This window comes from Asparagus officinalis, chromosome 9, assembly GCF_001876935.1.
Source record: "Asparagus officinalis chromosome 9, Aspof.V1, whole genome shotgun sequence".
Classification (NCBI taxonomy): Eukaryota; Viridiplantae; Streptophyta; class Magnoliopsida; order Asparagales; family Asparagaceae; genus Asparagus; species Asparagus officinalis.
In genome coordinates this window covers 56,549,236-56,602,152 of record NC_033802.1, presented here as the reverse complement: position 1 = coordinate 56,602,152, position 52,917 = coordinate 56,549,236, and the positions used below count along the sequence as shown (strand labels likewise).

The following is a 52,917-nucleotide window of genomic DNA, read 5'->3' as shown; positions in this document are numbered from 1 at the left end:
TACATCTAATCTAATCTATTGCCTTGGTTAGCCATTTAGGGATTTAAAAAAAAGACATGTAATAAAGAGAAATGGAAGAGAGAACTGAGTTAAGAAGAACAAGACGGCCACCAAAAGAGAGGTGTTTACCTTTCCATAAGGCAAGTTTTTTTTGTGAAACGAATCAAGAAGAGGCTGCCAGTCTGATTTAGCAGTGATCCTTTCTTTAAAGAAAGGCCAAGATATTTGAAGGGAGGGGAGGCAAAAGCACAATTGAGGATTCTAGCAAGAGAAAGACCCCGGTTTGTAAATTTACCACTATAGTAGAGATTAGATTTGCTGAAGTTAATCCCCAAACCATAAACTTCTTCAAGGAGATAAAGGATAAATTTGAGAGTAGAAACATTATTTTTGTCAGCTCTGCAAAATATAAGAGTGTCATCTACAAATTAGAGAGATCAAATGTCATTAAGTCTTTCCTTGATGTGATGTTCTGATAAGTCCCCTGAGTTTATGCTATTGAACAACATTTTATTAAGAACATCGACAATAAGAATGAAAAGCATAGGGGATAGAGGATCACCTTGCTTGAGAGCTCTATGTCATTAAGAATATTTAGAAGGAGTACCATTGACAATGACAAAGGATTTGGAGGAGGAAAGAACATGTTCAATCCACATACACCAACGAGAGCCAAAGCCTCTAGCTTTGAGGAGGGAAAAGATAAAGATCCAATTGATACAATCAAAGGCTTTAATAAAGTCATTCTTAACGATACAAGCCTCGATTTTTTTAGAAAAGAAACTATGAAGCATTTCATGGCCTAGAACAATGGAGTCTAGAGTTGACTTACTTACTTGAATAGCAGATTGGGAACAATCAACAAGGGAGGAGAGAATAGGACCAAGTCTATTGGCCAAAACCTTAGTGAAAATTTTGAAAAGACCATTAAGAAGGTTGATAGGTCTGAAGTCTTTAATATCACTTGGATTGTTAGACTTTGAGATCAGGGTAAAAAAGGAAAGTTGGTTTTGTGGAGAGGGGAAGCATCTTAAAAAAAGATGTGAGAAGAATCCAAAGAGCTCATACTCAATGGATTCCCAGTAGGATTGGTAGAAAAGGATGGAGAAACCATCAGGACCAGGTAATTTGTCGGGATGGAGTCCAAAAATAGTTGACCTAATCTCTTCCCTGGTGAATAGGGAATCAAGGGATTGAAGGCCAGGAAGAGGAGTAGGGTATAAATGATCCTAGTCTAGGTGAAAAGGTGAGGGAAGCTTAGATATGAAGAGGTTGAAAAAGAAGTTAAAGAAAGCTATCTGTTTATCAGCTTTTGAAGAGATAAGGACCCCATTTTGATAAAAGTGAGGTATGATATTCTTTCTTCTATAATGAGAGGCAATTTTATGGAAAAAAGAAGAATAGGAGTCATCTTCCTTCAACCATAACACGCTGAATTTTTGTCTTCGATAGATTTCCTCTGATTGAGCTAAGGTAGAAAGAGAATCGCAAAGGGAAGATCTAAGAACAAATTCATGATCCATGAGGGGACGGGATTCCTCAAGAACAGAGAGATCATTAATCTTCTCTAGGATGCACTTCTTATTTTTTTGTAGAGAACCAAAAATATTTTTTTCTACCATTTAATTCTTCTTTTAAGAAGTTTAAGCTTAGAGAAGAACTTATCAACTGGGGAAACCTGACGCTTGAAAGAAGCCTAACATTGGGCAAGAAAAGGTTTGAAGGAGGAATGATCAAACCAATATTTATCCAATCTGAAAATAGGCTTAGACATGAAAGAAGAGGTGTCCAGCAGGATGAAAGAATGGTCAGAACAGGATGCTGGGTATGAATATTGAACAAGAGAAGGAAATTTGAATTCAAAAGCAGATGAAACCAAAAATCTATCAAGCCTAGCTAAAACAAGAGAAGATCTCATATTAGACCACGAAAATTTCTTGCCATTAAGGGGAAGATCAATCAAGAAGAGAGAGTCGATGAAGTTTTTAAAGAAGGTCATATCCTTAATAGAACTAGATCTACCATTCCTTTCAATGGCATACAAAGTAACATTAAAATCCCTAAATGAGGCCGAAGGCAATGGAAACATTAAACTAACTCTAGTAAGTTCCCACCAACTCACCTCTTCATCCTCATATTCTAAAGGCGCGTTAACAAAGATAACAAGGAATTTCCAGTTAAGATGTTTGTGAAGGAGAATAACAAAGATAGAAAAGATGCCAATATAGGAATCCAGACAATCAAGCAAATAATCATTCCATCCTAATAGCACACCTCCTCTAGATTCAATCACATCTAAACTAAGCCACAAAGTAATTCTATTTGAACCAAGATTTTTTAAGGATAAAAGCCTAGCTAGTAGCGTTAAGTTTGGTTTCTTGAATACCTAAGACATCGACGGAAGAAAACATGATGACATCTTTAACCAATTTTCTTTTGGATGGGTCGTTAAGATCTCGGACATTCCAAGTACCAAGCTTCATGGGATAAAACTAGAGCAACTCAACTTAGAAAAGGACAAGAGGTTAAGAAACCCCACCCGCCCTCTCTCTCTCTCTCCCTCATAAATTTAATACGAGCTAGACCTTCTAAGGGAATAGGCTCATTAGCCCCACAGTTGGAGTAAAAATCAGCCAAATCATTGTCATTCTTAACATTAATAGGTAAGGAGACTGAAGCTGATGAAGAAGACTTACCCTTTTTGTAAGAGGAGACAAGCAATCTAGAAGCAGCAAGGTAGCGTAGATAAGCTTTATGACCCGTAGCCCTACCCACCAACTTGGTACTTGGCAAAAATTGGAAGGAAAAAGAATAATATTTGCTTTTGAGAAAAAGAAAATATGGCATCGATAAAGGGGTGTAAGTGAATGTTAATTAAATTCTAAACTGGACACAAATCCTTGGAATTGAACCTTTGATACTATTACGAACTATTCCCAATGGACACAACTATTGCCAATCGACATACAAGTTAGAACTAGTCAGATGTATTCAAAGCCTTCTTCTTTTATTATCTTCTATCTTAAGTCACCCACGTTAACTATGTTAAAGTTATTTGCTAGGGATTCGCTAATATCATTCATCTTCCATTCTTTAATGATTTCTATATTAACAAACATACAGGTTCATATGCTTTCATATTCGGTATAAAACTTATTCAAAATATCATACAACTTTTAACAAATATGCCCTATCAAAGCTTATTTAGGGCAAAACATGAGCAAATAGGACCTACTGGCTACCTTGAGTTCAGCTTGTTACCAATGGAACCAACCAAATTCTAGCTGAACATTGAACGAAACATACACTGTTTACCAAGAAAAAAAAATTACCCGACAACACTTTGTGTAAATGTAGTAAAAAAAATTTAAACAATTTATAAGTTCAAATTAATATGGGAACCACTCTTCAAATAAAGATTTTGCCACGTAAATGTGCAAAAGCAAATTTATCTACATTGATAAGCTCCCGAACTGTTTGTTCCACTCCTCATATGCACCCAACTCATTCAGAGAAACTGAGGGCCTCACCTCTTGCAATGCATCCTCAAAATCCTAGAAAACAACAACAAAGAAAAGTAAAAAGTCAGCTGTTAAAGACATGGTTCACTCCATCAAAATGAAGGAATTATAAGTTCAAGGATGCAACCGTTAGGAGCAACTAATAATTGTATGGTCATGTAGAATGAAGATCACTAAATGCATTAGTAAGAAGTGATAAAATTATTGGTAATAAAACAAAAAGGACTAGAGGAAGGTCTAAGAGAACTTGGTTGAAAATAATTAAGAAGAATATGATAGTAGTTAGTTTAACAGAAGAGATGATGATTCGTGGAATTAAAGGGAAGAATAGGAAAAATTCTGAAAATAGACCACATTTGCTAAATATTTAGCAAAATCGACCTCTTTTTGGCCTATTGGCCAAAAAGAGGTCGATTTTCAAAAAAGTGGCTTGAAAACATACGGGATTACTAGTCCCGTATGTTTTCAACACAGTAATTACAGATTAGAAAACATACGGGACTAGTAGTCCCGTATGTTTTCTGTCATATTTTTGGTGGCTCACCAAAATGTACGGGACTACTAGTCCCGTACATTTTGCAGAGCCAACCTACCCATTTATACGGGACTACTAGTCCCGTAAAAATGTCGAAATAAATCAACTCTATGCCCTAAATTCCGCTATTCCCCTTTAAATTAAACTTCTCTCTCCACCTTCACTCTCAAACCCATCTCATCTCTTCAACTTCACTCCCAAACTCATCTCACCCCCTCCCAAACCCATTGAAATCTCTCCCAAACCCGATTTCCACACCCAAACCCAATCTCCATCTCTCCCAAATCAATCTCCATCTCTCCCAAACCCAATCTCTCTCTCCCAAAGCTAACTCACCCCCTCCTCCCTCAAATCTAACGCCGAACTTGATCTCCAACGCCAACGAAATCCGATTTCGACAAGGTAACAATTTCAATTTTTTTTATAAATTTCTCCCATTTCGTTTAGTTAATATGTATATTTAGAGGAATATCTAGAGGAAATAATGAATTATATCATCAATTTGTAAAATATCTAATTTGTATACGTTAAATTTTAATTCTTCAGTTAAAATGACGAATGAAATTCCGATTATTTGCTTATTCAATGGGAAATTGAGTGTTGGAATGAATAATTTGCCTATATATGATGGGCTTATTCAATGGGAAATTGAGTGTTGGAATGAATAATTTGCCTATATATGATGGAGGCTCTAGGAAAATGTTCATGTTGTCTGAATAATTTGCCTATATATGATGGAGGCTCTAGGAAAATGTTCATGTTGTCTAGAAATTACAATTTCGATAGAATGATAGAGCAAATGTACAGAGTTACCATAATTAATCATGCCGAAAATGTCATTAAGGTCTTTTGTAATTGTCCAATAAATAAAAAAAGAACAATTGCGGTAGAGATCACCACTGATGAAGAATTGAATGACATGATACAACTTATGGATAAACAAATCGCAATTGAGTTGTTCATTGAAAATATTCCGAAGTCTGGGGTTGTCGAAGTTTCGTATGCTCACGGAGAGTTCTCTCGCATGCTTAAAAGTCAAATCTCGTTATCTCAATGCGTTAATGGATAGATGAAGGCCCGAGACTAACACTTTTCATCTACGTGTTGGGAAGGCAACTATTACTCTTCAGGATGTAGCAGTGATCCTAGGACTCCGCATTGATGGTCCTTGTGTCACGGGGACAGATAGGCATGTTTGGCGGGATGTATGTGACAATTTGTTAGGACTATCACCGGAGTCCTTGCCTGGAGGGTATATTAGATTGAAATGGCTAAAAGAGAATTTTGCTAACTCATTGCTACACGATGCATCAGAAGTCATGATCCAACAACATGCTAGAGCATATATTTTGCACATGATCGGGACGGTTCTTTTTCCCGATTCAAGTAAACATAAAGTGCATTTGAGGTAAGACAGGTCATAAATTGTTATTACTTTTATACTTTGATAAGAAGATATTTTTTCTCACTATTTTTAGAAAATCGGACTAACTTCCACATTTTTCAATAGGTGGTTACCACTTCTCGAAGACTTTGACGTGTGTGGGACATTATCCTGGGGTAGTGCTGTTTTAGCATATCTATATCGAGAAATGTCAAAGGTTGCTTTAATGCAAAATAAAGAGCTCAAAGGCTGTTTGACATTGTTACAAGTTTAGGCATGGGAGAGACTGGTTTTGAAACCGCGATTATGCGCGATCCGAGAGTTGGATGGACAGATTCCACTAGGCTGCAGGTAAAATTCCGCGAATTTAATCTCGTTTGATATTTTATTTTTCATTTAAACTTTTGAACAAAAATCTATCGTATATAAAACTTACAGATGGAATATCACTAAAGCCTATAATGAGGTCCCGGCTAGACAGTTAGACTTTTACAGAGGGGAGCTCGACCGAATGAAAATTTTTCAGGTATGAATTTGAATTACAATCGTTTAAAGCTATCGATATATTTCAAATAACAGTTAATATATGGATTATTTTACAGTTCGAGTGGCAGCCATACGCACCTTACCTACATCGTCTACCGCTGATTTGTATGGAGGGACACGACATATGGCGGTCCAGAGTTCCTCTCATTTGTTTCGAAATTGTGGAGATGCACGTACCCGATCGTGTGTTTAGACAGTTTGGACTCACACAGCATGCTCCACAATTGGTCGAACAAATAGAGAGAAAGGCGTCTAAAGGTGGACATCAGATTAACTGGCAGCGCATGCATCAATCATACATAGCTCGGTGGAATGATCGGCATCAACTTATTGTCGATCCGTTTTATCCTCCGATGCAGGAAGTCGATTACATAAGATGGTATTGGGGGGTTACCCGACGTTGGATAATCACCCAAATTGCGCCCCCAGTCGACGAAATCGAGATTCACAACCAACAATCTCGATATGTACCAAGAGGGTTAGATGAGAGGTGATGGGTAAGTAAATTGCTATAAATTATAATAGATTTTTTAATCTTTATGTTAGCTTTTGGTTTCTTATATGAAGCAATATTTTTATGTAATTGTAGATAGACGCATTGGACGATATAGTGAGGATTGCAAATGAGGGTATAACTACCGCCATAAGAGATTCTGTAGACGTATCGATATTGCAGCGGATAGTGAAGAGAGTTCGTAGAGCTTTTCAACAAACTCATGAGGATCGATATGAAGGTCGTGAGCAGGTGGATCTTGAAGATACTACATATGTGCGCCAACGTAGACATGATAGATCTTGCACGCACGACGATAAAGCTGGCCCGTCACAACAAGCTGGTCCGTCACAACAAGCTGGTCCGTCACAGCCCCACACACAACCGGAGAGCGAGCATATACAAGCTCAAGACGAAGGGGACCGCCGACGATCTCAGCCGGTGCGAAGGCCGACACAACGGGGGAGGGGTAGATTTTTCCTTTGTTAGTTTTTCCATGTAGATTATATATTGTCGTATGGATTTATTGATGCATTTGGATTTATTCTACTTAAGCTACATATTATCGTATGGTTAGACTTAATGCATTTGGAATTATTTTGTGCTGATGTGAATTTTGGTAGAATTTTGGATGTGATGTTGTGATGATGTATTGTGTTGTGATAATGTGTATTTTTTTGATTTGTGTTATAATGTTCTAATTTTATAACTTTTATCAATGTATACAATGTTAGATGATATATTGTGGCAAAAATTTTGATAAAAATTTTGGTTGTATGCTCAGCTAGAGGGTCATGCATTTTTTGTGCATGTTTTGTCTCAGCCCAGCAAAAATACGGGACTACTAGTCCCGTATGTTTGATGGGCAGAGGCAAATTGCCTCTGCAAAATATACGGGACTACTTGACTAGTAGTCCCGTATATTTGCTAGCCGAGACAAATTACCTCTGTAAATTGTGCGGGACTACTAGTCTCATATATTTGGTTGCAGAAGCAAATTGGCTCTGCAATATGTACGGGACTAGTAGTCCCGTACATTTTGATGCCACCAAAAATATGACAGAAAACATACGGGACTACTAGTCCCGTATGTTTTCTAATCTGTAATTATTGTGTTGAAAACATACGGGACCAGTGGTCCCGTATGTTTTCAAGCCACTTTTTTGAAAATCGACCTCTTTTTGGCCAATAGGTCAAAAAGAGGTCGATTTTGCTAAATATTTAGCAAAATGGTCGATTTTGCTAAATATTTAGCAAATGTGGTCTATTTTCAGAATTTTTCCGGAAGAATAAGATTCATGTAAAGACCCTAAAAAAGTTTGTACAAGGGGCTCGTTGTTTTAAATTTTGTTTGGTTTGTAAGAAGATTATGCTTGTAGCTGAGAATATTTAGAAGGCATGTACACCTGCAGCTATATGTTCCGTTATAAGGGCAATTTTTTACAACTGAAGTAAATAATACACAGTTGCGACGAAACAGAAGTTGTAACTGTAACTATAACTGCCTTTCTAGGAATTTCCCCTCCGCAGTTGAAGTTGCAAATTTCAGTATTCCAACAAGTAATTTTATTGACACATATAAAGTGCTAGTGTAAAGGCAACCTGAAGAGTCACTGGGCGCATATCCTCCTTTTTGAGCTGTGTAATCTCAATGCCTTGCCTCAGGGCTTCTCGTAGAGGTCCCATAGAAGCATCTTTCACTAAGTTCTTCATGTCTGACCCTGAATACCCTGAGAAATCACAAATAATATGCAGTATGAGAGGACGATGGAAACTTACGATATGCTAATAACCATGTCAACAATTGAAAATTGTAGCGGAGTAATAACCTTCTGTTAGTTTGCAGATTGACTGAGTGTCGTCCTCGGAGAGCCTGAACAGGCCATCCTTCTCCAAAAGATTTCGGACAATCCAGGCTCGTGCTTCTTCATAACCAATCAAGCAGTTCATTAAAATACTTGGGATATAGATTGAAATTTCCAAGTCAAAATTTACCTGAAGAAGGGAGAGGTATATACAGTCTCTTTGTGAGTCGCCTTCGTGCTGCTTCGTCAAGCTCCTGAGGTCTATTGGTTGCTCCTATAAAAAAAATAATAGAGAACAAATCAAAAATAGTTCATGTGATAATCCATGAAGTTCATAGCAAAAGATTGACGGAATTAACTGACGAATAGTATAGATCCAATATATTCCTTGGTTACCTATAAGTAAAATCTGTTCACTTCCATTGTCAAAGCCTTCCATTTCAATAAGAAACTGTGTCTTTAATCTCCTACTCGATTCATGTTCACCATCCGACTTCCGCTGCAACAAAAATTATACTCTTGAGTCTGCAATGTTGATGGTCTACAGACTCAATGAGTTTAACAAGATACCTGTGACAGTAGAGAATCTATTTCATCCACAAATATTACAGCAGGCTGGCGGCAGCAGGCAACCCCAAAAAGAGCCCTCACAAGCTTTTCACCCTCACCAATCTACAAAAGAAATCAGATGTTTTCTTGGAAATGGTCCAGAATAGACTTCCCAGTGATAGTGGCAGAACAAATTTTCATCACAAATGAATAATCATGAATTGATACCACAACTAACAAAAGGTAAAAGAAAGGGAGTATATTTTATGTGAAACTATTTTCGCTATTGTTGAGAATATAGAAGGTGTCTCAACGTATCCTAGTCATGGTTCAGTCAATCTTAGAAAAATAAATTATGAGTTGCTTTCAGGAGCAAATTTCACAAGCAAAGGTTTGCAGGTTGAGTAGCAGCTTTTGAGTTGGTAGAAGACCAAGTGACCTTTGTAAGTTGTATATTGAAGTAGTATGTAGCATCAAATGATTAAGAACGAAAATATTTTATCAAATGCATTTTTGATAAAGCATAGCCCAGTTAAAGTCTCAGGAGTCCAACCCTTTCATCATTCCTTAAGGCTAAGTTTGATTCGAGTGGAAATGAAAGAGAAGGAAAATGAAAAAGAAAGGAAAAGGAAAAGGAAAAGGAAAAGGAAAAGAAAGATAAGTAGGATTCTTTTAGAATTTTGGTTAGGATTAAAGTTGTGAGAAAATTTTGAAGGAAAATAATGAAAAAAACAATATCTCTCGCTTGCTAATACACTAAAATGATATTAAAAAATGCAATTAATTTTATTATATAGTGATCTATATTAATTTATTAATTTTCCAATTATTTTCAATTTTCAAATTCTTTTTTTTAATGAAGGTGTACAGATCACACACAAAGGTTGTCGGTCTTCATATTAAAAAAAACTTATGGAAGGCTTTTTAAAATAATTCATATAGGACGAAAGTAGAAGATTCTACATACTTACCGTAAATTTAAACCATTACAAACAGTACATAAAACCAATTCAAACAGTAAAAATTAATGCAAGCATATCTCAGTATGAAATTCAAATCAATACAAATAGTACATAAAACTAATGCAAACAGTTAAAAGCAGTGCAAATAAACAAAATTAATACAACCAATACAAACAACTTTGGAAGTCATTATAACAAAATATTGAATAACATATATAATTCAATACAAGTATAAAATTCAAATGTGTTATGACAAGTGTAGAAGTTTAATTTCTCAATATACGACTTGTTATAGATTGCCGCAATAAGATCTCCTTTCCTTCTCTACTCAAATATAACTTTTGTAAATCTGCGGGCTAAACTTATGAATATAGCAGTGATTTGATTGTTTCCCGTGGCGCCTACAAGCAACCAAGTGAGCAATTTTAAGCCATTACCTATTCTATGTGGGGCCCACATTGTAGTGAATAAACTTTACAGCAAATACACAAGGGCTGCGCCTCCTCTTCTCCTTCTCCTCGAAAAAATTTTGCCTGCTTTCGCTGGGTTCCGGCGAGGAAAAGGTTCGGGAAATTTTCAATCGTCTTTTTCTCCTGGAATCCCCAATTTCCTTTTCTTTTTATTTTTCTTTTTTTTCTAACCAAACAGCAGAAAATTGTTTTCTCCTTAACTTCCTTTTCTTCAGTTTTCGTTCGAACCAAACAGGGCCTAATGAATGCAATTTCTGAATGCAAGAAGTTTACCAAATTGTCAAGACTAATTTAAATAATTGATAACTCAGTTGATTTAGTTTGTAGTACAACCTCAATCTGTAGAAAGATCAGCTGAGGTGGGAGGGAGAAGGATATCATAACAATCATACAAGAAGAGGCCCGTGAGAAATGATTCCATTTAAATGTGAAGTGAAATGCTATAGAACAGCCCAATGCAAATAGCATATATCACTACTGAAATTGTTGTCACTGATTGCTACGTAGATTTCACATTACAAGGGCTTCGATGACATTGAAAAATCAAGAAAAGGAAAAACTATTGGAGTATAAGGAAGTAGATTTCTAACCGCATGCAGATACAGAAAAGATGCCACTTTACCACACGTAAATTGGAGAAAATGAACACGTGCCTAGAAAGTATCATCACTATGAGATATAACCCATGTACATTAGTACATATATGCAAATGACACATAAAATATAGGGTTAATTACAGAAAACCCCATGGACTTTTGGGGATTTGCAATAAACCCACATCAACTTTTGTTATTCCACTAAACCACCTTGGACTCTAGGAGTTATTGCACATAACCCTCCTGAGCTTTTTTTCTTGCCAAATTTCACATGAAAATTCCCCATTTAATCTCCAAATTAGCACCATCAATTTCTAACATATTATATGGCAAGCATGTGCCAAAAAAATGAAAATAATCCCTTAGTCTAGAAAAACCCATTTTTCGTTTTTAATAAAAGGGTTTTTTTTTGGGAGTAAGAAGGGAATTTTCGTCTTCTTTTTCTATCCTATGCTTACCCATTCACACATTAGAGTTGATGGTGGAATATGAGGATTAAAAGATAAATTTTCAAGTAAGATTTAGTAAAATAAAAAATTTCAGGGGGCTTTAGGTGCAATAACTCCTAAAGTTCAGGGGGGCCTAGTGGAATTAAAAAAAATCAATGGGAGTTTACTGCAACTCCCCAAAAGTTCATGGGGGTTTCTGTAATTAACGCTAAAATATATCAAAAATATACTTGTGTAGATATTATGACATAAGTACATCTGCTAAGGCTTTTATACAGCCCTCCCAGTCTTGATCAAAGCAGGGAAGGTCATTGAGTACAACCTTAAGTCAAGAACACCCTCAAGGATAGAGCAAACTTTACAATAAGTTGTTAACCGAGATTGGAGATCAAACTAGTCTGTGCTGAGTACCTAAAACAATTATAGGCAGAGTGGTTTGCCATAGGGTATACAAGGACAGCTAGGAACCATGCCTTGTTAGTCACAGACACTGCTCATGCGACCATGATACAATATTCCGAAAGTACCCGCAATGCAAAAGAATAGTGAGGAAAAGAAGGCAGAAATTTTTCCTATATCAAATCTGAATCCTCTCCAAGGTGAAAATAAGTCAAATACTTGAATTGAAGAATGATCCATATCAAGATAACATCAGAAAAATGGCACAGACTACAATGGCATGTCCATCCGTTTAAATCAAGCAGTTGGAATAAGCATGGGGTGAAACTGCTTCCAAATTCACATTTTATGCTGAAAAATTGTGATCTTTCCACTTAGTTCAGAAGAAATTTATGCCATGTCTGTGTGTTTTTTTAAAATATAAACAAGTCATATATTGGCAGTTTTCTATTATCAGGAATCGTAATAGCATGCAATTACACGTGGCCCTCTTAAACTAGTACCAAGCGAAGAATGTTACTCTGGCCCCAATATAATATTTCTATTCATTTATAGTAAGTATGCATTTCAATAGGCACTTTTGCTAAATGGCCTTGAAGTACAGGCACAATCAGAAATATTCAGGAGAAAATGAGTACTTACCCACTTGCTTGTCAATGAACTAGCAGAAATGTAAAAGAATGTCGCTTTTGCTTCTCCAGCAATGGCTTTCCCAATCATGGTTTTACCAGTACCCTGAGACAGAGTAATTAATCACTAAAACCTAAAACAGTAATTCCACGATACCTTTGATTCTTTGTAAAACAATGAACTTACAGGAGGACCAAAAAGAAGAAGACCTCTTCCTGGAGACCGACAGCCATGGAATATGTCGGGACGTAAAAGAGGCCATATAACCATTTCTGTCACGCATTTCTTGGCATGATCCAATCCAGCTATATACAATATCAATCATGGCATTAACTCGTGTTCTTCCAAGAAATGAACAAGCACAAAAAATACATTAAGACAATAATTTCCAGAAGGTCTGAATTACCAATATCGTTCCAGCGAACATTAGGATCCTTATCCATTATCTCATTGCTCACATGTTCAATAAGACGAGGCTCAAGATTCCTCAACTTCTCAGGAAGCTCACCATCAGGACCACATAACATTTCTAAACTGAATTTGAGACCCAACGATAAGCAGATAGGAATGAATGATAGTGAAATACATGAGTTCACATGCATATAGTAATTGGGTATTATATACGTAGAAACGTAACTCCTTAAAATGATTTACAAACATAAACAGTGCACATGAATCAAATGCAAGGTCCAATAAAATTTTTACATTCATTATTTATTGGAGGAAATTCTAGTTTATGTAAATGTAAAACCCCGTGAATTTAAAAATATGTTGATAAATAATAATAAATATGTTATATGGTGATAAATAACATTTATTAATGTTTGAGTATGCTAGAAATTGATTTCAGATCAATTCAATGTATATATGTGAATATAGGAGTGAAATCATGCACTATATACACGAGCCTGGTATCTGAAAAAACAACCAGTTAAGAGTATATGTGTTTTACACAACGATGTAGTGGAATTTGGAAAAACTCAAAAGACCAAAGTTGTAGGTCTCTTCAACAGTTTTCCAATAAATCTTAAATCACCTCATTCTGAGGTCGGATGAGAAAAATACAGTCAAAATACCGAAGATGGTTTTCCCAGTCAGACTAAGTTTCCTGGTTCGGGTCAAACAAGTTTTGTTTCAGATTTGCCTCTATAAATACCTGTATTTTTCACGAAAATTCTTCTCTTTGATGATATCTCTAAACTCTAGCAGCCATCCTATCCCCTCAAAAACCCTAGATCAATTTCTTGTGAGTTTTGTGAAGCAAACATACCGACACGAAGGCGAGATCATCGACGTGTGGCAAGAGAGAACGGTTTGTTTGCACCTTTGGATCGCTTGTTGTTCGTTTCAGAGGCTTGCACACGAGATTAAGGCAAGATCACCTCTGTCCAAACCTATCCCTAAATTAAAAATCATATTTTTATGTAATATATGTGTCTAATTTCATGTTTAGGGTAAGATCTAACGTGTTAGAACTTAATTTATGATGTTCATGCCCTAAACTCATATCAAGAACAATAGAACGAATCTGAAACTAGTATATTAACATGATCATGATCGTTAGAATTTATTTTAATGAGTTAATTACAGTTTAATATGATTTATATGCTTTAGATTGTCGAAATAAATAAGAATTAGGTTGATTTGCATGTTAAACCTTAGATCTATGTGTTCATGTGATTCATCTTGTTTAAACAAACTCTTGGTTAAATATACATGACAATGGAATCAAAGTTTTATTCATATAATCTGATAAAAACCCGAGTTTTTAAAGAAAACACGAGAGAAGAACAAACTGTGTATTTTCGGCCTATTCAGTCGACTGAAGTTGTCATCAGTCGACTGACGGGAGGTCATCAGTCGACATCAGTCGACTGACGGGCTCGTGTTTGCCCTGTTATTTTGTGAACAACCCTATCAGTCGACCGATGAGGTTGTCGGTCGACTGATCAGGTCGGTTTTTGTGAGATTGAATCTTTTACTTGTGTGTTCGTTTGGTGAGCATTTTTTTACAAGACGTGAGTTGATATTCACGTATAGTTCGAGGAGTACACGTACGGGGATTGAGTATGCATGATTACATTGTTTGGGGTATCTAAATAAGTTACAATTGTTAAGAGTAACGGCTATTATTATATATTATAATTATGATCGGTTGGATGGGGTTAGTGAGGTCCCGCAATGAGACCGCAGATGGACTATACTCCGAGTGCTTTAGTCGGGTCATGCAATAAGACCGCAGATAGACTACACTTCTTTATCAGTCCGCATGAAGATGCGCAGAGGTTGATATATCTATTTATCGGTCCGTATAGAGATGCGCAGAGGTTGATATACCTATCTATCGATCCGCATGAAGATGCACAGAGGTTAAAATACCTATTTATCGGTCCGCACGAAGATGCGCAAAGGTTGATATACCAAACTATCGGTCCGCATGGTTACGCGATAAGTTATTATACTTAGTTACCGGTCCGCACGGGAGTGCGATGAATTGACATACCTAGTTATTGGTCCGCACGGGAGTGCAATGAACTGACATCTATTTACCGGTCCGCACGGGGGTGCGATAAGTTGAAGTATTCCGGAGAAGGACGATTCAATAAATAACCTAAGTGTAGGTGAATATTGATATCATCGATATGATCCATTATGAAAGTATTTCACACCTTAGATACACGAGTGTGTCGATATCTGTTTTACCCACTAAGGGTAGTATGAGGAGTTGATATGATATTTTTGGAGATGTATGATGTGGTATTTCCTGTATTATCTTTCTTATATTCATTTATTCTTAGTTTTAGAGTTAATATTTAGCGATTCATAATTTGAGACATATTGTATATACATGAGAGTTTTCTTATTTGGATTATTTCGCTCGACGTACCAGTCTCGTGTTGTGAGTTTCTAATTATTGATTTTCTTTAGATTGTTTATTTCTAGTTCGGTGTTAATGTTTAGGTATCTACAATTTAAGACATATGATATACATGAAGGTTTTCTTGTTTGGATTATTTTACTCGATGTACTACGTCTCGTTTTGTAGGTGTCTAAATATTGATTCTATTAGATACGGGGGAAATGAACTAGGTAGACTATGCACTTATAGGTAGAGCCTCCATCATACTTAGTATTTCTTTCCTTGGGGACGGATGGAGATGATCTTGCTATAGCGTTTTGACGCTTTTGTTGTTCTTTTTGTTTTAAACTTTTTTTCAGGCAGCAAAGTTTCGAAGAGCCGCAGATTTACGGACTTTCAGTATAGTCGTTGTCATTTTATTTATTAGTTACTTTTGCTCCACCGATGTTTAGTCTTGTATTTAGTGGATTATTAGATTTGTATTTTATTTTGAGAGTTGAGAACCTATGTATTTTCATTTGACTCGGTGTATTGAGACGTTTATCTTTTTGTATCAGATTGTTGAATAACTTTACTCAGTTGAGACTTGATCATTTATGAGACTTATCATTTACTTCCATGTCTGATTTTCTATGTTCATCTCTTTTATATCTGCTTCTACATGTACTGTTTTATTTGATTCCACTACAGAGATATTTCTGTGATAGTGAAACATATCGTTGCACAGTATGAGTGCATGACAGGTTTGACATCATTGGATTCACCTTGGAGTGCAGCCTTGTGTGAACCCATGGACGTCACAGTAAAAAAGAAAGAACACGTTCGCATGATCTTTTAAGTGCATGACAATTCAAACTAACTTAATCAACTTATGAATACGTCTAAAGCGAGGTAACAAGTACTAACCATGCAAAACTAATGTAAATTGCATATTTTGATTTAGAACTCAATTGAATTTCATTTGCAATGCTCAATTGGCTATCATTGAAAACTAGTTCTTACTTGATAATGTGAAGTGCGCTCAGGAGATCGTCTATCATTTTCACTCCAACAATGATGATGTGCTTTTAAACCTTGACTTTAAAAAGACATTTGACTCAGTAAGTTGGCAAATCATCTTAGAAACGCTAAAGAGTGTGGTTTCGGTCTTATACGGTTGCATTAGATATCTTTCTCTATCAATGTCCACATCCTCAGTCAACATAAATGGTGAAAAGGTCTTATATTCAGTGTAAAAAAGGGCTAAGAAAAGGAGATCCTCTCTCACCCCTCTTCTTTATAATTATCGCGGATGTTCTTACCAAAATCCTCCAGAAAGCAGGTATGAGTAGCATTGTAAAATACATACATGAACTTCCTTCGCCGATAATCTTGTTAGCCCTTACTATGCTGATGATACTCTTAATAGTTAATTCTCATGCCTAGAGATAGATTGTCACTTGTGTTTGAAGCTTATCCTATATGGTTCTCAATCAATAATCTGGCCTCAAAATTGATTTCCACGAATCTGCCGTCTACAACTTTTCTCATACACATGACATGGGTGAGCAAGCATTCTGATTTTAGATGCAAGCTTGGTACACCTCCATTCACACCATCGTTGCGCGACTCCCCGAGCCCCCTCGAACCATGGAACAGTTCCCGTGAACCGATTCCCGATACATTTGCGAACCAATTCCCTCTGATACACGAATCAGTTCCCCAAAAATAGCATACCACTAACAAGTATGCTAAATGCAAAGTCTTTTTAAGTGCACATGCGCAAGGTGCAATGCAATATGTGCAATTAAGTAAAGGGAGACACACAATAGAGTATATGAGCCAATGACTATACTCTAACAAAACACGTATGTTAATTAAATATAAAACGAAACAATGATCCTAAAACGAGCTCTATGAAAAAAACGGAACAAAGAAACAAACTCCATCCAAAAAATATATTTAAATATTTTGTATGAAAAAAATATTAAAATTCATAATTAGCTTTCTAGCTTTCCACTATATTCTTTGAAAAACTTTAAGCACACCTGAAAAAATTTACAATGTACCACTAACCGAACTTGCACATCGAAACAAGCAACCTCTAACGAATCCAAATTTTCTAAGTGACGAATTGCGTACCCGAATTCGTATAGTGACACGCTACGTACCGCGTACTGTGTAACTATGATTCACACATTTGGGAATTCCAATCAAATCTACAAAACCATCTCGCTCAGATGGCAACCTGTTATTAATTGTGTTGATAGAAGGCTAGTTGCTTGGAAAGGAACTTCTCTCTCTAGAGGAGGTAGGTTAACTCTTGTTAATTTATTCCTTTCTGCTATCCCTCTTCACCATATGTCATTTTACCATCTTCTGTATTGGGTGATAAAACACATTGATCATATTCATTGAGGCTTTTTTGGAAAGATAAGGAGGCTAATGGTGCATTTTATTTAGTAAAATAAAATGGAAGAGGATGTGTAGGAGTAAAGAAATTGGAGGTATTGGTGTCCTTCATCGAACAATTCAATATCTATCTCCTCTCTAAATAGTGGAGATTTCTAATTAATGGTGAAGTTCCTTGGGAATACTAGCGCAATAAGATTATTACAGAAGATGTTGTATTTGGGATGTCTCGAGCTCCATCTCCGGCTAGGTGTCTCCTTCTTGGAGGCAAGGTTTTAAATATCGGTTATCGGGGATTTATCGGACGGCCAAAATCCTTATCGGATAGTGGAAATCGGGGATATATCGGGGATAAGTAGTATTTATCGGAGTGATATACTGGATGATGTGTATATATAATATACCAATTAAAAAATATAATCTAATCATGCTTAATGAAATATAAACATACCAAAATATAAATCATCATGTTTAGAATCACTAACAAATTGTAGAAAGCGAAACTTGCATCATAGCCTTGAAAAAATATAATGTTAGTCAAAATGGGCCGATAATCCCGATAATCCCGATAACAAAGTCTTACTTATCGGCCGATAAGTGCCGATAACGCCGATAAATCGCCGATAAACCTACAAAAACGATAACCAATTAAAAATCCAATTTATCCTAGCGGAGAGCTCCAAAATCCGATAACTCGGCCGATAATATCGTTTATCGGCCGATATTTAAAACAGTGCTTGGAGGAGTATTCTCAAAGCGAGCGAGATTTTCCTTTCCAGCATCAAGTGAATGTTGGAGTTGGTGACACTGCTAGATTTTGTTTGGATCATTGGATTGAAAATATTGATTTTGCATCCCTCTTTCCTAGACTCTTTCAGAACGCATGGAATCTCAGGAAACCTCACTGGACTTGGTTATGCTCCAAAGTTTAGTCAGTCGCCACCACCTTATTTGCTTTTAATTTACAACAACTCCTCAATGTTTTAAACACACACAGTTGGACTGAAGGACCCGATATTAGAACTTGGAGTTTAATGCAAAGGGTGCCTTCATGGTTATGATGAGGGTGAGGTTATATTTTCATAGTCTAACACTATAGTTCAAAATGTAGTGCTTGAAATCACTATGAATGTTGAAACCCAAAGGTACGAACTATGAATGTCTAACACTATAGTTCAAACTTCAAAGGTACGAACCATTTTCTTGTTGAATCTTCTAATGAATCCTCACATTTCCCTGGAATTCTTGATGTCGTATTTCCTGCATTTCCCCCACTGGATCTGATTGGCGGGACAAAATTACCTCTCAAGCCACGGCGAGATAAACCACCAGACCTCATGCCATAGTTTCTGATGTTCCCAGCAAGATTGTTGTCACTTTGTGGGGACACAGATGCGTTTGAAGAACCTGCAAGACCATGCTTTTGCCTTGTATCCCTTTCCTGAAAAAAAAAATAAGAATTCATAACCAGCAGCATTAAAATCTCTGATTATATGAAATCACAGAATTTAAACTAACGTTAGTTTATTATAAGTTAGCAAAAGAAAGGGAAGAAGATAGAATCTCATGTCACGACTTTCTTATACGTTTTCCCACCACTATCACTGATAATAGCACGTTTGCTAATCCAACTTTAGGATATATGAACCAGATGTGTAACATAGTACGTGCTAACAAATTTTCGCAGTTGCCATTTAGATCGATCTGAAGAGGAGGAAAAGTTTTGCCAAACGCATGATATATTGATTGCTAAATGATACCCAGGTCTTTTCTCATTAGAATGGTTACATAACAGATGCCTGAAATTTGATAGTTTAAAGACAAACTATCAGACTAGCTTTGTCCCCATAAATCGTTGTCATCTTGAGAAAACATGGAAAACATAGAGGCCTGAAGAGTAGATATAAGAATACTCCATAAATTTTGATAAGTATAGTATTTGGAAAAGGCTGTGCTTTCAGATCCAACTACCACTCTAATATCTTCGAAGCCAATAAAGGAAAACATATTTCGCTATATAAATGAAATTATTGTATATGTAAAACCTAACATAGATCTACTGTTCTTTTTAAGGGAGATATTTGCATGTTAATTTAGCTCTGACCATGATCTTGCTATAATCTGTTAATTGTAAGCCAAATAAGGTGGCTGGTGGCAGCCACAGTTTTTGACAAAGGGGATGCCGCAGTTTTTGATGGCCTGATTGACAGAGAAGGAGGCTATAAAAACCTCCTTGCCCTCTTCCCTGAAGATTATCAGAAGCTGCTAAGGAAAAAAAACAGCAGAAGCTTAAGAGTGATTAAGAGAGATTTGTGATTGTAGTTTGGGCAATCTTGTGAGAGAGATTGAGAGTAGAGGAAGAATCAAGAGTGATTTGTTTGTGAGATTATTGAGTGATTGTAATCTCTATTTGTACTCTCCCTCTCTATTAGTGAGATTTATCCCATCTTTGCCCCGTGGACGTAGGCATATTGCCGAACCACGTAAATTTGGTGTCTTGCCTGTTGTAGTACTTGTTTTGATCTCGTTTGTGATTTTCGATTCTGTTACGCAAAACAAGTGGTATCAGAGCTCCGGGTTGGCTTGGGGTTCAATTTTGGAGGATTGGAGGAGAAAGCTAGGGTTTTTACAAGGGATTTCATCTTCCAAGGAGTGGTGGAGAAATCAATTGGAGGATTCGGTGCGGATTCTCATTTGGAGGTACAAACCCTAATTTTGCTCTTTTTCAATTCAAGTTGTAGTTGTGTAATTTGGAGATTAGATTGAAAATGACTGAATCAAGTACATCGGGATCGCCCTTGACTAAGGCGATACAAAGGTTGAGCATTAATAATACAAAAATTAATGTTCAAAAATTTGATGGCAATATAAATTTTGGTTTGTGGAGGTGTCAAGTGATAGATGCATTAGATGCCCAAAATTTGGAGGAGACTCTTGAATTACTAGAGAAACCCGATGATATGGAGGATAATATTTGAAAAAAAATAAATAGTAGAGCATGTAGGGTTATTAGATCATGTTTGACGTCGGATTTGATTTATAATGTAATGAATGAAACATCGGCGAAACGGTTGTGGGAAAAACTCAATGACAATTATTTGACGAAAAGCATTGAGAATAGACTTCATTTAAAGAAGAGGTTTTACCAATTCAAAATGAAGAGGGGAGTTTCAATTAGAGAACATGTTAATAATTTCACAAAATTGCTATCGGATATGGCCAATATGGATATCATGGTAGAGGATGAAGATAAAGCGATGTTGTTATTATGTTCATTGCCAGAGGATGATTATGGTACCTTTGTCCTTACAATGATTAATGGTAGAACCATTGTCAGTTATAAAGAGGTGACCTCAGCATTGGTTAATTATGAGTTGAGAAAGAGTGACAGTGAACCCTTCGAGAATGCATCAGGAGATGTATTGACAGTGAGAGGCCGTAGTTCAAACCGCCGTCAGTTTAATCGCTCAAAATCAAAGCATAGAGATGACCATAAGAGTGTTGGTAGGAATCAATGAGCTTTTTGTAAAAAAGATGGACATTGGAAGAATGAATGGCCAAAGTTGAAGGATAGAGCTGGAAAAAATAAAGAAAAAGCTGTACAAGCTTCAGAGGAGAATGTTGCCAAAGCTAGTAGCGACAATTCAGATTTGGATTCTTCGGGCTACTCATGTCCTGCATTACCGTCAATGTGTTATGCCGACTCTATGGAGTAGATGATGAATTCGAGTGTTACATACCATATTTACACTAGAAGGGATTGGTTCTCCAGCTTTGAGGAGTTGGAAAGAAAGGATGTCGTGCTCATGAGAAATGATCACGTATATCCTATTGGTGGTATTGGAACAGTTCGGATCAGGATGTGTGACGAGGTGACTAGGGAGCTGAAGGAAGTGAGGTTCGTTCCTTAGTTGACGAAAAAAATCATTTCTCTTGGAACTTTGGAGGCAGCAGGTTGTAGGGTGATATTGGAGAATGCAACTCTGAATGTCACAAAAGGGTCCATGGTGGTGATGAGAGGTGTTAGGAAAAACTATCTTTACTATTTGAAGGGTAAGACAATAACAGGAGGTCTGGCAGCTTTAATTACCACAGAGGAGGATACTACCAGCTTATGACATATGAGATTGGGACACACTGGTGATAAGTCCTTGCAGGCATTGGCAAAACAGGGGCTGCTGAATGGTACAAAGACCTGCAAGATGGAGCTGTGTGAACACTGCATAGTTGGGAAGAAGACGAAGGTGAAGTTCGGCACCGCAATTCACAACACCCAAGGTATATTAGATTATGTTCATACTGATGTTTGGGGTCCTTTCAAGAACACATCTCTTGGTGGGGCTAATTATTTTGTCACTTTCATTGATGACTATTTCAGGAGAAATTGGGTATACCCTATAAAGCATAAATATGAGGTCCAGGATATATTTGTGGAGTGGAAAAAGAAAATAGAGCTGCAGATATGTAAAAAGGTGAAAGTACTCCGTTCGGACAATGGTGAAGAGTACAAAAGTTATCTATTTCTGCAGTTTTGTCGGGATCACGGCATTAGGCGACACTTCACAGTTAGGAAGACACCGCAACAAAACGGGGTGACCGAGAGATTAAATCGTACCTTGCTGGAGAAAGTACGTTGTATGCTCTCACAGAGTAGATTGGCTAGATCCTTTTGGGCAGAGATATTGGTTTATGCGAGCCATCTCATAAATAGGTTGTCGTACACTGCGATACATGGGAAGACTCCCATAGATGTATGGTCTGGTTTTGTAGCTAGTGATTATGATTTGATTCGGATTTTTGGGTGTCTAGCTTACTATCATGTGAATGATGGGAAATTAAATCCGAGGGCAAAAAAACAGTCTTTGTGGGCTTTAGAGATGGAGTCAAATGCTTCAAATTGTGGGACTAACAAAACAAGAAGATGATCATTAGCAGAGATGTCACTTTTGATGAGGCACACATGATGAGGCCTCAAGTTCCTTAGCAGGTGGAGGAAGGTCAGACTAACGGGATATCGTAAGAGGTAGAGGATGATGTGACTCTACACACTTTAGATGACATTATATCCATTAAGGCTCTTACAGAGGTGACACTGGGAGGAGACGTGATTACAGATGGGCAGGTGAATGATACAGTGGATGTTAGGACTCAGGAACATTGTCATGTTCAGGAGTCCATTGTAGCTAATAGAACGAGAAAAGTTATTCGTTGGCCAGCTAGATATGATGATGTGATGATTGCATATGCTTTGTCAGTTGAGGTCATTGATGATTTGGTTCCTTCTACATATAAGGAAGTAGAGTCAAGCTCTGATTCAATCAGGTGGAGGAAAGCTATGGAGGAGGAGATGCACTCTCTTCAGAAGAACGATACTTGGGAACTTGCAAAGCTATCGAAGGGTAAAAAAACAATTGGATGCAAGTGGGTATATGCAAAGAAAGAAGGATCTTCTAATGGAGACATTCGATACAAAGCCAGATTGGCGGCCAAAGGGTATGCCCAGCTTGAGGGCATAGATTATAATGAAGTATTCTTACCGGTCATGAAACATTCGTCGATAAAGATACTATTGGCTTTGGTGGCACAGCTGGATTTGGATTTGGTCCAGATGGATGTGAAGACAGCTTTTCTACATGGAGACTTAGAAGAGGAGATCTATATGTTACAACCTATGGGATTCAAAGCTGCAGGAAATGATGATTTGGTATGCAAACTGAAAAAATCTCTTTATGGATTAAAGCAATCACCGCGACAATGATACAAGAGATTCGACAGTTTTATGATTGGCGAAGGGTATACGAGGAGTCCATATGACCCATGTATTTATATGCACAAGCTACAAAATGGTGAGTATATTTATTTATTGTTATATGTTGACGATATGCTCATTGCTTCCAGGATTACTTTAGCTATTAGAAAGTTAAAAAATGAGCTGTCATCCGAATTTAAGATGAAGGATCTTGAAGAAGCAAGGAAGATATTAGGTATGGAGATTGAGAGAGACAGGGTGAAGGGAAGATTGAAGTTGACGCAGAGGAGCTACTTGCAGAAGATGCTAAAGAAATTTAATTTTAATGGCAATGCCAAGACGGTGAGTACTCCATTAGCTCCCCATTTTAAGCTTCCAGCTAAGCTGTCACATGTTTTAGTTGAGGATCGTGATTACATGTCCAAAATTTCATATACCAATACGGTGGGTAGTTTGATGTATGCGATGGTGTGTACGAGGCCAGATTTATCACAGGCCATGAGCATGGTGTCTAGGTATATGCACGACCCAGGGAAGGGTCATTGGGAGGCCGTAAAATGGATTCTACGGTATATCAAAGGTACCGTGGATGTTGGTTTGGTATTTCAGAAGAATAAGAAGATTGTGCAGGATTGTGTTGGCTATGTGGATTGTGATTATGCGGGAGATCTTGACAAGCGCCGGTCTACTACAGGATATGTGTTTACATTGGCAGGAGCACTGGTGTGTTGGAGATGTACACTTCAGTCTACAACGGCTCTCTTCACTACGGAGGCGGAGTATATGGCATTGACTGAAGCTGTGAATGAGGCTTTGTGGTTGCAAGGATTATTAGAAGACACGAGGATTACACAAGATATCATCAGGGTAAATTGTGATAGCATGTCAGCTATTTTTTTAGCAAAGAACGAGGTATATCATGCATGAACAAAGCACATTGATGTCAGATTCCACTTTGTTCGAGACGTCTTGGATGATGGAGATGTTAGATTGGAGAAGATCTACACAAAGGACAATCCGACAGGTATGTTGACCAAAGTTGTCACGGGAGTGAAATTTGGTCATTGCTTGGAGTTATTGAACATTCTTCGATGTTGAGGGCCTTTGGAGGCTATTTGGATGAACTACGTGAGGCTTGATTTCTTGGGCAAGAGGATACATAGGCAGTCAGTTAGATGCAACCAGTTTGATGAGTTCATACCGACATGGTGGAGTTCGTTCAAGTTCTTATTTGGGTTCCCGACTTGTTGTGGATTGAGTCTGTTATCGTGGATTTGTTCTGCTTCGTACTGGACGCAACAAGTGGGACATTTGGTTGATATTGGTGTCGGCTCAGTTTTTTTTTGGAAAAACTTCACCGAGGTGGAGATTGTAAGTCAAATAAGGTGGCTGGTGGCTGCCACAGTTTTTGACAAAGGGGATGCCGTAGTTTTTGATAGCCTGATTATTTTGACAAAGGGGGGGAGTTTTGTGGCCTGATTGATGGCCTGATTGACAGAGAAGGAGGCTATAAAAACCTCCTTATTCCTGAAGATTATCAGAAGCTGCTAAGAAAAAAAATAGCAGAAACTTAAGAGTGATTAAGAGAGATTTGTGATTGTAGTTTGGGCAATCTTGTGAGAGAGATTGAGAGTAGAGGAAAAATCAAGAGTGATTTGTTTGTGAGATTATTGAGTGATTATAATCTCTATTTGTACTCTCCCTCTCTATTAGTGAGATTTATCCCCTCCTTGTCCCGTGGACGTAGGCATATTGCCGAACTACGTAAATTAGGTGTCGTGCCTGTTGTAGTACTTGTTTTGATCTTGTTTGAGATTTTCGATTCCGCTGCGCACAACATTAATTGCTTCATCCTCAGTTTGAAAAGATGAATCGAACAGATCAGAGAATTGGGAAAAAAAATGAGAAAGGATTCGTGCACAATTAACATAGTAAACAGGTAAAAAGAAAAATATGTGTGATTATAAAACAGTGGATATACTTTTTTATGGTTTTCCAGAATTTGGACGATTATAAGATGCATCATAATGCAAAAAGCATGCAATCATATAACTCAGCATATATCAGATAGCTTGAGAAATAAAGTAATACCAGTTTTGCTCTTGCAGTCACAAAACTGTTGCCAGAGATCTCTACATTTGCTTCTTCATTACATGATGAAGGTGGTGATTTCACAATTTCACATATTGGGCTTGTAAACTCTGTGTGCCGCCTTTTTGGCCTCAGATTACTCCCATAAGGTTTTTCTTCTTCATCATTCTTGACATCAATGCACTCCACAGATTTAGAACTTTCAGGGTTCGGCAGCTTCTTGTGGGATATATTATTCGCCTTTAGAACCTTGCTACCATATATAGACGTTATCTTTGTCTGTGTCATGAGCTTAGAAGCTCTGGCACTCAACTTTTCATGTTGTGCGTCTGATTCACTTGCTCGCATTTGCTGCTTTTCTGTCATAGAAGATCCCTGAGGAGAGAATATATTGGCATCTGATGTGGTGTTGGAGATCTAAGAAATATCAAAGGGAATTTATAATTAGGAAGAAATATCAAAGGGAATTTATAATTAGGACAAAAGATAGTTTTTTTATTCCAGTTCAAAAGGCAGCTTCATTTATACAGCATTTAAAAATCTGCCAGAATGCTAGATAGGTAATTAAACAAGTTTACTTTTACTCCAAAAAGATTAAACGTTTCTTTGAGAATCAGTTGAATAACCGGTACGTGTGTGGAAGTGTCTCAATCAATTCAATCCACAGCATACAGGAACTATATTTTAGATAGTAAAGTATAACTAACAGAACATAAATGCAAGCTTAAGATAATTCTCAGGAATAGATTAACAGACAGTAAGAAGTTTACATACCAACTGGCCTGTAGTATTTCCGTTTGATCTGTCAAAGATATGATGGAAGTACTTTGACTGCTTAATCATCTCCATATCAATGTCCACTTTTTGCGTAAAGACATGGCCACGTTCTCTTTTTGCTTGTTCAAATGCCTGGCTGAATTCATAAGCTACTATATCTTAGCCCTTAGGATGTGTAGAAGGGGAAAAAAATTAAAACCTGAAAGTAACGCCTCGTTTGTTACGTGGGAATGAGTGGAAACGGAATGTGATTCCAACTTCTCATTCATGCTTATCAAACATGATGTATTTTTGGATGCTAGAAATATCATTCCCACTTCTCACCAATTCACACTTAATGCGGGAATTGCTATTCCCAGTGAGTTATCGAGGAATTGATATTACCACTCAAGTGAGAATGAAAATAATAAAATAAATTCCGGATATGCCCTTCCTAAATATATTCTCACTTAATTCTCTAATCACACTCAAACATGAGAATGAGAATGAGAATGAGCATTCCATTCCCACATCAATTCCATTTCATTCCTACCTTCATTACATTCTCACTTGACTTCATTCCCACATACCAAACGAGGCTTAAGGTCATTTCAGCTTGAAAATAATCTTCAGAAAAAGACGACAATTATGGTGAAGCCATGTCACAACAAAGATGAAACCGGAAAGCACAGAGTAACAAACGTTTCAACTAAGATAAGATTGCAGTTACATATTCAGGCTTGCTTTCATAATTGGTATGTGCAAATCTTGTTAGCACAGCATGGAATATGATTTCACAGGCATCAATAACATATAAAATCTGTTCCGGGGTAATAGAGAGAAAACTGACAACTCAAGCAAGCATATAAATATGCAGAGTGACACATGAATCTAGTTATAAGCAGATATAATTAAATGTGAGTTCACATGTCCGCATTAAACACCGGCGACATTCTTTGCCAGTATGGTACCATATCCCAAGCTAAGGCATTTGAGAATCACAAGCTTCAGGCATACCAGGTTACATATGGGCATTGCAAAGTAAATCATTATAGGTTTATGATGATTACTGCATGTCCATGGCAGTCATTTGAAAATGAAAATAAAATAAAATCTGAAAAAAAGGGTTAAGAAAAAATTAGAGAAAATATAAAAAACTACAGTGCTTATCAATTGCATACTAGTGATGATCTTCAAGAGTCATATGATTTATGACTAACAATAGAAGATGAAAAATTACCGTACCAACTAAGTAATTATACTTAGAGAAGATATATAGAGATATGCTACTAGAACAAACATAAAGAATTAATAAATAAACTGGAAAGATATGTAACCAAATAATCGCTAATTGCCATTAGTGTGTGCTAACCAGAGGGTAATAATTCATGAGTTAGGGATTCTCATCTAGCAAGTTATTTAGGACAACGAACATTGAATTCCAGAAAATCCATTAATATCAACTTCTTGAAACTATTAAATGCCAATGATAAATTTTACTATCTATTTTCCTATTATCTGATAACCTAAACGCAGCCAGTTGAACCCAAAATCCAGAAACTAATCCTGTTAATATTCTTTAAGTCAAAGTGCCCAACCTTAAGCTTTGAACATGCTGATACTAATTCTTCAAGTTGCCAAATTTCAAAACTTTTATTATCAGATTCCAATTTAAATCCCTTTGTTTACCCATAGTTGAGTAAAAAAATTACTAATTATACATTAATAATCAAATACTAACAGTTGCCATTACCATCTGTGAACCACATGATGAGTTGGTCTTTTTCATATAGACAGCTTATTACAATAATAAAATCAAATATTTTACTAATTGTCAATGGTAATTTCTAGTCTCTATTTCCCTAATATCTGATGACTTACATGTAAAAGACAGAGACTCAGCAAACAATTCAAAACTAACCCAACATATTCAATCTGAAAAAAAAAAAAATCAGAAACAATGCATTCAATATATAGTTGAGTCCAAGTGGCCAACCTCAAGCTTTACCAGCTTTCAAATATTTTACATTCAATTGTCAACTAAAAAACCTAAATTCACACAGATCTAAACCAGAAACTAAGCAACTAAAAGGTGAAACTGAATCCAAATTTCTAAGGTTCTAGGGTTTACTAGTCAGAATCGGGTTCTAGCTGGGTAGCACTGACATGGACACGAATACCAACATGGATACGGACACGGACACGGTACTCAGCAAATTAATAGAATGTAGGATAGGGGGACACGGTATATAATACACACACATGATCAAATATTGAACGAAAATACCAAAAACATTTGTGTGCTTCTTTCTATCCATTACAATTAAGAATCAAATTAAATGAAACCAATAATATGATTTAACAACAAAAAGTTTAGTTTTGACTACATGGGATAGTACGATGGGTGTTTTTCAAATATTTAAGTAATGAGTTTTAGTTTTCGGGTTAAAAACCAATTGGTTGTGAACCTAATATTACCAGAGAAACTAGTTTAGGATATAAGTAATGGGGAAATCGGGTTTTCTTTGAACCACAAGTGTCCATGGAGTGTCCGCAGAGAGTCAGTGTCGGACACGTGTCAGACACGGACACAACACCCAAAACGAAGTGTCCGTGTTACCTAGGATTCTTGTGAAAAATATTAAATTCTAATTCTACAATAATTATTAAATTCCACAGAATAATTAATATTGATTTCTTCACTATTAAATGCCCACAGAATTTCCTAATCTATATTTTCATTTCATCTGATAATTTAAGATAAAAGAACTAGGTAATCCAAAACCAAACAAAATGAATGAATAAAAAATATTCAGAAATAAATGTTTTGCTCAACTCTTTCACGAATACCGAATTTAAATCCCTTTACTACCTAACTTGATAACCCTAGTTCTACATAAACCTGGAGAAAAAAATACTGAGCAACTGAATCACAGCATCTGGGGTTTTCCAGGGTTTTAAGGGGGTTTACTGGTAGGAATCAGGTGCGAATGCACAATTCTTTTAAAGCTGTCAAATTCAAGTATTTTCCAGTGAAATGTCAGCTGAAATCCTCAGTTTTAAGAAAGTAAACAATAATCGAAGTCTTCAGGGTTTCTAGGATTTTAAGGGGGTTTACCGGGCCAAAATCGGAAGCTAGTGCACAACACTTTTAAAGTTCTCAAATTAAAAAAATCTTACTATCAAATTTCACTTATTAAAATCCTTAATTTTAAGCAACTAAACTAAGCAGCTGAATCAAAACCGCTATGGTTGCACAATTCATTTAAAGTTGCCAAATTCAAATATTCCACTATTAAATCCCAGCTAAAATCCCTAATTCAAGCAACCCAACGAAACAGCTGAATCAAAATCTCTAGGGTTTCTAGGTATAACGTAGGCCATACGATCGAAGTCGTGCGCCAAGGCACCGAAGCATATGATCTCACCTTCGACTCTACCATCAGATCGAATCGGGTTAATTTATATATTGAAACAATCCTTAGGTTCGTCCGAGAGTCGAGTGAACCCGATCAGAGCGGAGGCCGAGGATCCTCGGCCGCGGACCGGATCGGATCTTTCGGAAGCGGCGAGATCCGACCCGAAGAGGAGCGAGTGGAGCCTCTTAAGGTTGGCGTCCGCTTCCTTTCTCCAGTTGCTCGAGCTCGATTCCACCTCCATTTCCATTTTCTCTCTCCTCTCTCTGTCGTTTTTTCTCTCTCTAGGAAAATGGAGTAGCGCGCGCTATTGGTTTTGGAGTTTTGGGACGCAATTGAACACGTCGGCGGCCACGTCACCTGTCCTCCGATATCTGTCGCGAAAAACCCCCAACCACACCTTGGGACACACCCCCTCTCTCAGCTACAGTGCACGGGGCCCACTTTAAATTTTTTTTAAAATCTAAAGTGGGTCACGTGCACTGTAGCTGAGAGAGGGGGTGTGTCCCAAGGTATGGTTGGGGGTATGCCCGTAGTGTCACTCATCTGTCCCTTGTCTGGGTCATGGCAGTGCTCCCTACATGAACTATAATACCTCTTCAAATTCTTCTCATAACCTCCCATCCTACTAAATCTCATTAATTAGACAATTTATGTAAGTATTGTTTGCTATATTTAGACTATAATATTTCCACTAAAATGTATTATATTATAAATATATATAAAACTAATTTTAATATACTACACTGTATCACATATTTAGTATATAAAATGTATTATTTTATTATTTAATTGTATTATTTAATAGAAAATTTGAAATTATCATTAATTTAACTTCACATAATATTTAAAATTATAGAAAAATTAAAAGTAATAAAAATTTATTTGGCTTATGCCTTATGCCTTTGGGTTTCACCTCTTATGAAGGACTGTTTGTTACCTTTCATCTTATTAGCTATTTAAAAGTATGATAATAGTATGGAAACAATTTGTATTTATTATAATTATAATTATATTAATAGTATAATAATTTTAATCATATTTTTTTAATTAACAAATTACATTGTAATTTAATATTTATACAATTTAGAAAATTATTTACTAATAGTGTAATAAACTAATTATGAAATTAAAATGTAGTTACTAATAGTGTTATAATTATGCTATGTATAGTATTATTATATTTAAAAGAGAATAAATTATTTAATATATTGTAATTATTTTAATAAACTATGAATAAGTTATGACAATTATCCAAACTATAATAATTGATCATATAGTTCTTCATACACAATTTCATCGTACAATTATTCATTTAAACAAAATTGTAATTGTTTGAAGTTTACATTGCTATACGAGTCATTTCATTATTTGGCAGCCAACAAAAAAGTTTGAAAAAATATAAAACAAAACAAGTATGCTCTCGATGCAAAAGCACGTGCACTATACTAGGTATAATAAAAAAATATTACATGTAAAGTTAATAAGAGCCTGTTCTTAATCTTTACGGGCTGAATAAATGCGTACCTTTCAATTACTGGCATCTCTCTTTGCGTTCTCTGGGTGATGATTATATGGAGATCGAGAGCAGTCATCCGTCTCGGTCTATTTCTCCGTGAAAGAGCAAAAGTGACCCAGTCACCCGGCCAAGGGTTACCGTTGGCGCTGCTCATTTTGGCCTCCACAACGTCGGTGATGTTTATCAAGCGTCCGCTGAGGAAAGACTAGGCCTTGTGAACGACAGTGAACGTGGGGGCCACCCACGTGATATTCTCCGTTGGTGTAGTGGATTTGTCTCCGCGTGATATTCTGAAGGCCCACCCGATTGTGTCTTTTGCAGCTATATATAGCTTATTCAATAACCTATTTTCGGTGTGCAATGAGATTAATTGTGTAGTTGTGCGGCTGCAGAGAAAAGCGAAAAGCAGGGGAAAAGCGGCAACGTGCAAGGCAGCGGGTGTGCAGAGATTTGGTTTTTGGCTAGATTTTTTTTCTTCTCTTTTGGCTGCGGCAAGAAGACAAAGTGCAGGCTTTTGTGCATCCCTTTTGAGAGAGTTTTTTTTTGTGTGAGGGATTTGAGAGTTTGTGTGAGGGTTTATATTGAGTGATTGTAAACCCTAGTTGTATTCTCTCCTTCTAGTAGTAGATCTCCCCCTCCTTGCCCCGTGGACGTAGACAATTTGCCGAACCATGTAAAATTTGGTTGTCTCGCTATTTGTGTGATTTGTAATAGCTTTTAGGTTCCCTCGACAGGTCAGTCCTAGAACTGATGAGAGGAAGAGCTGATATCTTACTTGGTTAAGATATTTTGCTTAAGGTTCTTGTTTCCTTTGTGAAACAAGATTTCCTATTGCAATCTAACTCTCTTGTTGTACTGAGGTGCTGCCGAAATTTCCGTTGCACGCAACAAGTGGTATCAGAGCCCAGATTTCAGATCTAGGGTTTTGGAATTTGGTGGAGGAATATTCTTGTGTGAAGCTTGGTTCTTGGAGTTCTAGGCTTCGGTGGAGATAGCATTAGGAGTTGTCGTGGAGTTCTAGGCTTCGGTGGAGATAGCATTAGGAGTTGTCGTTGGAGATTTCGCTTTCCTCGTGTGGACAGGAGATCTATTTGGAAGTCGTTGGAGATTTCGCTTTCCTCGTGTGGACAGGAGATCTATTTGGAATCCGATCTAGGGTTCAGTTGGATGGTTCCTAATTTCTATCAAATTTATTCTTTCTCTATAATTTGGAGTTAGTTTGCAATGGGAAAAAAATATGAAAGCAGCAAGTCGATGGCGAGTACAATTCAAGTTGGTTTTCAGAACACTAAGATTAGTGTGGTGAAGTATGATGGCAAAGTCAACTTTGATTTGTGGATGAGCGACGTACAGGATACGCTCAATGCTCAGAATTTGGAAGAAACCATCATGGTCCATGAGAGGCCACCTAAATATGATGAGGCGATATAGGAGAAGATGAATAGGAATGTGTATGGGGTGATCAGGTCCTATTTGGAACAGGAACTGAAATATGATGTGATTGGGGTGACGTCTGCAATGAAGATGTGAAAAATTCCCAACAACAAGTATCTCGCGAAGAGTGTTGAGAACAGGTTGCACTTACTGAGAAGACTCTTCAGATTTCAGATGTCCAGAGGTACCTCACTAGCGGCGTATGTGAATAACTATACTAAGTTGTTGTCAGACTTGGCAAATGTTGATGAGAAGATTTCGGATGAGTACAAGGCTATTATCTTATTGGGCTCTTTATCGGATGAGGAGTATGACACCTTTGTGCTCACTTTGTTGAATGGAAGATCTTCTATCAGCTATAGTGAAGTAACTAACGCTTTGATGAACTATGACTTGAGGAGGAAGGACAAGGAGATTTCCCGTGCTAGTACTTCAGGAGAGGCTTTGTCGACGAGAGGTAGAAGACCATATCCGAAAGGTGGTAATAGAGGAATGTCAAAGTCTAGAGGTCGTCACCAGTTAGCAAAGAATCAATGTGCATTCTACAAAGAGCAGGGACATTGGAAGATAGACTGCCCAAAGCCCAAGGAGAAGAAGAATGGCAAGAAAAAGGGCCCGAAGGCCAATGAGGTGAACATTGCGAAAGACGATGATTCCGATGATTCGTGCTTTTCTCTACTGATTACACCAGAGATGAACCATGTGGATGCATCAGATTAGATGCTTGATTCCGGCGCTACTTATCATGTGACCCCTAGGCGAGACTGGTTTGCATCTTTTGAGAAAGTCGACAGGGGTGTTGTTGTTATGGGAAATAATCAATCCTGTGGCGTTTGAGGGATAGGTACCGTGTGGATTAGGATATACGATGGAGTAGTATGTGAGTTGAAGCAGGTGAGATTTGTTCCTCAACTGAAAAAAAATCTTATCTCAGTTGGAGCTTTGGAGGCGAAGGGATTCAAGGTGACTTTCGAAAACGTTGTAGCGAAGGTTACTAAGGGATCATTGGTGGTGATGAAGGGAGTCCGCAATCAGAATTTATATTATCTGAAAGGAAGCACCGAGATTGGCCAGGTTGCTTCGGCTATTTCAGAAGCGGACATGAGTAGACTTTGGCACTATAGGTTGGGGCACACAGGTAAAAAGTCACTGCAGGCATTGTACAAGCAGGGGCTATTGAAGGGAGCCAAGAGTGGGAAGATTGAGTTTTGTGAGCACTGTGTTCTTGGCAAGAAGACGAAGGTGAAGTTCGGGACTGCCATTCATCAGACGAGGGGCATCCTGGACTACGTGCACATAGATGTTTGGGGTCCTACCAAGACTGCATCACTTGGTGGTCGACATTGGTTCGTTACGTTTGTTGATGACTATTCTCGGCGTTGTTGGGTGTACACCATGACGAAGAAGAGTGAAGTCCTAGATATATTTGTGGAGTGGAAGAAGAGATTGGAACTACAGACTGGGAGAAAGATCTGTTGACCCTATAGTTTTGATGATGATTTGTCAAATAATTTATCGCTAATATACTCTCTAGTTTTGTGTTTATGTTTCTCTTTACAGGTATTTCAATACACGACAATCAAGCATTAAAGATTCAAGTTCATATGTGTGGATTTACCAAGGTAAAAATTTAGTTTACTTACATATATTGTATGTTAATATCTAAGCTCAATATATGTACACTTAACACGATTTTTGACGTTTTCTATCATGTAAATGATTTTTCATCAAACGTTGTTACAATATCTTTTATTTCATGGTTACAGCTCTTTCATACTTCATTATATACATATAATATATGCATAATATATATATACATATTTACAAGCCTTATGTCAATTTTCATGTTCACGAAAAACAGGTTTTCTGAACACTTTTCAAAAACAGGGAGTTTTTACAAACAAAAATTGATTTTCCAAAAATTCCTTTTTAAACATGTTTATTTCATCATTTAGAAACTTTCTCCAAAGTTTCACTATTTTTGGAATCGATTTGATATTTTTAATGAATTTTCAAAACAGCCCAAAAACCTGTCAATATGCAATGTATCAGATTCCGGTCGACCGCCGCGGTCGACCGTTCTGAGCTTGCCTTCTGAGCTTGCCTTTTTTGTGCTCGCGGTCGACCGTGACGGTCGATCGTGAAAACGTCTCTCTGGGTTTTTGAACTAATCGGTCGACCGTACCGGTCGACCGACGCATTGACAAATGAGCCTAACGGCTAGTTTTTTCAAAATGGTTTTTTGGTCTTTTTCTTATTTTTAGCTGTTGCAATGGGGTGCTATATATACCCCATTGCTGCTCTTCTTCTCTATGCATCAAGAAATCCAAGTTTGCTATTTAACAAGTTGTTAATCTCGTTTAAGAGCTGTTTAAGAGTTGGTTTCGTTAATCAGTTTTCAAGAGAAGTTTTTCTACAACAAGAAGAGGCTTTCAAATCTTATTGAGATCATCATTTCCTCAGCTCTTCTTATTCATTGAGAAGTTTTCTAAACCCATTCTTATATAGCTTGTTATTTCACTTTCAATTGATTAAGCTATATTCATTGAGTTATATTTATTGAGTTTCATTCACTATTATCACACACACTTATTGAGCTTGATATTCTCATATTATATATTGTGGGTTGTAGTGTGGGATTTAGTGAGTGTGAGCTTTATTGTGTTCTCACTTGTTAATTGAGAACAAATCATTGTATTTAACTTTTATTTGTGAGAATCACTTGTAATACACTTGTACACCGAGAGAAGTGTGAGGCGAGACACGGGGTCGAATCCAATAGGAGTGGCGTCGATTGACGAACCTAGGGAGAGGTTGTAATCGAGCACTTGAGGAGGAGGACACGGGCTAGGTTCCTACACTTAGTGTGTAAAGTGTGATTGCATAGTGTTTGTGTAGTGTGAGAGTTTTTGGTGATCTTGTAAACCGAGTGTGTAGAAGTTCCGGCTTCCAAACCGGATTGTGATAGTGGATATCTCCTCGAGGTGAGGAACGGGGACGTAGGTCGTGGTGACCGAACCTCGTAAACATATCGTGTGTTTGTGTTTTGCTTGGCTTATATTTTATTTGTGCATATTCTTATTGTTCTTATTCATATCTATCTCTTGCAAGAACATATTGATCAACATAATTTTAATTGGTAATTAATCGGGATTAGATTAGTATAAGACCCTAATCACCCCCCTCTAGGGTTTAACAATTGATATCAGAGCTTGGTGCTCTTTGATTTAAGGACTAACCATCTTAAGTTAAAGATCCAAGTTATCGTATTTGTGCTAATCTAATTTTGATTGCATTTTGCTTCTTGCATTTCATCTTTATGGATAAGTATGATTCATCTAGTTTAGGATATGCTATTAATATTGCTCCTCATTTGGATATTTTTCCTTATTCTCAATGGCGTGTTAGATTCAAACTTTTCGTTCAATCTAAACAATTCAATTTATGGGAAATTATTGAGGATGCCTATATTGTTCCCATTTTGGAAAAATCCAAATGGTATGAAAATGATAAAAGATTGTTTAATATGAATAAGCTTTTGTTAGAATATTTGATTAATGCTTTTCACTCATCGTTTTCTAACAAATTTGCTAATTTTGATAGTGCTTACGCCTTATGGAAATTTATTGAAGCACATGAAGGGGAATTGGAGGCTATTCAACAAGCGTTGGAAAATCCCGCTTTGAGTTCTAAAGAAGCCTCATCTCCATGTACAATACCACTAGGTGATAACCCTAGTGAGATATATGATAACAATGATATTATTACTTTTGATGAACTTGCTCTTGAGTTTGAAAAATTACACAATTGCTATATTGATGTAAAGAGTAAGTATGTTAATATGAAATTCACTCATGAAACACTAGCCACTAAATTTAATTTTATTGCAAATGAAAATATAATTCTTAAAGAATGCAATGAAAATTTGAAAATTGAAAATGCTAGTTTGCTTCATGAAAAACGTGATGCTATGTTAGAAGTAGATAAGTTGAAATCTATGATAAGTAATCTTGTTTATCCTACTTCTAGTAGCAATGCTTGTATGCACAATGATGAGTTGAATCAAATGAGAAAACAAATATCCACCTTAGATTCAACACTAAACACTTGTATTGCTAATAATAAAAAGCTTATGGACTTATGTGCAAACTTTAATGTTAATTCCTCTAAGAAACCTATTCACTATGCACATATGTATGACAAAATTCACAAATGTTCTATTTGCGGTCTTAAAGGCCATTTAGCTCAATTTTGTCATAATGCACCAAAAATTGAAAAGCCTATTCATGATTATGCATCCCATCAAGCTTCTTCATCACAAACACATGTACACACACATAGTGTAAATCATAAACATGCCCATGTGTATAAATGTGATTATTGTGGTCATTTTGGTCATTTGGCCATGTTTTGTTTCGATTTGAAAAGAAATTCTCATTTGTAAAATAATTGCAAAGAAAAATCTATTTTTGCAAAAGAACCACGTGCATTTCATTTCGGTCAACGTAAATCATTCAAACCTCTACATTGCACAAATTGCAATCATATGGGTCATATTTACAATTTTTGCTTTGATCGTATCGGTGCACAAAACACGCCCAAGCTGGTTCATAACCCTAGGGCCTTGGATTTAAATGATAGGGGTCATGTCCCAAAGTTTAGTGGTACCAAAATGATTTGGGTACCAAAGTGATTCTTATGTCACTTATTGTTGTTTTGTTCGTTTTTTTTGTTCTTGCTTTGAAAAATTGGTTTTTGAATGTAAATCTTTCCTCTTATTTAGCTAAAATAAATTATTTGTATGATTTTATAGCTAAAAACTTTTATATATATTATATATATCTTATAAAACATTTGGTATCTTATAAAACAATTTCTTAAAGGTCTAAATTGAAAAACTTTCTCAAAATCCAGATTTTACACTGACTCTGAATTTTTCTTTCTCGCGGTCGACCGCCACGGTCGACCGTCGAAGTTTCTGTAAGTTGTCACGGTCGACCGCCACGGTCGACCACCACGGTCGACCGCCAGAGATTTTTTTTCAGCTTCAATTTTATTTCTTATCGGGTTTCGGGTTTTAATTGATAACTGTTTTGAACCCGATTTCATCACCACCATTGATCTGTTCCCTGAGCTAATCCTAGCCCTTCATTCATTTCCTCTATGATCCGACTCCTCAGTTTTTCCCCTCATTCGAAATTTTTCCCTAAACTGACGATTTCTCCCACGGTCGCCTGCCTCAATCGACCGCGGATCTCATTCGGCCATCTTCCTCGTCAATCTCAGTTGAGATTCGCTGGGTAATAATCTCCTTCTCATCTCTTGATTTCATTTCCTACTCTAGTGATTATATTCTCAGACTAGGGTTTTGGTTTAGGGTTTGCTTATTTTAACTTATTGTGCTCTATTTGTATTTCCAGGGTTTTCAAATTTCTGTTATATTCCATATTTCATTCAAAACCCTAATCAAACATGCCTCCTAGAAAGAGATCTAAATCTGATGTTGGTTCATCTTCTTCTGTAGCCTCTCATTATGAGGATTTTCTGTTGTTTAAATCCCTAGTTAAGAAATATAGGGAGTTGTGCAAACTGAAAATTCTTCCCACCAGATATATCAAATTTGATCAATTAGCCATATATGACACTCATTCGATTCTTCATAATGTTGGGTTGGCTAGGCTATTAGATGTGGAACGTAAAGTTCCTTATTATCTTTTTCTGGTTTATCTATTTTATGCCAACTTATCTGTGTCATCCTTTGCTGATGGTCTTCAGACCATTAGTACATCTGTTAAACATGTTGCAATTTTTTTTTCTGCCAACGAACTTGCGGGGATTCTTAAAATCCCAACAGGTGATGTTGACCTTATGTCTATTGAACTTGATGATCCAGCCGTGAACAACCTCTTGTTTAAACCCGGTTGCACTTATCCGATGAACAATAATTCTCTAAATCCCAATACCAAACTTATTGCTAGAATTATTGCTCAAAATCTGATTCCTAAAACCGGTAGTTTTGATCATTTTGCTTCTGACAAGATCAATGTTGTATATGCCATTTTTGCCAAAATAAAAGTAGATTGGGCAAACGTTTTTCTCAAAAACATGGCATCTAAGCATTTCAAATTTCTACCATTTGGCTTCTTCATCACCCTTATCCTTCAACACTTCGGTGTTGATCTCACTCATGAACGCAAAATTGAACCTAAGAAGGACTTTTTTGATAAGGTCTCACTTTCCCGGATGAAAATTTCCAGTTCCTTATCTGATCCTATTCAGCCATCATCTTCTCGTTCCCGGTCTAGAGCCTCTTCCTCCTCCACTTCTGACCTCTGTACCCGTTTGGATCGTCTCGAGACTCAGGTCTCAACCATCCAGAGGGATGTTAGGATGATTCTATCTTATCAGCGTCAGTCTCTCGGGATTCTGGATCCCTCTTCCAGTTCTAAGTCTGATTCTGAGGAGGGCCCTGCTGATGGCTCTGGCTCTGATGATGGATCTGGCCCTGCTTCTGATGGTGATGGTGATGGTGATGATTGATTCTTGCTGCTTATTGGAGTTTTTTCATTGTTTCTATGCTTATAGTGATGTTTTATTCTGAGTTGTAGAACTTGATACTTATGCTCTTTTCTTTTGAGTTGTAATAACTATATGATTGTGTGGAACTATGTGACTTTGTGACACTATTGTGTATGGTTTGTAGTCTTGTGGAACAAACTATGTTTGTGGAAAACTATGTAGTTTCTAATATTTAAGTGATGATTTGTGATCTATTGTGTTAGTTTATCTTTTCTATGTACTATGCATGGTCAAAACATTTTTCATGCTATGTTTATGGAAAATATGTTGCTAATGATGAGTTCTTTGGATTATATATTGTTTATGGATGGATAATTATTGTTTAGCTCCTAAATATGCGTTTTAGATGTCATTTATGATATTTGACAGGGGGAGCTTTTGGCAATTCACTTGGCTTTTTATCTGTGCTTATATGCAGGGGGAGCGTTGCTCCTATTTTTTTATTTTTTCCCTTTTTGATGTTGTCAAAGGGGGAGAAAATCCACATATAGTTTATTTATTATTTATTCATGTTCATGTATGGTTTATTGATGTATGGTTTACTCATGTTGTATACATGATTGGTTTATATGTGGTTTATCAGTATACATTTCATATTCATGTATAAATTGTTTGTCATCATCAAAAAGGGGGGAGATTGTTGAACCTATAGTTTTGATGATGATTTGTCAAACAATTTATCGCTAATATACTCTCTAGTTTTGTGTTTATGTTTCTCTTTACAGGTATTTTAACACACGACAATCAAGCGTTAAAGATTCAAGTTCATATGTGTGGATTTACCTAGGTATAAGTTTAGTTTACTTACATATATTGTATGTTAATATCTAAGCTCAATATATGTACACTTAACACGATTTTTGACGTTTTCTATCATATAAATGATTTTTCATCAAACGTTGTTACAATATTTTTTATTTCATGGTTACATCTCTTTCATACTTCATTATATACATATAATATATGCATAATATATATATACATATTTACAAGCCTTATGTCAATTTTCATGTTCACGAACAACAGGTTTTCTGAACGCTTTTCAAAAACATGGAGTTTTCACAAACGAAAATTGATTTTCCAAAAATTCCTTTCAAACATGTTTATTTCATCATTTAGAAACTTTCCCTAAAGTTTCACTATTTTTGGAATCGATTTGATATTTTTAATGAATTTTCAAAACAGCCCAAAAACCTGTCAATATGTAATGTATCAGATTCCGGTCGACCGCCGCGGTCGACCACCAATTGCAATTTTTCTGAGCTTGCTTTTTTGTGCTCGCGGTCGACCGTGACGGTCGACCGTGAAAACATCCAGAGACTTTCGCGGTCGACCGCCAGCTTTATATTTTCAAAACTGTGTTTTTTGAGCTTCGCGGTCGACCGCACCGGTCGACTGCTGAACTGTCAAATCATTTCCAACGGCTAGTTTTTATAGCTATTTTCAAATGGGTTTTTTGGTCTTTTACTTGTGTTTTTACTGATGTATTGGGTTGCTATATATACCACATTGCTGCTCTTCTTCTACGCATCTAAGAAATCAAAGTTTTGTGTTTAACAAAATATTTAGTATGTTTCAAAGAGCTGTTTAAAGCTGATTTCATTAATCTGTTTCAAGAGAAGTTTTCCTACAACAAGAAGTGGCTTTCAAATCCTATTGGGATCATCATCTATTGTTCTTCTTGTTTGAGAAGTTTTCTAAACTCTTATATAGCTTGTTATTTCGTTTTTATTTCAATTAGCTATATTTATTGAGTTTCATTCACTGTTATCACATACACATATTGAGCTTAATATCTTCATACCATATAGTGTGGGTTGTGGAGTGTGATTTAGTGAGTGTGAGCTTCAGTGTGTTCTCACTTGTTATTTGAGAACAAACCATTGTATTTAATCTTCTTGTGTGAGAATCACTTGTAATACACTTGTACACCGAGAGAAGTATGAGGCGAGAGACGGGGTCAAATCCAATAGGAGTGGCGTCGGTTGACGAACCTAGGGAGAGGTTGTAACCGAGCACTTGAGGAGGAGGACACGGGCTAGGTTCCTACAGTGATTGTGTAGTGTGAGAGTTTTCGGTGAACTTGTAACCGAGTGTGTAGAAGTTTCGGCTTCCAAACCGGATTATGATAGTGGATATCTCCTCGAGGTGAGGAGCGGGGACGTAGGTCGTGGTGACCGAACCTCGTAAACATATCGTGTGTTTATGTTTTGCTTGGCTTATATTTTATTTGTGCATATTCTTATTGTTCTTATTCATATCTATCTCTTGCAAGAACATATTGATCAACATAATTTTTATTGGTAATTAATCGGGATTAGATTAGCATAAGACCCTAATCAGCCCCCTCTAGGGTCTAACAATATCAAGACGTTACGATCCGACAACGGTGGTGAGTATACTTCTGACCCCTTTCAGTAGCTATGTCGAGACGAAGGCATAGAGAGACACTTCACAGTTAGTCATATACCATAGCAAAATGAGGTGGCAGAGAAGTTGAATCAGTCTTTACTGGAGAAGATCCGATGCTTATTATCGTAGAGTGGTTTGAAGAAGATCTTTTGGGCTGAGACACTGACATATACGAGCCACCTCATTAATAGGCTGCCTTCATCTGCGATTGAGGGGGAAGACCCCTATGGAGATGTGGTCGGGAGAGCCAGCATGAGATTATGACCAGCTCAAGGTATTCGGGTGCCCTGTATTTTATCATGTGAGAACTGATAAGTTGGAACCTCGAACTAGGAAGGCTATATTTGTAGGATTCAAGCGTAGTGTCAAGGGATACAAGCTTTGGGATCCAGTTGATAAGAATATTGTGCTGAGTAGGGACGTCACGTTTGATGAAGCTTCTATCTTGAAGCTTTCCAGCTCTCATTAGGTGGAGAGCGACCTGACGGAGGAGATATCACAGGTGGTGGAAATCGATGTAACTCCACAGTGTCCAGATGGTACAGTATCCATTAGAGTGCCGACTGAGGTGACGTCAGGCGTGTACGACGGTGATACGGAGGATACGGGTACTGATATGCAGGATCAGGAACCGATGGCTCAGGTTTAGGATTCTATTATGGTTCGGAGACAGAGGAGAGACATACGGATGCCAACACAGTATGCTGACACAGTTGCATATGCAATTCTAGTAGAGAGTATCGATGAGATGGTGCCTACTACATTCAGAGAGGCCGAGCAGAGTTCGAAGGCTGATTCGTAGCAGGTGGCTATGCAGGAGGAGATGGAATCTCTTCATAAGAACGATATATGGGAGCTTGTTGAGCTTCTAAAGGGGCGGAAGGCAATTGATTGCAAGTGGGTATACACGAAGAAGGAGGGCATTGAGGGCACTCCATTGAGGTTCAAAGCTAGGTTAGTTACAAAGAGCTATGCACAGGAGAAAGGTATTGACTATAATGAGTTTTTCTCTCCGGTGGTGAAGCATTCTTCAATTCGGATTTTGCTAGCTTTGGTGGCACAGTATGGTTTGGAGTTAGATCAGTTGGATGTGAAGACGACATTTCTTCATGGTGATCTTGATGAAGAAATATATATGACTCAGCCATTAGGATTCCGAGTTGCATGGAAGGAAAAATTGGTTTGCAGATTGAAGAAATTGCTATATGGTTTGAAGCAGTCTCCTCGACAGTGGTATAGGCGATTCGATGGTTTTATGATTGGTCATTCATACACTCGGAACCAATTTGAACCTTGTGTGTATTTTCACAAGTTGAGAGGAGGTGCGTACATTTATTTGTTGCTTTATGTCGATGACATGTTGGTTGCCTCTACTTCCAGGTCGGCTATAGATGAGTTGAAAGTTCAGCTTTCAAATGAGTTTGAGATGAAGGACTTGGGTGAGGCCAAACGCATTTTGGGAATGGAGATCGGTAGAGATAAGAAGAAGGGCATAATTTGTTTGACACAGGTGGCTTATTTGAAGAAGGTTCTACATCGATTTCATGTTAGCATGGATACGAAGCCAGTTAGTGTACCATTGGGAGCCCATTTGAAGCTTTCAGCTGGTCTTTTACCAAAGTCAGTTGAAGATCGAGAGTTGATGTCGAAGACTCCATATGCGAGCGTGGTTGGGAGCTTGATGTATGCGATGGTATGTACGAGGCCGGATTTGTCACAGGCGGTGAGCATGGTTTCGAGATACATGCACATTCCAGGAGTGGGTCATTGGGATGCCGTGAGATGAATTTTGAGGTACATTTGAGGTACGTTCAATGTTGGTTTGGTTTATGAGCAGGACACTACAGGTGGGCAGTTATGTATTGGCTATGTTGATTCGGATTATGCCGGGGATTTAGATAAGCGTCGGTCTACGACGGGGTATGTGTTTACTTTAACCCATGCGCCGGTGTGTTGGAGATGCACCTTACAGTCTACGGTGGCTTTGTCTATGACGGAGGCAGAGTATATGGCGGTTACGGAGGCTGTGAAGGAGGCTATTTGGCTTCGAGGACTTTTGGAGGAACTTAGTATATCGCAGCGGTCCGTCACTATTCATTATGATAGCATGAGTGCTATCTATTTAGCGAAGAATCAGGTATTTCATGCGAGGACGAAGCACATTGACGTTCGTTATCACTTCGTTCGGGATGTTTTTGAAGATGGTGATGTAGAGATTGTGAAAGTCCACACAAAGGATAATCCGGTGGTTATGCTCACAAAGGTGGTTCCGAGCAACAAGTTTGATCATTATCGAAACTTGTTGCACATTCGTGATTGTTGAGGCCGTTGGCAGCCATTTGGGTGAACTACGTAAGGCTTGATTCCTTGGGCAAGAGGATACGTAGGCAGTCTTTATGATGCAGCCGAATTGGATTAGTTGACTTTGATAGGGTGAGATTGTTTGGACTCTCGTTCGGACTCCCGACTTGTTATGGATTGAGTCCGTTATCATGAATTGTTTCACTTTGTACTGGACACAACAAGTGGGACATTTGGTTGCTTTGGTGTCGGCTCAGTTTTTTTGGGAAAACTTCGCCGAGGTGGAGAATTGTGAACGATAGTGAACGTGGGGGCCACCCACGTGATATTCTCCGTTGGTGTAGCGGATTTGTCTCTGCGTGATATTCTGAAGGCCCACCCGATTGTGTCTTTTGCAGCTATATATAGCTTATTCAATGACCTATTTTCGGTGTGCAAGGAGATTAATTGTGAAGTTGTACGGCTACAGAGAAAAGCGAAAAGCAGGGGAAAAGCGGCAACGTGCAAGGCAGCGGGTGTGCAGAGATTTGGTTTTTGGCTGGATTTTTTTTCCTTCTCTTTTGGCTGCGGCAAGAAGACAAAGTGCAGACTTTTGTGCATCCCTTTTGAGAGAGTTTTTTTTGTGTGAGGGATCTGAGAGTTTGTGTGAGGGTTTATATTGAGTGATTGTAAACCCTAGTTGTATTCTCTCCCTCTAGTAGTAGATCTCTCCCTCCTTGCCCCGTGGACGTAGGCAATTTGCCGAACCACGTAAAATTTAGTTGTCTCGCTATTTGTGTGATTTGTAATAGCTTTTAGGTTCCCTCGACAGGTCAGTCCTAGAACCGATGAGAGGAAGAGCTGATATCTTACTTGGTTAAGATATTTTGCTTAAGGTTCTTATTTCCTTTGTGAAACAAGATTTCCTATTGCAATCTAACTCTCTTGTTGTGCCGAGGTGCTGCCGAAATTTCCGCTGCATGCAACAGGCCTCTCAGAGCCTTCTATCATTCTTCAAGAATCACAGCGTTAAGAGAGGCGATCTTATGAAGGTAACCATTGAACTTCATTTTTGTTCTTTTTTAGATTAAATCTACTTGAGTTCAATGATATATAGCTTACTTTCATAGCTTGGCACTTGCGACCATGCTAGTTTTTTTTAATTATGATTTTTTTCTTCCCTATGTTTTTTAGTTTGATGATTAGTTTTGTATGCACTGTAGGTATTTTTATTTCCCCTCTTTCTGCAAGCTATTATTATTACTTACTGGATGAAATCATTCTCCCTTTAAAAGAGGGAGTACTAGAAAAACTTTCATTTCTCAAAAATATCCTTCATCTTTCATAAAATTAACCAATTTACTCTATGATCATAACTCCCAATCTTATTAAATCACATTAATTAAGTGTTTATACTATAGTATAGTTATTCTTAAGATTATTAAATAAATAAATCAATTATTATAATAGTATTAGATTATCAAGTGTATGATGTTTTAATATACTATAGAAATTAATATTTATGTAATAATGCAACTCCGATTAGATTATAATAGTACAAAATTATATTAAACATTAGATTTTTAATAGTATAAGATTATAATTAAACATTTTTTAAGTGCTTGTTAGCTACATATAACATTTATATCTCATCTAGAGTGGTTTTAAATAAAAATTGAAATAGTTAATTATGTAACTCTAATTAAATTAATAAATTAATCGTTATATAATCAAATTGTTAACAATAACTTGGTGTTTATGTGCACTTATATAAAGGCATAGATAAAACGTTTTATTCAAACTTTAATAGGTTATAGTGCCAAAGATACACATACCAAGATAGAAAATAGTTCACACTTCTCTAATTCTACCTTAAGTGGTCCCAATGAAACTTAGATATTCTAAGGAGTGAAAATTTGATCTTCTTCTAATGGAAACATTTCATAAAGAAGAAAATCAGCAGTTTGGAAAGTTTCTTTTCGTGCATTAACACTTTTGACAAGTGAGCTCCTCTTGATACATCCAACAAATTATCACAAACTCATCCAACATCCATCTGTTTCATTTCACTCCGTGTATAATCTCCTTCCTAGGGCCCCCCTCTCCCACTCTTCACATAACAAATACTAGGTCAAATCAATCATACTCTCTTTAAAAGCACGAGTTCGGAAAAATCTTTTGGTAGACAAAAAGACCATTGAAATTCAAATTAATCCATTAAGTAAGAGTAAGTTGATAAATTGATGAATTCTTATTGGATATACATAGTATGAAGATAATGATATAGTTTAAATTGAAATGTAAACCTAAATAAATTTATTAAATGCCAAATTTATAAATATATACAAGATGAATGGCGTATATGCACAAACCAAACAAATTAGTGAGTCAAATAATGTCCGCTGCATAGGTCGAACCCCAAAACAACGCAGACCTACAAATGTACATAATGTGGACGGAATATTTGCAAAATCTACCAAACAAATTAAAGAGACAAAATCGTTTTAAAAATTATAAAAAAGGAAAATTACAATAAACAGTTGCGATATAAGGACACAACGTGGCGATCTCTCACCAACTAAAATTCAAGTAGTTCACGACACTACATAATTAGTTTCAAAGTTTAATTATACTATTATTATTTAAATAGAACTCTATTTACAATTGTTTTTCTCTCACATGCAACATCACATACCAATGTTTATATGCCAAGAAACTACACACAGGACTACATATATCTTGAAAATGAACGAAGAAAACCAAAAAAAAAACATAGTAATTACCCACACACACCCACTATTTTCAAAACCACCATTCTCCATCTCCATCTATTATATATCCACATATCAAATTAAGCTGCTGGAGTTTCCCCTCACAAACTACACCATTCTCCATCTCATTTGTACTTAAATTGTATAACATTCATTACGATGAGGACTCACATGGGTTCTTTGCCTGTCTTGAGCATGAAAAATAATAATAATGTGTTAAGCATTGTAGTTAGTTAATAATGAGATCCTATCATTATAAACAAACTAAATAAAGATTAATAATTCTTAAGAATGTACTATGTTACCCTATCTTCCCTTGCAAACTTGTTAGTTATTTATTCCTGGCCCGAAGATATTTTCAAAATTAATCATCTATTTCATAAAATATTTAAAAATATTTAAATAAAATTTATAGAAAATGTAACAAACCATGTTTATAGATTTTAATTCAAAATGAATCTGACTTATTTTATAGTAAGAAAATAAACGAAAAATAATAATTTTGATATTTAACCACGTGCATTGCACGTGCACAAGAACTAGTTTAATCTAAATATGTTACTTTTTAACAGATGTAGTTATGTTTGAGAAGCTTCAAATGGAAAAGGAAAGGTATCGGAGATGACTATAATATATACAAGCACAATGGCAAAATTGTGGCTATTTTAAGGTTATGCTAATTTGCTCTTCAGATCAGTATTCTTTTTTATTTTTTATTTTAATGTTTACTAGGAACAACCATGCATGTTATTTGATCAAGGGGCCATTGATTACAAATTTGATTATGATGAGTATTGCAGTTCTGATTCACAAATGAAAGATAATCATATGATACACTAAAACTTGATTATGTTCTCAGGCGTTCAGTAGTCTCAATTGCTCCATATTTTGATTATAGATACACAAATGGTGATAAGATCCATACTGCTTAATAGAATGAAACTGAAAGATTACTTCCAATGGATTATATGCTTTATGTTCTTTTAACTGATTTGTGTTCTTTTAAATGATTGGAAAATATCTTATATGGATGTGTAGTTGTATATAGGAATATGTAAAATACTCTACGGCTGTGTTTGGCAATGAGTTAAATGAAGTGTTAAGGGGGTTTAACCCTTCATTAGCCTGCCAAACATAAAAAAAGGCCCAAGGGTTAATTAACCCTCACGTGAGCCCAAAACTCCATTTAACCCGTGAATCCAAGGGTTAGCAATTCATCGTACGTAGATAGGCGGAACAAACCTTATTCCGGCTTCTCACGCAAGGGTAGGCGGTGGAATTTTGTCAAACTGGATCTCGACAGCGGAATTAAGGGAGGCAGCGATCTTTCAGTTATAATGTTTGATTTGCAGGCAATTGCTTCCCCCAAATTTGTTTCCCTCTACTTCTTTCCTTCCAAGTTTTCCCTCTAAAATTTCCCTCTACTTTTTCCCCAAGCTATTAATAGGCATATTTTAGGGGAACAAGAGAGGAATTTTCAGCCGATTGGGATCTTATAGAGACGTGAGGCAAAGAAAAGAGAGGTATGTTGATTTTGCAATATCGAATTGTTTTTCAAATCTTTGCCATACAATCGATTTTATTCATATGAATCTCTTTGGTTGATGGATGATTTTTGCTCTTATCAAAGGCATGCTGGAGGATGAAATTTAAGGCTTTTATTACTGTCTTTTATTTGAGGGATTAGGCTACATATGTTTCTCTCTTTTTATTAGAAAGTTAATTTGTCTTTTTACGTTAAATTATAATGTTCTTCACTCCGAAGAATTGCTAAGAAGTTTCTGAGAGAATGATGAGGGAGAAGCAGTGAGGTATCTTCATAATTTTGGTCCTTAAGGATAAAGTCATGCAAGTTCATGTTGTTTGTCTCCATTTTGTGAATGTTAATTATACCTTAATTTGTGAGATGCATTGAAATTTCTCTTGAGGAGAAAAATCACTCTCTTTAGTTTTGTGACAGTCATATAAATCAGATAACATCTAAATGATTGTAATTTATTCGTAATGCATTGTATTTTCATTGAATCATATTTATTTCTCAATTTTCATGCGATAAAAACCATAACCATTCATTTAATACTCCATAGTTATGATAGAGAGCATCCAAGTCCATTTCTCCTGGGTAAGCTTTTGCCTGTAAGCTATATGTACATGTAAATATCACAATCCTTATTGTTGATCTCTTGCAACATCTTGAGGAGACGGTCTCCTATGCTCAAGCTTGTCATCAGAGAATGATCTAGGAAGCAATGAGGTGTCTTTCCTTACTCCATTTCAAATATGTGTTACCTTAATATGTGGTCAAATTACAAAGTCTACTGCTTTAAGGAGACGGTTTAACAATTGACACTATCTTAATTATCCGTTGTTCTCATTTGAGGATGCAGTGTCCCCATCACTTCCCTTCGAATCATCTACACATGCACACTTGGCAAAATTATGAAAGGGAGACTTAAACAATGCTCTGCTTTGTTGATTGAGGAACATATGCCTTATTTTTTTCTTTATTGATGGTATTGGATACATATTGGGAATGACTTAATTCATAAGAAAGTTGCTTCATTAATCCATGGCCTGTGGTTGAGTTTTATTTATAGTTGCTCAGCTTTTCATTCCTATTCATCCTACCATGACATATAATAGCTACTAGGTTGAAAATTTTGTACCATGGCAAAGTTTAGAATCCTTCAAAGTTCAAACTCATTTTTAAAGTATTTCAAATACTTCCATTATTTTTGCATACATTAGAACTTTATCTATAGATTTATTGCATAATGCTTGACTAAATGGAGAAATCTATTTGATTACAATATGAGAGATACAAGAAAGAGACTCATGGATTTACAATTCCAAAAGTCTGAAATGTTTTATTACAATCTGGAACTACATATGAGAGATACAAGAAAGAGACTCCACTATTTACAATTCCAGATTGTGATGCTACAATTTCAGAAAATATCATTCTGAACCATTTGATTAATTGTTTGTATACTAAAGAAGCTAGTGAAAAAAAGTAAATTGAAATGTACCTGAAATTGGAAAATTTGGGCCGATTACAAAATATTCTAGCTTCTTAGTTGCAGAGTCTGACCCCTTCTTCTTTGGAATTGATCTACTTGGTTCTCCTCTTTGCTTGATAGCTCTATGAAATCTCTCATTATTTGCTCCTAGCTTATAACAATTGATTAGTTTATTATTCAATTGATTAATTTCTTTTAAAATTCTCATTAATGATCTAGAATGACAAAGAAGAACTCCATAGCACAATCTCAACCTGAAGGTGGGCAGTCAAGATCTCGAGCCAGGAAGTGGACTATAGATAAAGATAATTGTTTGTTAGGAATATTAAAGGAAATGGTCCTTAAAGGAAAGAACAATGGAGGTCATTTCACTACCGAGCAATGGCAAAATGTTACCGATGAGTATAAAGTTAGGACTGGACAAAAGGACAGAGACAAACTATAAATGCAAAACCGTTATAAAATTTTGAAAAAGCAATATTCCCTTAATTACAAACTCTAAAATAAATCATGTTGGGGTTGGGATGAAGGTAAAAATATGGTGATTGCACCTACTGCAAAAGATTGGGAGGCATTGATAAAGGTATTATTTAAATTTCTAGCATTATTGAATTTGAATATTATATAATTAAAACTATATATGATATTTTTATTATGGATTTTTTACCGTGGGAGAATGATGAGTATTTAAGAATTAAGAACAAACCTTTTCCTCAGTTTGATGATATGGATTTTCTATGTGGAGGTAACACATCTAAGGGGCGCTGGTGGTTTGGGACTACTGATGACTTTAATGAGGGCGAAGGAAGCACTAGTTCAGATAATGAATTAGAGGATACTAAGGGGCCACACAATAAAGAGATAGATTTGAGTGATTCAGAGGAGGTACAAGAAGTGAAAGAGACACAAGTTCCTTTTAACGGTACACAACCACCATCACAACCAATATCTATTTCTACTCCAAGCATAAAGCGTCACACTCAACCACCAGGTTTAAAGCGTAAGTTTAAAAATATTTCTCGTCGTCAAGTATCAGGTATTGAAGTAGAAAATAATTTATCAAAGATGATTGAGCTCCAAAAGCAGCGAGTTGAAATTACAAAAGAGCTAGTAGCTTCCAGAAAAGGGGTGCCCACTGAAATGAAAGAGTGCATGGATAAGATAATGAATTTACCAGGTGTAACTAGTGATCTATGTGTAGCAGGAGCAGAAGCTATTAAAAAGAAGGACAATAGGCATGTCGTTAATATGCTTAACTGTCAAATGCTATTATCATGGCTTAAGAAACAAATGGATTTACAAAATGCAATGTCTGGTTATCCCTCACCTACTTATAATTTCCAATATCAACAACCTCAAATGCACCAGTTCCAAAGTAAGTCGTTTAAACAACCAAGCTGGCAAGGGTTTTCTCAAACTTCTCAGTGTCAATCACGAATGTCACAAGCTCATGATAGTAACATGCAGGAAATGGGGTCATTTGTCAGCTTACTTAAGGAGAAACAAAACTTTCATACGAATTGATGCTTTATGTTCACGTCTCAAGAGTCAAGACTAATCAAATTTAGTTTAGTAGTATGTTTTATTGCTTTTAGTTGAAGTTCATGTTCCAAAGAGTGACTTTCTTATTGTCAGACAATCAAATTATGATTTTTTAATGTTTAGATTATATTATATGTTTGATGGTTTTTATGTTAGATAACCTTTTTGCAAGGATGATGTGTATTTGAATGGAGTTTTTATGACTACCATGTATGTTGTGTATATGTTGTGTATTTGTATGGAGTTTTTATGTTCTTGTGAATTTGTAATTTTAGGTATCAGTTTTGAAGTTCATAATTTCGAAGCACTTAGCTTTGGCGAGTCAAATTATCAGTTTTATATATGCTATCATACCAGGTATCAGTTGTGATTTCCTTATTGCAGAATGTATTATTGCTGTTCTCCAGTTACACATATGATTCAAGCTTGTTTAGCTCTCGATTGTTGGGTTTTTTTGGTTTGAATAGCCAGTAATGTGATACTAGCATATGATTTGTGGCACTGTGAGTCTATGACTGCCTTGATATCAATAATGAGTGATTGCCATCATGCATTTATCTTTGATGTAGTGCTTATTTCCATTTACCTTCTTCAGATGTCCTGAATAGATCTTGCAAAATCTAAAAAAAACCCTTGTGATAGGAAAATTGGCGAAGCCATCTTTTATATAGGTGAGCACCTATTGTCAGTTACTTATTTTCATATTCTTCCACATCTGAAGTGGCATTGTCCTTTACATAGGTGTGTTTGGGTGGAAAATCGATTTCATTGATGAGTTCATTACAACTTCAAACGTTTACAATAAACTCAAGAAAATAGCCTTTTTATAAGACTTTTAATCAACAATTACAACTTTCTTTCAAACTACACACAATAGATGTTTATCGCCTATTGCTTGTACGGGATCGTTGTCGGTGTCGGGGTTTATCCGTGGACCGCCTACGGATCAGATCTGGTGAGCAGAAGATTGATAAACAATACTCTTACTTCACGAAGGAAGTAATCGCAGCAGTGGTAATCTCGACCAAGCGAGATTACGGATTTTCTCGAGATTAAGACCAAGCTTAAATCCGGAGGAATAGGGGGAAAACAAGTCTCAGATCTCTCGAACTCTCTTTTTTATTGAGAAACTCCGCTAAGATCTGCTAACTCTTTGAAATTCGTGCTCCACTCTCCAATTTGATAGCACTTCGTCCTCTTGATTTCCAGCTCTGTAAAATGGAGGCCTTAGGCTTATATTTATAGGGCCTCGAATGCGGGTATTCGGATGAGAATGAGAGATTTGGCTTTATCTCCAGTTAATAATAGCTTACCCATGTGTAAAGATGATATCAAGTCAGTTGGGAACCCCTGGAGCAGATAAATCCTACGAAAACCACTTAAATAACCATCGAAAACGTGTTTAGGGCTCAGAACTATGCGACGGACACTGGTGACCCGCGTGGGCGCGAGTCACCCCTTGGTGACCCGTGTGGGCGCGGGTCACTAAGTGGTGACCCGCGTGATCGCGGGTCACCTCTTGGTGACCCACGTGCATGGGCACGCGGGTCACCAAGTGGCGACCCACGCCTCCATGAGGATATTGAGGTTCTTTCCCTCTCTCTTCGCATTTTGGTGTTTTTCATCTTTCTCGGGCTCGTATTTTCCATCGTTCTGTGTATTTGGTTATCTCGTTGGCTTGTACACTTCGCTGAGGGACTGATCGACGAACACGTCGGTCACTTGGGGCTGGCCAACGTGCGCGAGCTGACTGGCAAG

The 52,917-nt window shown here is 36.8% G+C and overlaps 1 protein-coding gene and 1 long non-coding RNA gene across 2 annotated transcripts; one reads left to right on the top strand and one right to left on the bottom strand.

Moving 5' to 3' along the window:
* LOC109823831 (fidgetin-like protein 1) lies at positions 3,218 to 26,364 on the bottom strand. Its single transcript, XM_020390229.1, has 12 exons — positions 26,205 to 26,364; positions 25,431 to 25,847; positions 18,787 to 19,031; positions 12,746 to 12,873; positions 12,526 to 12,644; positions 12,352 to 12,444; positions 8,855 to 8,956; positions 8,681 to 8,783; positions 8,475 to 8,558; positions 8,309 to 8,404; positions 8,082 to 8,209; positions 3,218 to 3,554 (listed from the first exon to the last, which is right to left on the bottom strand). Exons 1-12 carry the CDS (start codon positions 26,277 to 26,279, stop codon positions 3,453 to 3,455), a joined length of 1,692 nt encoding a protein of 563 aa, XP_020245818.1. The 5' UTR covers positions 26,280 to 26,364; the 3' UTR covers positions 3,218 to 3,452.
* Positions 4,787 to 6,443, top strand: LOC109823832. The gene is made up of 3 exons (XR_002242485.1): positions 4,787 to 5,464; positions 5,567 to 5,791; positions 5,879 to 6,443. It is a non-coding gene; the product is annotated as an uncharacterized LOC109823832 (long non-coding RNA).

Bases quoted from the DNA above. Each gene is read 5' to 3' on its own strand.
- LOC109823831 (XM_020390229.1), bottom strand. From the start codon at position 26,279: ATGGAGATGATTAAGCAGTCAAAGTACTTCCATCATATCTTTGACAGA. The intron at 8,957-12,351 runs GTAAGTACTCAT...TTTCTTTTGTAG, and splicing joins GTTCATTGACAAGCAAGTGG to ATTGGTGAGGGTGAAAAGCT. The intron at 8,210-8,308 runs GTTATTACTCCG...GTGATTTCTCAG, and splicing joins AATCTGCAAACTAACAGAAG to GGTATTCAGGGTCAGACATG.